Source organism: Malus domestica, chromosome 06 (assembly GCF_042453785.1).
Source record: "Malus domestica chromosome 06, GDT2T_hap1".
In the NCBI taxonomy this organism is placed as follows: Eukaryota; Viridiplantae; Streptophyta; class Magnoliopsida; order Rosales; family Rosaceae; genus Malus; species Malus domestica.
In genome coordinates, this window is record NC_091666.1 from 29,690,515 (window position 1) to 29,761,768 (window position 71,254).

Consider the following 71,254-nt stretch of genomic DNA (forward strand, 5'->3'; position numbering starts at 1 on the left):
CACACAGCTGCTGGGAGCCTTGCAATTGTATTCTCCAAGACAGTATGTACATCCTAAATATAATATTTCTTTGCCAAATGAAAATCACGGTGCATAAACAAAAAGGAAAACATAAGAAACGGGCATGCCTCTTCAATCCTATCGTCAAATATATAGTCTTTCGCGTACATAAAATCATATAAACGTGGCATGTAGGAAAGTTTATTATGAGAAGTGTCATGAGTTGCCATTAATTGCATAGACAAAATCATATCAATATCGAAAAGTTTGTTACGAGGAGTGTCATGAATTGCTATTAATTATTACAATATAAATGACCGATACGGTTGACATTTCATTGATTTAGGGCATAACATTAATAAATTGCTTGTCAGGCACGATGTGTAATATCAGGTGACAATTTGATGTTATTTTCTCCCAATATCATCTCTACTAATCAAAATGGTGATATACTACTGAAAGGAATTGCAGCTTCAACCGATCCTTTATTTTTAAGAAGCTTTAATGGTCGTCGTCAGTTTTTTCTCAAAAGAAAATGCTGAAAAGAACAGTGCAAAGTTAGCCATTTTTGGGACCCATCTGAAATCATAATCATAAAACAGCAAAAAAACAAAAAAAACAAAAAGAAAACCCAAATTCCAATCAAGAAAAATAAAAACTTACATACGTAAATTTAAGCTTTACTTGTAGATCAGCAACAACAAAAGCAAAATGAATCCAACGATCTGGAGAAAGTTTGGTTGAAGGGATTTGGGTTAAATGAAATTGATTTGGATGAGCAAATTTTTGTGAATAAAGAGGTTGAGGAGGACGAAATGAAATGGTGAGAAAATTTGGTTGATGAGCAGTATTCGGTATCGATTCGGAGTGTAGCAAGAAGGAAACTGTGCAGAGGAATGAAGCGGTAGTGCAGAGAAATCTCCCTAGCACGCCATGCGGGCAAAACATTTTTTTTTGCATACAGAGAGCCAACACGTATGCCTATAGGCAATTTGAGGATTTCACTATAGAGGCATAAAAAGTAAGATCACAGAAACAAAAAAAAACGAGGCATAACCTCGTTAGCAGCCACGCATGCAAAAGGGTTTTTCTTCTTTTTACTATACCAATTTGAAATACAGAAATGAGAGACCAATTGAAGAGGGGTATTTTCGTCTTTACACTGTCACGTATGAACGGTGTTTTTTCGATTGCCCTTTAGTATGTATAATTTCTAATAACATTCTCCATTGCTATTGAATAAAAAGAACATTGAATTCAAGGAACATAAAACTTTCAACAAAAGACAAAAAAAGGACACATCCAATTTATTAAGCAGGGATTTCAATCGATAGGTGATGAATCGATATTATTCTATACTTTTACGCTAATATTAGTTATAATCTATTTGTTATTTTATGAGAATTTTGATAATTTGCTTTATATTTTAATTATAGGGCATGTGAATCTATTTTGAGCAAAAAGCGATGAAACGAAAAAAATTTGGAGTAGATTCACATGTCCTTCAAGATGATTGTTGTTTTGATGGATTTAGGTGAACATTAATTTGGGCCCCATTTTAATTTCTCATTATTCTATTTGAATGAGGATCCTCTGATCCTCTTTGTAAGGATTCCGAATATCCTCCAATCACATCCGTTCATCGTATATCGTGCAGCTAGAAATCATTATAAATATTTTTATTTAAAATTAAATATAAACAGTACCTGACGAAAACTGACTACATAATATACGATGAGCGGATGTGATTGAGGATCCTCATTCTGTTTTGATCCATTAATAAACACTATTGGAGGAGTGAAACGCTACCGTTCTGTTTTATAAACTGAAAAAGTAGGGCCACAACCCTCTTCTTCTTATTCGGAATTTGCTGGAGCCCTCTGCAAGTAAACTTATTTTTCGAATGTAGGGGCCATGCCTCAGCCTCTCCAAAGTTTACCAATCGCTATCAAGAACCAACCAGTTGCATACTCTGTTTCTCAAAACCCAACTCCCCCACGACCCTTTTTACGCAACCAGATTACACAGATTTTATGCAATCAACGGAGACTTTTGTTCGGGGAGGAAATCTGGCTAGTGGGCGTTCCTGACTCGAGTACACAGCTCCCCGAGGAGTTGATACTTTGGTTAATTGTCGAGTTCCTGCTTGTCGCAATATTGCAAGAGGAGAACAAAATTAGTTCTGAAAGGTGCATTTGGGGGGCCTTAGGTGTAGGCCTTGAGGCTCACAATCAAAACCAACTAAGTGCTTAGGCGTGCCACTGCCATCTCTGTATGGTAGATGTAGAACAAGTGTATTTTAAGCCGATTACTTGCGCCCCAAGTTATTTCTGACTTCTTGTTTATCAAATGATTATTGTAGATGGGTTAAGTCTACATTAAGTTATTTTATATGCCTTGAAATCAAGGACTTTTGGTTATCTTGTATATTTAAGGAGTGAAGATCCATATCTGATCAAGTCATCAGTTTAATTCATTTCAATCTTCTTATGACGATAAAACCATTAAGTGAACCAAATCTGAGAGCTGATGGGGCTTTGAGTCATCAAAAGACTAGAATCAACTTGAGTATAAACTGGGGAGTGCATTAAAACATCATATCTATTAATTGAAAGACAAAACAAAGAGGGTCGGGCAAGATCTCACCTTGTCGGGCAAGGTTAAACGTCTTGCGGTCTCTTCTTTTTGTAGTTACAAAAGGATTGAGTACTAAAGGGATGACTAGAAAGGAGTTTATACAAAAGAGATCGATACTACAACATTTAGGAAAATGTAGCAAAGCTTTTACATAGACAAATGATGTCTTTATAAGGAAATCTAAGGCTAAGAGGATGCAAAATCTGAACAAAGCACGGCTTTCTGGATATTTGCTTGGCTGAGAGACAAGTTGTACGTTTGTTTGTTTGATTGGTTAAATGTCATTTGTCTCTTGGCCCACTTCCTCCTTTTATAGAGGAATTACTTGATTTGTGCTGTTTCTGTTCTTGCCCGAAAGCAATTGGAGGGTAGGGAACCTTCAGTAGTTTACATGCTATGTCATTCATAAAGTGTTTTTAGGCCAAGAGTTGGTGAATTTTCATCGATTGTCATTTTCTCTGTAAGCACCTAATCTTTACATTTAATGGGGAGTCATCATGTTGTCTCGAAGTGGACATCTGGACTTGGTGCTGGGCTTCGGGCAGAAACTTTTCTTATTGAACTCTTTTGGGCTTTCTCTCCTCTAAGCCCAAAGTTAAATATTAACCCAAACAACTTTCGCTCTGCACGTCAAGTGTTCGACGAAAGTCCCCACCGGAGTGTCTACCTTTGGAACTCCATCATTCGAGCCCACGCTCAAGCACGCAGATTTGAAGATGCATTTTCTCTGTTTGCTGCGATGCGTAGAACTGAAATCAAACCGGATAACTTCACTTATGCTTGCATTGCACGTGCCTGCGCTGATAGTTTTGATCTGGATGGACTGAAGCTTGTGCATTGTGGAGTAATGGTTGCAGGGTAGGGATTGGACTCCATTTGTAGCAGTGCACTTGTTTCAGCTTACTCAAGACTCAGCCTTGTTGATGAAGCAAGCAGGGTGTTTAATGGGATTCGACAGCCGGATTTGGTTTTATGGAATTTGATGATTTCGGGTTATGGAAATGGCGGGTTTTGGGATAAAGGTTTGCAGCTGTTTAGTGAGATGGAAAGCATGGAGATGGGGCCGGATGGATACATAATTGTTGGATTGCTTTCGGGTTTAGCGGATTTGAGCTTGATAAGTATTGGAGAAGGAATACATGGTCTTTGTTTGAAATGGAATTTAGATTCTAATGCTCATGTGAGCAGTGTACTTGTGAGCATGTATTCGAGATGTATGTCTATGAATTCTGCACATAGAGTTTTTAGTGGTTTGTTCGAGCCAGATTTAGTTACATGGTCTGCTTTGATCACTGGGTTTTCGCAGTCGGGAGATTATGACAAGGCATTGTTCTTTTTCAAGAATTTGAACATGGAAGGTAAGAAGCCGGATTCGGTTTTGATTGCCAGTATGTTTGCAGCTACTGCTGCTGCTCAGATGGCGCATGTAGGGCCTGGTTGTGAGATACATGCTTATGTTCTTCGACATGGAATCGAATCAGATGTCATGATTTCCTCTGCACTTATAGGCATCGAATCTGACAAGGCTCTTACTTTCTGCAAAATCTCGGATTGGTTTTGCTTGTTTTACCTTCTGATCTTATAAGCAGCTCTCTAGTGATGCATAAAGAAGGCCAGAGGCAAGTATTAAGATATGAAGATGATAAACTGAAGGATATGATATTGTAATTATTAAGCTATAAAGACGATGAATTGTCAAATGCAAGTGTGTATGGAGTCAATCATAATATTTGTGATGTTTTACTGGAATTGAAAGTGTGTATAGAGGTGTACAAAGAAAGAAAAGTGTGTATGGAGTCAATCATAATATTTGAGGGCCATCTACTTGTATATGGAAACAACCCTAACTATTACAGCTTTGCATTGTCACAAATGTGATCCTGAATATATCAGACAGCTTAAAAGTTATCTGTTCACCCACATTGGCTCCTCTCCATCCGAAGATCTCCAAACTTTATTAGATCCTTATACTTCCTTAGTGGCAGCAATTTGTTGCGCCGTTGATATGGTAATAAATGATATGTGGAATGTGCCTAATTTTGTAGTTTTCCTCTCCCCCATCAGGTGTCAATCGTTCTGCATGATCATTCATCAAAGGCAGCAAGTCTAACTGCTCAAGTGTAGTGAGAAACTGCAAGCCTTCAGGTAACGTCTTCAGCTCGCAAGCAACAGTGCAAGTGGAGGATATTCATAGAATCTGAGTATTCTAGTTGGTGAAGACAGAATTCTCAAAGAGATGGAGACAGAATTCTAGTTGGAGTATTCGGGTAACGCCTCCATTTGATGAAGACAGAATTCTCGAAGTGGATTGGGGACCTGGGGACCTGCAATTTAGTTCCTGTGTAAGGGCGGTCATCATATACTTGCAGCAAGCCCTGGTTGATCAATTCATTTATATTTCCTTCTGCTACTTCCTCCATAATCTGCCCTGCTTTCTCTTGAACCAGTCCTTCATGTAAACCAAGCTATAACCACAAAGAAGAATATGCAGTATTACACTTGAGAGATAGAAGAGAGGTGAGTCGAGAGAAGAGAAGATAGAGAGAGAAGTAAAACTTTCATATATTGTATTTTCTGAATTATTACAATCTAATCTCATCTAAGACTATATATTCTCTTTATAAAACTTGCTGTCTAAGTCACACTATAACTAACTCTAACAACCTTGCTAATCTCTTGACAAGTGGCTTATTATATCACCATTAATACTATCCTTAACATCCCCCCTCAAGCTCAGGAGGTGAAACCAAGACTGAGATTGCGACAATGAGTTTGAAAGAGTGGAGTAGATAAACCCTTGGTGAAGATGTCAGCATACTGCTCACTGGAAGATACAAACTGAACCTGCAGGTGCTTCTTGGCAACTCGTTCTCGAACAAAATGAATATCAACTTCAATGTGTTTGGTACGCTGATGTAACACTGGATTTGATGTTAAAGCAATAGCAGACATATTATCACAAAAGAGAACCGGTGAACTGGGAATAGCAAGATGCAAAACTGTCAATAATTGCTTGATCCAATCCAGTTCAGCAGCAGTTGTAGCAAGAGCGCGATACTCAGCCTCAGTGGAGGATCTAGACACTGTTTGTTGCTTCTTAGAAGACCAAGAAATGGGATTTGACCCAAAAAATACCACAAATCCAGTTGTAGACCGTCTGTCATTCGAATCTCCAGCCCAATCCGCATCAGAAAAGGCACGTATAGTATCAGAATTAACCTCCAAACCACCTCTAACATAGTGAATACCCAAGTTCAAAGTGCCTTTAAGGTATCTTAGGATCCGCTTGACTGCACTGAAGTGAGACTCCATGGGACGCTGCATAAATTGACATACCTGATGCACAGCAAACGCGATATCTGGCCTGGTAAATGTGAGATACTGTAAAGCACCAACCATACTTCTGTAGAGAGCAGGATTGTTGTAGGGTTTACCATCATCAAGAACTAACCGATTATAAGGCAGACATGGTGTGGAACAAGGCTTGGAATCTAACATTGCAGTCTTGGTAAGGAGATCCTTAACATACTTAGCTTGAGAAAGAACCAAACCATCAGTCTGAGAAATAATCTGAATTCCCAGGAAAAAATGCAAAGGACCCAAGTCTTTTATGTCAAATTCCTTTGTCAAAGCAGAAATCACATCAGAGATCAAAGTGGGAGCATTACCAGTAATGATAATGTCATCCACATAGATAAGTAAGACTACTACAAACGAATCAATCTGTTTCACAAACAAAGAGGAATCAGCATAAGTGGAAGTAAATCCAAGTGAGGGCAAAAAACTGGTGAACTTGTCATTCCAGGCTCTAGGAGCCTGTTTTAAGCCATATAAGGACTTGTGAAGTTTGCAGACATAATCAGAGTGTTGAGGATCAATAAAACCTCAACACCCACTTCCCACATGAATCATATAGCTTCTCTCACATATTTCTGGCGAAGTAGAAAGCACATGAATCGTACTGTTCAATCACCCACTTCCCACACGCAACAGTAGCTCATGGGTACCACATATAACTTTGCCAAAGTTCTCTGACAAAGTCGAGACACGTGAAGCTTGCAACTCTCACTACATCGCTCTGACCAAGAAGGGTAAAAGAATAGCAAAGAAACAACACTAACAAAGTTTAGACATATAAATTTTGAAGGCCTAGCTACCATATTATTACCCACAAGGGTAAAGGAACAGTACCACTGCTGGATAATCGAAAAGTCCCGGTGTGTCAACCTCTGTGCTTCATGGCAAGGTAGACTAGCAAACATGCCCAACCTTTACTCACATTCGAGAAAACACTCCCAACAAGATTGCTTGCCCCAAAATCGAAGAGGCATCGCTCTCCGAATCTCGAGAGCCAGACTCCCAACATGATTACTTTCTCAAAAATCGAAGAGAGGGTAAAGGAACAGTACCACTGCTGGATAATTTGAAAGTCCCTGTGTGTCAACCTCTGTGCTTCGTGTCAAGGTAGACTAGCAAACATGCCCAACCTTTACTCACATTCGAGAAAACACCCCCAACAAGATTGCTTGCTCCAAAATCGAAGAGGCACCGCCCTCCGAATCTCGAGAGCCAGACTCCTAACATGATTACTTTCTCAAAAATCGAAGAGAGGGTAAAGGAACAGTACCACTGCTGGATAATTGGAAAGTCCCTGTGTGTCAATCTCTGTGCTTCGTGGCAAGGTAGACTAGCAAACATGCCCAACCTTTACTCATATTCGAGAAAACACTCCCAACAAGATTGCTTGCTCCAAAATCGAAGAGACACCGCCCTCCGAATCTCGAGAGCCAGACTCCCAACATGATTACTTTCTAAAAAATCGAAGACATCGCTCTCCGAATCTCGAGAGCCAGACCCCCAGCATGATTGCTTTCTCAAAAATCGAAGAGGCATCGTTCTCCGAATCTCGAGAGCCAGATCCCCGACAGGATTGCTTATTCGAAAACCGAAGAGGCACCACTTTCCCAACTCCAAGAGCCGGATCTCCTTGGATAAAGCTTGTCTGTAATCTTCACACGCAACATCAGCTTTCCAGATACCACAGACCACTTTTTCAAAGTGCTCTGACAGAGTTAAAACTTGTGAAGCTGGCAGCTCCCACTACCGTGCTATGACCAAGCAGGGTAAAGGAATAGCATTATTACTTGATGTTAGGGAGACTCCTATATATGTCGACCTCCATCCCCAACGGACAGGCAGACCTGCAAAAATGCTCAACCCTTCCTCTTATCTGAGAGGGCACTCCCAACGAAGCCTTTCGAAATATTCAGCTTTCTTTCCTCCCGATAATACCTCTGTAAACAAGCTATACTAGAGCAAGAATATCTCATATCATCAGGGTTAAAAGCAAGAGTATCCCATATCATGCTTTTTCCCTGTCTTTTCCTTTGGCCTTGTTCTTACCTGCAAGACAAGGAGAAAGAGAGCAATCAGTCAGCACTTGGAATCAAGCTTCGAGCCAAGAACTGACTGCCTGGAACCCCTTACCCTGGCATTGCTCTCGAGTACTCATCTTCAACATCTTATGCTTCCAGGGAAGATACCGCATCTGCCTGAGGAACAGATAGGGCAAGTGAGAAGGATACAAGGAAGCATGTGGAGACAAGCGTAACAGCACACGTGCCGATACATCCACTACTCTGTCAAAAGCAAAAGTATCCCATATCAGTAGGGTCGAACGTACTCTAGATTTGATGGACTTGTTTTGACCCTCAAATTCTTCAGTCGGCCTTATACTTTGGAGGAAACCAGAAAACCCTCCAGCCCAGTTCAAGAATAAGCCTGTGGAAAGTTACTTCTTCAAAAGCAAAAGTATCCCATATCATCTCTTCTCATTTTTCTTCTCTTTATCCTTCATGCTGCCTGCAAGATAGGGAGAATGTGAACAATCAGCCGGAGCTCTGATTGCTTACCTTGTCTGTTATCTCTTTCAGCAGATCCCCTAGCTCGGCGACTTGGGGGACTCCTACTACATGGTTTGTATCGCGCTTGACCAAGCCTGAAACTACAAGTAAGCTTCAAGTGACATTGATACATTACCTTGTGCATCTCCACCAGTTACAGATACCACCCCTGGATGGAGGAAGAGTACTTCCAGAGAAGATTCCACATCTACCTATGAGACAGATAAGGAAAGTCAAGACGATACCACACTCCGGTACTTAGAAGTTTCGTGGTTACGAGATCATTCTCCCACAATATTTCCTAATGTCATTTGTACTAAATCATTCACTTGTACTCCCTAAAGGAGAGCTTGAACCTATGTATTTGTGTAAACCCTTCACAATTAATGAGAACTCCTCTATTCCGTGGACGTAGCCAATCTGGGTGAACCACGTACATCTTGTGTTTGCTTTCCTATCTCTATCCATTTATATACTTATCCACACTAATGACCGGAGCAATCTAGCGAAGATCACAAAAAGTGACCGTTTTCGCTACCTATGATCTATCTTGCAAGAGAACGGAGAATTAGATGGAGATCTCAACCATAGAATACAAGCTGGATGGATGAAGTGTAAGAGTGTATCCGGCGTGTTGTGTGATCGTCGTAGGCCACTGAAGCTCAAGGGAAAATTTTATAGGACGGCAATAAGGCCAACGATGTTGTATGGCACAGAATGTTGGGCGGTGAAGCATCAACACGTACACAAAATGGGTGTAGCGGAGATGAGGATGCTTCGTGGGATGTATGGGCACACGAGAAAGGATAAGATTGGGAATGAGGATATCCAAGGTAAAGTAGGAGTAGCCAAAATTGAAGGAAATATGAGAGAAAATCGGTTCCGGTGGTTTGGACATGTGCAAAGAAGGCCTACTGACGCTCCGGTTCGAAAATGTGACTACGGGACAGAAGTTCAGGGCCGAAGGGGTAGAGGAAGACCTAGGAAAACTTTGGAAGAGACCCTAAGAAAAGACTTGATTACTTGGATCTAACGGAGGACATGACACAAAACCGAGCGCAATGACGTTCTAGGATTCATATAGCCGACCCCACTTAGTGGGAAAAGGCTTTGTTGTTGTTGTTGTTGTTGTTGTTTGAGGATCAATAAAACCTGGAGGTTGTGACATATACACCTCTTCCTGCAATACCCCATGTAGAAACGCATTCTTAACATCAAGTTGTCTCAAATTCCACCCAAAATGAGCAGCCATGGCCAATACAAGTCTCACAGTGGTTGGTTTAACAACTGGACTAAATGTTTCCCCATAATCAATGCCTTCCTCTTGATTGAAACCCTTTGCCACAAGGCGAGCCTTATATCTCCCTATAGAACCATCATCATTCCTTTTAATCTTAAACACCCATTTGCACCCAACCAGGTTTTTCTGTGCTGGAAGAGGAACTAAACTCCATGTAGACTGAGTGTGTAAGGCAGATAACTCTTCTTGCATTGCATCAACCCATACCGGACACTTTAAGGCAGATTTATAGGTTGCAGGTTCAACTGTAGACAAATCCACTGCCCCATTGTCATAAGTGGTAGTAAGGCCATCTTTTTGGAAATACCACTCTTGGACCTGGTTTGCATTGGATGCAAATTCAACGGAGGAATGGAGAGAACAACCTGATGTCTCTCAGGTTGAAACTCAAAACTGTCAGGATTCGGAATTGGAACCACAGGATTCTCAGGATGGACCTCAGATGCCACAGGGATTGGTGGAGATGAATACTGTTCATTTGCAGATCCATTAGATACTGGAGATAAGGATGATGATGAAGTGAAGGAATGGGAATTCTGTGGAACCGGAGAGGCTGGTGAAACTAACACATTATCAAGGTTAGGCATTGATGGTTGCGGGGGAGATGATGGATGGTGAGGTAGGATGGGTTGGGAGGGTACATGGGATGTATGAAGACTAGGGGAATGTGATGAAACAAGACCAGGATAAGGAAATTCAGATTCATCAAATAACACATGCCTGGAAACAAAAACTTTCTTCTTGATGACTTCATAACACAAATAACCCTTGTACTTTGATGCATATCCCAGAAAAATACACTTGGATGTCCTAGGTTGTAACTTTGTGGTGTTAAAGGGTCTTAAAAGTGGGTAACAAGAACAACCAAAAACTCTAAGGTGACTGACATCAGGAACCGAACCATAAAGAATTACAAATGGGGACTGCAGATTAAGTGTTTGTGAGGGCATTCGATTAATAAGATACACTGAAGTCTGACAAGCAAATGACCAAAATGGTGCAGGTAGGTGAAAGGTTTAAAGAAGAGTAATGGTGGTTTCAATAATATGGCGATGTTTCCTTTCAGCCAAACCGTTTTGTTCCGGTGTATAAGGACAAGACAACTGATGACGGATACCTTTAGAAGTAAGAAAGGTTTGGAAATGTTTCCCTATATATTCACCCCCGCCATCACTTTGAAGTGTTTTGATTGAAACTGAAAATTGATTAAGTATAAACTAATAGAAAGTCATAAATGTGGCACAAACATCAGTTTTATTGATAATCGAGAAAATCCAACAGAATCGGGTACACTGGTCTATGAAGGTAACATAGTACTTAAAACCTTCTAGAGACAGACACGGAGCAGGGCCCCATACATCGCTGTGAACAACATCAAAAGGATTAACAATCGTATGTGGAGCAGAATGAAAGGGTAGCTTGCTAATCTTGCCCTCTATACAATTGGAACACAGCCTAGGTATAGAATCAGCAATACTAGGAAGATTGGATTTCTTAAGCATGAGAGAAGCAACCTTGTTTGATGGATGACCTAATCGATGGTGCCATAAGCTAGAGGTTACTTGTTTGCCAATGTAAGCAGCCACTGGAGGAGCTTTTTGTATAGGAGATGAGGATGGTGTGAAAGGAATGGGATACAAGCCATTACTGCAGAGACCTTTGAACAGTATTCTCCCTGTGGCTTTGTCCTGAATCCAAAAACACCAAGCATCAAAGATCAGCCAACAATTATTGTCAAGACAGATTCTATGTACAGAGAGTAAATTCTGAGATATTCTAGGTACATATAGGACCGAATTTAACTTCAAATCATGAAATGGAGTCTGCAATATGGAAGATCCTCTGTGGGATACATTCAAACCTTCACCACTTGCAGTTTGGATCATCTCTGTTGAAGGAAAAGGAGTTGCCAATGACAAATTATTCAAATCTGCAGTCATATGATTTGTTGCACCCGAATCTGTAAGCCATACTTGCTGAGAAAGATTGGATTCCAGGGGTGGAGCAGAAGCATTGACATGCATAGCATTCATAGATCCAGCAGTAGATGGTAAATTTGCATTCCTAAAGTGACAGAACTTTGCACTATGATTCCTTTTTCCACAGATTTGACACCCATCACCAACTGCAGAATCAAGATTCCGAAATCGACAAGTATCAGCAAGATGTCCATATTTGCCACAGATTTGACAGGAAGAGCCAGAAGAAGACAGCTGCTGTTGTGGAGAAGTTCCAAGAATCCCACGACCTTGAGTCGGGTAAAATGGCTTGTTAGTCCCAAATTTAGAACCATATTGAAACTTTCCTTTGCCTTTGTTCTTGTTGTAAGAAGAACGATATGGAGAAGCAGCAGGTTGATTATTGTAAAGATGCGGTTGATCAAATGTTCCCTTAAAGTGTGGCTGAGACCCACCAATATCCGCAACCATTGCAGTAAGAAAAGGAGTTGCAGAGACATTTTCAAGCATTGCTTCTTCAGCAAGCAATTGAGAACGCAGATCTTTAATTGAAATAACATGATCCCTGCCTCTAATGATTGATCTAATCGTGTTATACTCAGATGATAAGCCATTAAGGGTAAGGATAACTATATCATCATCATCATCAAATGGAACCCCAGCTGCAGAAAGATAATCCCGAGCCTCCTTAATGCGTTGTAAATACAAGGAAATAGAATCATTACCCTTTTTGATATTCTGCAACGCTGACTTTATTTGGAAGATACTAGCTCGTGTAACAATTGAAAATTGTTCCTTGAGTCTTGTCCAGAGATCCTGAGCACTAGTGCTTCCTATCACGCAAGAAATGGCAGACGGTGAAAGAGTTGCAGTAATCAACTGCATTGCACGATCATGCATCTTCCAAATCTTGTAATCATCAGATTCTGTTTGAGAAGTAGTTCCTTGAGAATCAACCTCAGACCCACTAGAAGTAGGCCTTGTAAATCGAATAGGACAGGGGGTAGAACCATCCACAAAACCCAAAATACCATGCCCTTCGAGAAGAAGCTGCATCTGAAAATGCCAAACCAGATAGTTTGATTCATCAAGCTTCACTGTCACAGATGTTGAAACAGTGGAAATGAGAGAAGTAATTGGAGACTGAAGAATCTGTAATTGAGAAGGAGTAATCATTGATGCAAGAATTCAGAAAACTTGTTCAAGAACGATGATTGAGAACTTGTATCGAACACTTGGTGTGCACAGAAGACAAACACCAAGAAGAGTAATATGCAGAAGAAGATGAGCTCCAGAAAGATTAGACAGAGCACACAAATATCAGAAACATTAAAGAAATCAGAACTGATGAGCGGAAGCAGTCCAAGATCGAAGATTTTCACCCGAGCGATTAGCTAATCCGGCGAAGATACCATGTAAACCAAGCTATAACCACAAAGAAGAATATGCAGTATTACACTTGAGAGATAGAAGAGAGGTGAGTCGAGAGAAGAGAAGATAGAGAGAGAAGTAAAACTTTCATATATTGTATTTTCTGAATTATTACAATCTAATCTCATCTAAGACTATATATTCTCTTTATAAAACTTGCTGTCTAAGTCACACTATAACTAACTCTAACAACCTTGCTAATCTCTTGACAAGTGGCTTATTATATCACCATTACTACTATCCTTAACACTTCAGCCACTAGTAACCGAATAAGTTTCCCTTTGGAAATCCAGTGGTTCTCGGGGAAGATGGAACAATCTATCAAGCAGTGGTAAAGAGAATCAGGTAAATCTCTACAACATATTTTTTATTGAATACATGAAGAAGAAGCTGATATCTCAGCTTCTTCATTGTCTTGAGAGTCTCTATTTTCTTCCATCTCGAATTCAATGGTATTTGAACTAGCCATAGAGATCTACCAACTGTGCTTTGCATTTGCATATAGAAGAGAAATATAGCAATATTTATGGGTTAGAGATTATATCATACGGTATATATGCTTTGCAGTTTGATCCTTGTTTGCATTTCCTTCAAGCCTGTCGTAGTGTTGTGGTCTTGTAGACCATTTCTTAGAAAGCTTCAGGATGTGACTTTGTGGTGGAAATAGAGGCTTATAGTTTGTGATGGTTGAGCTTTGTATCGAAGCTGCCTGCAGCGGAAGAGATGATGAAGAAGCTGATGTCTCAACTTCTTAGTTCTCTTCGAAGTTTTTGTTTTCTTGTCTCTCCTTCGATGGTATTTGAACTTAGCCATATGGTGTTCTGCAAATGTGTCGATAGCTTATGCAGTTTGATGTGACTCTGAGATGGTAGCAGATGCAAATTTGTTATGGTTAAGCTTTGTAAAATCAGATTTAATATAAAATTTCAATACAATAAAAATAAAACATCCTTTTTAACCTATTACATAATTACTATAAAGTGCAAGATGTAATTAACAATAAAACTAAATTTTATCAATAAACCCACACCCAATACTTTCACCAATCCTTCTTCTACGAAACTTGAAAAGAGACAAAGAAATTAGATCTGTGACTGAATGCCTCCCATAAAAATCACAAGTCCACGAAGGCATATACCACTTCCCAATCCTTCCTATAGAAAACTGAGGCAATCATGCCAACGTCAAGGCAAAGAAGACAGAAGATGGAGATTATGTACTAGTTAAAATCGGTCAAGCACAAAACCAGATAGCATGATATTTATGTAAATACCCTGCGTAAAGCGGGAGCCTTGTGCACTGGGTACGACCTTTTTATTCATATAACTAAATTAAAATGGCCAAGACCATAGGCACCTATAAAAAAATTATGGGTTATTGCTAAAAAGTGGTAACAAGTCAAAGGAAAAATACATAAACTTTTGGATAGCGATTTTGGACACTCATTTTAAGTGTTTTGCACTCAAAGGAAGGAGTGCAAGAGATTCAATCGAGCGTGAAAATCATTGGCCAAGTTTTTTTTGGACAATGTAACAAAGATTTAAAGCCGAATGTCAATAGAAAAGCTGTAATCACCAAAAAGGATACAATGAAGAGAGTAAAATTGCTGATGGAATTGGCAACAATATGACCGCAAAGGGTGCTGAGGTGGACATCAATTACCATACCTAAACATGTATATATAAACCTGTCAAACTAAATAGCAACTGATAATTTTCTAACAAATGCAAAATATAACAAGATTAAAGAAAAACTGCAACTAGCTAAGTCTCAAAATCAAACTCAGTAAAAACTAAAATTAGGGACTGCATAAATCAGAATCTAAATCATATTGATTTGGTTATTCTGCAAGAGAAAAAGTTAACACAAATTCAACAAGTTAGTAATATAGGTGTAAAGATAAATTTACATATTTAATTGGGTTTGTGAGGGTTGTTTATGTAGTAAATTTAGGTTTAAAAAGAGATTGATAGCTTAATTAAAAAGTTAGGTGGAAAGAGAGATTATATGAATTCAAATAAAATTTTTCTGATCAAAATGATCATAAGAGCTGGAATCCATTTTCCACGATTCCGCGGTGGAAGAAAATAATCATAAGAGCAGGAACCCATTATCCACGATTCCACGCTGAAAGACTTGTCGTCAACCTTTTGAAAGTCCAATTAGAAACTCTAATCCAAACCCCTGCAAATAAGTTAGGTTCATAGGCAGATCAAAGTCAAATCAAAGTCTATAAATCTTGCTTACCCTTTGCACTATCATTCATCTCCACCTTTACTCATAAAAAAATAAAATAAGGAAGCAGTTTGTTCCTGCACCGCCGCTGGGGGCTTGAAATTTGGGGGCCGAAGCGATCGCAAATTGGAGCCCTACATATGAGCAACCGTCATAAAAAGTTTCTAATTTCTTTTTTTTTTTCTCACTTTATTCTCGTAGATAATTAACTTAGAAAAGACTTTATTAGTAGATAATTAACCAAGAAAAAATTAGGCACCTAATGCAAATGACATATTGGTAAAAAAAAATGACTCTTCTATTGAGGAGTCCTACGCGACTTATGACAAGTTACTTGTCACACTACATATGGATGATTGTACTAAATTGAGGTGTATGGTATATAGAAATTCTGATTTGTAATCAAATTTTAATTTCAATGACTTTAAAGTTTAATAAAAAATTGTCACGTGTTTAACATTACACTATTTTCAATAAACAAATGAAGAATCTCTTGTATGGTAGAGAATAAATGAAAAGAGTGGATGATGCAGCATAAAGCGATATAAGGGTTATCAACGTAATCTATTGCAGAACAAAATCTAGAATCTATCAGAAAATTGAATGAAATCCCGGGTTTTTATTTGATTAATTCTTGAATGATTGTCATTGATACATCCAGATGACTTAAATAAAGATTACAAATGTTTGGAACAACTCAAATGACTTCTAATAATTACAACAACATTAGTTAAACATTAATCGGACTACAAACGAAGAGTCCGATTTTTATTTCGAAACTTTAAACGCTATTATGAAGGTTGAAATGACCCCGGATGACCAAAATCCATCAGACATCAAGGCCTAAGCAGTGTGTTGGACTTGTGGCACCATTGTTTTTTTGGAAAGTTATCACGGGCCAAATCGAATCTTGAATATTCAAATTTTACTGTCCCTTTATCTTTCAACGGTTCATTTCCTATTCTACATCAACGGACGACTCAAGGGTCCTCCCTTTGATAGTCCAATTATAAACATAAGCATATATTGACCCAAAAGGAAGAAAGAAACAGAAGCATATAATTATTGTCCAAACCCCTGCAAGCTAAAGTCTATAAATCTTGCCTTCCCTTTGCACTATCATTCATCTCCACGTTGTGGTGAAAGGATTTTCGAAGTTATTGTTTCTGCTTCCGAAGATGAATGGTTCTTCAGCAAAGCTGGTGGCAATTACAACACTAGTGTTGCTTCTGATGGGGGATTTCCGAGTAACTTGTGGACCACTTCCTCATGGTATAAATAATAATTATCTTCCTTTTATAAGATATCCAAGCATTAGTATTAGCTACTTAAATCGACTTAGTTTTTACCAATTTTATTATTTGGTAACTAATTTCTTGCTTCTTGTGATTTTCTCGTATAATTGAACAAGGTTGCTTTGAATGCCAAAGTGATATTTTGAGCATGAAAGTGGTGCCCGATCGCCGCAGTCTAAGACGATTCAAAAGCCCGCCACCTCCACCTGCTCGCAATCTGCATTCGCATTACAGGAGGCGTTTCCCCCCACCTCCAAATCAACTGCAATCGCATATCCACTGATCCTCCCCACCAACTCCAGAAACTCCAAATAAGGCTTGACACACCCACCCCACCACACCCCCCGGGGGGGGGGGGGCAAACCCCTGAGGAACATCCGGGGGACCACATAGTTCCTATTTTCTTGTATTTTTATTTGTTGTCTTAAGAAGAGTCAAGTTTATCTCTTTTATTGTATTTTTTTACCTTATTATTTCTTCTTATATTATGAGCTAAACTTTATGTCCCCTTAACTAAATGCAACTTCTTTTTTCTATTTCTATAAAATTTCTCTTATGCAGTCGAGGTTTCTTTAAAAAAAATGGAACAAACCAACCAACCAACCATGAAACTAAGAAACAGAAAATTAAGCCATAATATTCAAGCAAGATGACCGATATATATAACTGAATTCTATTAACATTCATCAATGCAATTGAATAATAAAATAAAAAAATTGAATTCAAAGAACGTCAAATTTCAACCAAAGAGAAAAAAGGACACATCCAATTTATTAAGCAAAGATTTCAATCGATAGGTGATGAGTCGATATTATTCTATATTTTTACCCTAATCTTAGTTATAACTAGAAAATACGCCCGAGCGTTGCTGCGGGAACCAGCTGTTTCAGGCGTAATCGGATGAATAAAACACATTTAAGTTGAATAAGAATGTCCCCATGATTAGTCTTCTCGTTTATTTTTCACAAACCAATCACATATTTAAAATCCAAGTACGAAAGCTTTGCAAAGATAAATAAACATGCAATCCGGGCACATAATCGTATACCTAAAAATAGCAAGGAACCAGCTTCTTCCTCCCACAACCAGAGTTCCTGAAATTTCCAAAGAATGTAAATCCGTTAGCAATTCAGAGAAATTGGAGGACCAAATCATATTAGATTTGAGTTAAATGTGCAAAGGTACACCAATTAAATGAGATACTAAACACATTTCGAATCTATGAAATAGAAGAACAATCATGTTAAGACTCCCAAGATGGTGTCTTGAGCACAATATTATAGGTTAATAAAGGTAAATCCCAATCCAAATCTCCAACTTTTTAACCCAAAATAAAAACAAAAAGAATGGAACATATATTTCAGTTTTATTATTAGGTTTTCTAAATCCTCAATTTGAATGTGTTGTAAAGATAATACCATCAACTAAGGGTGGCAATCTGACCATCGTTGTGCATGTCATGTCGACTCTATGCAACTGAATATATAAAATTTAAGCAGCCCCAGACAGTCTCCTAAGCATCTACAAACCGTTAACATTATTTCCCCAATCTTATTTCCCAATTTTATCAAATGCTGCATAAACGATCACAATTTACTCCCTTCCAATTTCCACCTAACTCCGAACAAACAATATTGTTAAATCTTTATCATCACCCTTAACAAAACAGATTATAGCGAAAAGAAAAAAATAATTCCTATGCAAACAAATTCTCCTGGATGTCCACCTCTACCCATCTATGGGAAGGCAAGCAATCGGACGTACATTCAGACCAAGCAAAATAAATTTTACAATTTATCAAAACAGCAACCGATTCTCCCGAATAGAACACACACACATACCAACATATTATTCACCATATTCTATGCTTTCATTTTCGTTCTCTCTTTAGTTATCTAAACTTATAATTATCAAAACAGCAATAGAATCATAGAGAAACCTTCAATCATTTATCAAAACTGAATTAATTAAACTTTTGCTCAGCAGTCCGTTAATTTTAATTGCAACTCATTCTAAAAATTAAAAAAATTGCATTTGAATAATCAAATGCACTTACACATTACATTCCTTTTATTAGTTCTTGACACAATACATTTTAGGATTGATGTTACAATAATATCACTGCAAACTTGCACACAAATGTTTGACTGAATTCAGAACCACTTAATTCAATATAAAAAATTACCTCACATGCTTGCTCCCCTTCTGCTCTCGCATCGTCGGCTCCGCTTCTAAACGGTTAATGAAGTCCTAAAAACAGAAAAACAAAAAACGTTTACCAATCCAACATTTCAACATATGGTTTTGGCAGGTATAACATTTCAACATAAGCATGATATAGAAAGACAGAAATCCACATGTCAGTTTGCTTTTTCAGAACCAACAGAAAGGGCAACTACAAGAGAATGTAACCAATTTTAAACAGTAAATCAGTCTCCCAATAAAGGAGAACATAAGCATGACATACAACGATCGAAGGGCAAATTTAATTTGGTTTCCTCAAAAGCAACGCAAAGGAGGATAAATCAGATCAAATTGAACAAAGTGAAAACCGGATAGACAAAGATTAGAAATTTGCTTGCATCTCTATCATATCCTGCATTTCCTTTACAAAATAAACAATCATGAATACAGAGCACATGAAAATCAGCAAACCAAAAAAACCCTATTTTTTATCATGTCGAACAATCACGAATGTAGAAAATTATACAAAACAGTCCCTAATTTTGACTACGGACTTAATATACACAACGGACTAAAACAACACAAAATTTAATCAATTCCATCCAAATTCAATATTATGCATCAAAGAAAACAATCTATCTATTCCTAAACCAAAATGATCACACAAAAGACAGAAATTTTCCAAATTCCGAAACAGCAATTCAATCTCTCAATTCCTAAACAAATTCTCATAATAACAATCCCAACTTTATTATTGACAATATACCTTCATCGTGCACTGAAAGATGCCAAATTCTATTACCAACTAAGGAGAACAAACCTTTTCTAATGTTTAGGCATGGGTGGCATGTCTGAGCATCTGTGCAATCCACACACACACACACACACACACACATTTTACCACTTATATACATATATATTTTATCACTGATTGAATATAGCAAGGCTAGTCAGAAGGTAAAGCTAAAAGCAATGAAGATCAAAGAATATTGAGATGCACTCTGAAAGTAAGAGTTATAGTAAAATCCATGCTAAAATAAACAGCAGATAATCACATGAATTTAAGCAACAAAAAACAAAAAGGAACCAAAAGAAACAGAAAAGTACCTGAAGACATTCAAGTCATCGAATATAGTTTTACTGAGAAATTGAAAGGATTTCCGGGTTCGGGATCGTGAAGCTTAGCAAGCAGGCATGGCTTTCAGAAGGATGGGTTGGAAAACTGATTGATTTGGACACCCGGAACTGAGCTGAGCTGAGCTGAAATGGAGGTGGGGTGGTCAGTTGTGGGGGTGTGTGTGTTCAGTGGAACTGCTTTTGTGCTTTTTGGCTGGTGGATATAGTGGACGAAACAGAGAAATCTAGGGAGGAAACAGTGCATTACCTGTTGAATCAAATGCCAAAAGCTATTGAGAGGCTTCATAAATTTTGTCAAAGATGTTTTCAGAATGTATACTATGTGGAATAATGGTAATTAAAATTTACCTTAACACTGCCTTTAAGAAAATTGGCATCTTGGAGAGTTTTTGGTTCAACCTAAATAGAAAACCAACAAAAATTACCATCATCGAACATGAAATTGAATCATTACAAAATGAATTTAGTAGTAAGATCATCGAACATGATGCTTTCTAGACCAAATACTTTGACAAAGTACTTGATGGTCAATCATTTTTTAAATTCCGTTTAAAAGCAAAAGTATAAAAGTGACCTTACTCTTACTTATCTAAACTAAGTCTTTATAGTGATGTTAATACCTGTTCCAATTATTCTTGCTGATTGAAGAAACAGCCTGAAGCACATCTTTATTGTTAGAACACAAACCACCAGGTATGAAATAGTGTATTCAGTTTTCTCATTTGCCTGATTAAGATAATATAGAACTAAGGTTAGGAAGCATAACACAGGAGAAGAAAACTGTAAAATCAAACAGTGGATTTACTTTTCTTATTTCCCCTCCACTACAGCCGCACCATCAACACTACGAAAATCTGGGTTTGATGAACTTACTGGGTCCATCTGATAGGACAAAAAAATTTGAATTTACCATTGTGGCATGGATGAATGCAAAAGCATTCCAAAATTTATTCCCAACTTTTAATATTAATTAATAAGATTGTGAATTTGACTTGAATGGCTTCAGCTGGAGCTAAGTAAGCTTACAGTGGGTGAATAAAAGGGTTAAAGACACTTTGCCAAAAATATAAAAAGGGTTAAAGACATTGCAATTCAGCTTCATACCAAACAATAGACAAAGCACGATAGCATGTTGCAAACTAATTGTTCAATCAAATTGAAAGGAAAATTTGCAGGACAAAGATATTCACCTATCAAAGCAGCAAATCCCACAAACCCACATTCACAAATACATATTTCACGGCAAGAAAGAGACTGCACTACTCTCGTCTTAAACACAAACCTCTTCATCAACTATCACAAATAAGCCATTGTAAAGACTATTTCCACATCACAATAAAAATAAAGTACATGAAGTAAAGCTCATATTTTTAGCAGAGGTATTTTAACAATTCTGCAAGTGATTGATTGGCCAGGTAGGGAGGGTAATTCTCTTAGCCCCACTGCATCCCGGGTTCAAAGTTCTAACCAACCCCTGTCCCCTTGGTGTAGTTTTCAGGATAAATACCACGTTTTAATAACTAAAAACATCAATTCTGATCATCCCTACCAGTTTAAGCACGCTAAACACCAAATTTAATATGTTCTTGTCTTAGGTCACCCAACCCCTTATACAAAACCCAAGATTAAGTTCCTAATGGAAACATTACCTGTTTTAGATTTTCCCATAGCTGGCTGTACAACAACACACATCACGACAATTCCTCAACCAATACCAACCAAAGGTAATTTACACTGACCCACTGTCATGTTGTTCTCCAAAATCTTGCCAAAACTCATCAGTTCCGCTTCATTCGGCATCATCGGCGTCAGTCTTGCCTACAAAACAATCAAAACCCCAGAATAAAAAACAAATTCTTTCAGAAAAATCAAAGAAATTCAATCAGGTCATCAATCAATTAAGTACCTAATTCCCCTGGATGTCTTGAATAAATATAACACTCCAACATAAATTAACTACCCAATATTAATTTTTCCTGTTTCTTTCTTATTCTCGGGAAAGAAACAAACCCAAAAACAAATAATTGAAGAAAACATACAGAAAATATTGGGGAGGAGTAACATACAATCTGCTGAGTTCTTCTTCGCTTTGCAGATAAGAGATGGTGGCCGAACTAAACTGCAAAAAAGAGAGATTCAGAGTAAGAATTTGAGGTGAAAACAAACGGACACAGGGAAATGAACTCAACCTGCGACAACATAATGGATTTAATCTATGACAGTGCAGTGCACTTAATCTGTGGCAGATTCACACACAAACAAAAATGCATTTAGACTTGATTTTAAAAAAAAATGCACTACATAAACACCACCATTGAGCTACTCAACACTACAATTTTCTTTTCCTTTTCCCCCATTTTTCTCAGCCACCAACCAAAGGGTAAGCTTCAAAATGTCAATTTTCATTTCCTTTCCTACACCTGCCCTAAGCATCCCTAAAATGACATATATAAACTCAAGCTTTGATAGTTAAATGTTAAGGATCAGCAATGATCATATTGACCCTTTTTAAATAAGTTTATAAAACCTCAGCTATAAACTGGGACATCATGTGCTTAAACAGCTCCGGTTCTGTAAATCGGACTTCTTGAAGAATGTAGTGGATCTACAATAACATTACATGAAAGCATTAAAACCTTTATCTATTATCTGCCAAACCACTCATTGAGCACCAAAATAAATGGTGATATTAATATAGAAGATAAGGATAAAAAAAAATAGTGAGTAATGACTCCAATTACATGTCCAGACACCTCCCCCCGTGCGAAAGCAAGTAAAAGTGAAATTATAATATAGGTTTCTTTGTGAAGAGAACTTGTATAAACATAGGCATCTTCAATTAATTTAAATAAGCAAGAGATGGGTGAACTGGGCTGGTAGGATCAGCAGCTTAGTTTTCATTTACATTCAATTCAGCTGACATCAAGACCCATTGTACAATTAACTGGATGACCTTAAACGTTTCTGATCACAAAAGTTGTGATCGCAAAAAATACTGTGTTTGTATAAGAAACAGAAGCAGCAATCGACATGCAGATCTTCAAAAGAATACTAAAAAATAAAGGAATAACAAACAACATTTGAGGTTCCATGTCCCATTTGACCAAAAATCTAAGGACGTGCTTAATGTAAAAGAGATTTTTCAGACCAACTTACAAAACACTTGGATGAACTAATAAATCCCAGTTTTGGGAGTAAAAGATATGAATTCACATATAACAATTGTAACATATATTGCATGTACCAGAAATCATTTTAATTAATTTCCAGAGAGGGTTTAGGGAATGTAGAAATGGAAACAGTTGTTAACAAACACTGTAGCTTCAAAAGAATACCAAAATAAAATAAAAATAAAGGAATAACAAACAGCATTCGAGATACATCACAAATGAAACTGGCCTCTCACCGTGATGACAGTTTTGAGTCCCCCAGAAGTAAATTGCATGGTTCCAGCCGAGCCGCCTCGCAACGAGCACCTCCTCCAGCCAAGCAATCGCCTCGTCGAGAACATTGCCTCTAGTCGAGCAGCCTCGCAACGTGTGCTACCTCTAGCCGAGTATTGCTTGACGTTAAGCACCGTCTCATGTCGAGTACTAGTTCTGGACGACATCTAATCACTTCGGCCCGCACATGGATTGGATTTGAAGTCTCCAGCCAAAAGACTCTTGACTGAAGACTTAGGGGACTCCTGTTGTACCATATGTTGGGCCTCAATACATGGGCTTTATTACTGAGCCCATAATTTATGTAAGAGAAGGAAACCCTTATTCTATAAAAGGGATCCTCCTCACCTTCACTGAGGGGGAACTCAAGAAGAGAGAGGGGAAAGGAGAGAGCAAACACTGCATATGTTGCCTCCATGTATATCCAACATTCATTTACACAATGAAACGGAATCAACGTCAGTGTGGACGTAGTCTCAACTTGAGGTGAACCACGATATATGTTTGTATTCTTGTGCGTTTGTGTGATTCACGGCCGGTTTTACGATGGTCCAAGATCGACCCGATTTTGTGCATCAACATTTGGCGCCGTCTGTGGGAATCGATACGAAATGCTATGTAGGAAACCCTTATTCTATAAAAGGGATCCTCTTCACCTTTACTGAGGGGGGACTCAAGAAGAGAGAAAGGGAAAACAAGAGAGCAGACACTGCCTCTAGAGCCTCCGTGTATATTCAACATTCATTTACATAGTGAAACGGAATCGACACCAGTGTGGACGTAGCCTCAACCTGAGGTGAACCACGATATATCTTTGTGTTCTTGTGCATTTGTATGATTCACGGTCGAATTTACGTTGGTCCAAGATCCATCGGATTTTGTGCATCAACATTTGGCGTCGTCTGTGGGAATCGATACGAAAAGCTATGTCGGTTCTCTCTACTTTTTTCATCAAACCTCACAACCTCCACGTGAATCTGCAGAAACCTAAGAACCAAACACCTGCACAGTCACTGCAAAACCCATGTCTTCCGCTCCAGCTCTCGGTCACGGCAGTAGCAATGGAAACACAATCACAGCCTCTCTCTCTTTGTCTGCAGTTGTTGAAGCTCGAAGACGCAACAATGGCGACGGGGTTCATACGGAGGGCCATAGCTTCTGCGGCGGCGTCGGGATCAACGGCGATGGCGTCGTTTCGTTACATCTGTGTCCGGGCTATGGCGTCGGAGGCCCAGGCCCAGCAGGTGGACCTCAAGTCCCGAAACAAAATGGACATCAAAACATTCTCAATCTACCGGTGGAACCTGGACAACCCGAAGAAGCTGGAGCTCAATGAGTACGAGATCAACCTCAAGGAGTGCGGGCCCATAGTGCTTGACGCCCTCACCAAGATCAAGAACGAGATGGACCCCATCCTCACCTTCCAAAGATCTTGTCGGGAAGGGATCTATGGCTCCTGCACCATGAACATCGACGGCTGCAACGGCCTGGCCTGCCTGACGAAGACACAGTTCATGGATTTTTTTATCTGCTGGATCCATGCAGTTTACTTCTGGAGGACTCAAAACTGTCATCACTTCTCAACCTAAGTGACGCTGACGCTGGATAACTCGTCTAAAAATTAGTGTCGATGCTGGCAAACTTGCCGCGAGCAGGTCATGCATCCTGCAACTGTCGGTCATGCCCAACCCTCGGGAGAACATGGAAGAAGATAAGAACTTTATATTTTCTCAAATGATTTGTTTAATATTATCACTGTTTATTTAATATTTTATTATTTATCTTTAATCATTCCTGATTGAGAGCAGCCTCCCCATAAATGGGGGTAAGGCTAGCCGACATTCACCTCTCCCAGACCCTGCGTAAAGCGGGAGCCTTGTGCACTGGGTACGACCTTTATCTTTAATCATTCCTGACCACTACATTCATTATTTAAACTACCTTTATTATTTAAATGTTATGATGAAACTTTCATCATCAAGGGGATGAGTACAACCCACTATCCCATTGACAAACCCACGAACAAACTCACAAATGAGATAAAAGCACTGTTATAATCCTTTCCAGCTCATTGTTTGTTATTTTAATATTATGTTGACCAGAAACACATCACATCTCAAACCATAATCATTCCTATCATAACTTTAGTATTATTACCCTTTGATGTTGTCGGCCACCTCCTTTTAAAATGCTATAACTTAAATCATTTTTTAGAATATTTTATTCATCATTTAAATATTAGAATAAAACTTTGGGCTAGCCTTTATTTGATTACCCACTGTCTCACTGTCGGTTTGGAAAAAGCCACTAAGGAGATAAATTCATGGCAACCACACCACACACATTCTATGTTACATTATTAAATTTCATTCAATTATATTGTCATACACATTTCACTAGGCATACTACATTATTGTATGTTTATATGATCTATTTGTGACGTTACCCGCAATATGCACACTTTAATGATTGATTACAATTTATTAATTAAACAAGGACCAAAATTATGGTGGTCAACACTATGGATCAGCCTATGGATCACTGAGCCACATGCTTATGGTGACAAAGATTTAGTCCGAAAGGTAATCTCTTGTCTGACCAGACATTCACTTGCTCAGACACTTGCTTATTTGAACACCTATGTGCCTGAACACCCGTGAGCTTGGATACCCATTCGTTTGGGCACCTACTAAATTGAACACCCTTGAGCTCAAACCTCGACTTATGGACCCAACTTATGAACCCAACTCAAAGACCCTACAGGTGGCCGCGACTCGATGACCCTACGTATGGCCCTGACTCAAAGACCCGACTTGTGGACCCGATCCGCGGATCCGACACATAGACCCATATACAAACCCACAAAGCGGATCCGAGTCATGTCGAGAATTAACTCATAATGAGCTCACGCTGACGTCGAGTACATACTCGCGATGAAGAACGCCACAAATCGAGCCGCCTCGCAACGAGCACTACCTCCAGCCGAGCAACCGCCTCGCCGAGAGCGTTGCCTCTAGCCGAGCAGCCTCGCAACGTGTGCTACCTCTAGCTGAATATTGCTTGACGTTAAGCACTGTCTCATGTCGAGTATTAGTTCTGGACGACATCTAGTCATGTCGAGAATTAACTCATAATGAGCTCACGCTGACGTCGCGTACATACTCGTGATGAAGAACGCCACAAGCCGAGCCGCCTCGCAACGAGCACCGCCTCCAACTGAGCAACTGCCTCGCCGAGAGTATTGCCTCTAACCGAGCAGTCTCACAACGTGTGCTACCTCTAACTGAGTATTGCTTGACGTTAAGCATCGTCTCATGTCGAGTATTAGTTCTGGACGACATCTAGTTACTTCGGCCCACACATGGATTGGATTTGAAGTCTCTAGCCAAAAGACTTTCTTGACTGAAGACTTTGAGGACTCCTATTGTACCATATATTGGGCCTCAATACATGGGCTTCATTACTGAGCCCATGACTTATGTAAGAAGAGGAAACTCTTATTCTATAAAAGGGATCCTCATCACCTTCACTGAGGGGGGGACTCAAGAAGAGAGAGGGAAAACAAGAGATCAGACACTGCCTCTAGAGCCTCCATGTATATTCAACATTCATTTACAGAGTGAAACGGAATTGACACCAATGTGGACGTAGCCTCAACCTGAGGTGAACCACGATATATCTTTGTGTTCTCATGCGTATGTGTGATTCACAGTTGGATTTACGTTGGTCCAAGATCCATCGGATTTTGTGCATCAACACACTTCGTCAATGGTGGCCAAACAAAAATCCTAAACTTTGATCTATTCACACTTCCCTGTCTCTCAACTGCGCACTGGAAGCTCAACACAGGAATTGTAGGACCCCAAATGTACTCTCTATGCGAAAGCTGGATCAAACAGATAGAATACAATACGGATAACTCAGTAAGAAAACACAATATTATAGTTATTTTACATCTAATGCACGATAACTCAGTAGGAAAACACACCATTTTGGCTAAACCGAAGTTGAGCAGACAATACAAATAAGGAAATTATGGATTTTAAAACAACAAATAAATTTTGTTCAAAATTGACTTCTGTCAATTTCGTCCCACCAATCAGGACTCTTCAAGTAGGTAGTACATTTCAAGCAGATCCTATGTCTGCCATTAACCAAAAACACTCACAAATCACACCAGCCAGCCATACAAAGCCACTGACCACATCAAACATTAGGCATGATTCCAGTAACCAAATTCAAAGAACAGAGTTCGGATAACGAAATGCAAAGAACAAGATACATATAGTAAAATTCAAGAACATGATTCAAAGGATTTGAACTATATTGTAACTTTTAATAATGCATCAAGAATTTACGAATGTGTTTGCTCACGTAAACATACATCCATTATCAAGATCAAATACAACTAACATATGTGAATTTACCAAAAAGATGTAACTGAATATTCTGAGAACGAATTAACTCCAAATTCTCCTATGGGTAAGGCTCAGGATACAAATATCTACTCCAAATATACAGGATTGAACAATCAAAGTTCCCACTTAGAAAAAACAAATAGCACCCTAAAGAAAAAGTACAACCCACGCACAATGGCCTTGGAAGTGCATGTAAAATCTTAGTTTAATGATAATTTCTCAATCTACATATCTAGAAACTATCATAAACTTGACCTTTCTCATTGCTTTAAACTAAGATGAATCAGGGAACAAAAAAAACCTCACCTCAAGAGCTTTCTCTTCCTCATAAATAAATTTTGATAGCTTCCTCATCAAGTCTTTTCGGTCGACTCCCACTACAGCATTGCTTATCTGTTAATATATATGATATAATACGTCAATCAAATACATGCTTTCGCAAAGATTATGTTGTGTTTGTGCAAATCTAAGTTTTCAAATAAGTTAATGCTGCTAAATATATCCCAGCATAAAGAAAATTTGGCCTGGCCAACTTTATACAACCTTATAGGGAATGCTCATTATTAGTAACCGACAAATACAACAGTTTGGCCAAACAATTATTGGTTTGAGCCATATACCATGTGACCTCAGACATTGCTGCTCCTATACAATTTTACCTTTGAATTAGAGATCCGTCTGTTGTACACTTGTCTAATATTGAATTTGCATAAAATTAGCCTTTCAACGTATATGCAAAAACAAAACACAAACGAAAAGGAGTAAAATAACAGTCATTTCACTAAGCAAATCGTAAGTTGTTCTTAGAGTTTCTGATAAAACAAACTATAAAACAAAAGAATATAAGGTGATACCAGACTTTCCAGATTTCAGCTTCTCTTTTCCACGACTCCATCCAAAACTGTACCTAATACATGCGGGTAAGAAGAAGATAAGGAATACATCCATGCGGCTAGCTGCCAAATTGATGTTTTCTGGTGGCTTAAGAGAAATCAAAACACAAGGACAGGACTATATTGCCTTACCTACTATGAGGATCTTCAAGTTCCTTCTTCAGCTCTTCAGGGAGATCCCATGACCACTGCTATATCAAACTATCCTCCTAAATTATATGAACTGCAGTTTAAATGAACATAAAAATCCTCTTTAGAATATTAATGGAATTTCAAACATGCAGCGTCTTATGTATGAATCAATTTATATAAAGAAGACAATAAAATTCATAATTTACAGAAAGGGGAGAAGATTACCAGAAAATTGAAGTATTTTCCCGAGAAGTATTTTCAAGAGAGAGAGAGAGAGAGGGAGAGAGATAAATTGACGGATCTCGAAGTTGTCCTGGATCTTGCGGGGTCGAGGGCTTAGCCCTAGGGGTCGGCGTCAGGGTTGGTGAGCATATCGGGGCGCTGATACATGTTGGAGAGGATGAGGGTGGGGCTGATGCTGGCCTTGGTGTGGAGGCCGGAGTGGACTTGGATTCTCTGCCCTCCAATTAGGTTCCCTCCGTCCCTTTTGCGATCACGGTTAAGCCACGTTAATATTTTATAAAAATCAATATAAAATGTTAGCATGGATTAACCGTGACCACACAAAATAGGAGGACACAGGGCACCGAAATGAAAGGGCAGAGAATCCAAGTCCGGCCGGAGTACCCTTTGTCACTCTGCAAACTGCCCTCAACCCCCTCTGATTGAGCCCGACGGAACCTTTCTACGATGGTCGACACGTGCACGGGAGAAGCGATGGCAATTTCGTAAATAAATCGTAATTGACTGAAACAGAAAAGGCAGTGGCAAACCGGCAATTTTATAAATAACTCAAAATCCATCTCAAAACACTGTTCATTTAAACAGCTCCAATTTCGATCCTTACTTTAGACTAAAGTAATTTATTTGTTATTTTGTGAGAATTTTGATACTTTACTTTATATTTTAATTGTAGAACATGTGAATTTATTTTGAGCAAAAAATGATGAAATGAAATTTTTTTGGAGTACATTCATGTGTCTTTCAAGATGATTCTGTCAAAGTTTCATAATTTATTTCTCAGCCGTTTGACCGTAGCGAATCAAAGAAGGTTGATCATGCAGTGCTGGCAGCTTTACATTTTGTTCTTGTTTGGGCCATAAGTAATTCAAGATGACGTTTTTTCAGGAAAGTCCTTTTTATAAAATGTAGACATTTTTATCTTTCTAACTCCACCTAGTAGGCTTGATTTTGAGTTTCCAAATTTGGCTACCTAGATTATCCAAGTTTGGATAGAATTGTGTTTCCTAGTTTATTATTTTAATTGGGTTTCCAAATTTGTTGGGAGACCTAATTTAGATCATTTGTGCACACTATATATATTTAGTTGGGTCTTTTTCTAGGGCCAAAATGTTTTTAGACTTGGAGATCTCGGCTTAGGAGCTTTTGACAATTTGTTACAAAGGTGTTTTCTATCTTTTCTTCTTAATAATATTTTTACTTTTCAATTATAAATATACGTAACTAATTCCTTTTATTAGGGCGAGTCCACGAGCCTTAGTATGAATATGTAATTTCTTTTCAATTTGCTTAAGACATATTGCTTTGAATTATTAATCATCGTGTTTAAACTATCTATATGTCTTAATGTTTGATCACCATTAGGATATTTAGACAAGTAATTTGATGCAACTTCTGTTGGAATGTCATCTGGAAATTGAGTGGGGTTTCTTGTGATTAATAATTGTAATTTCACTTAAGACGAATGCCACGTCGTAAGTGTTGCATGATTTTTTTTTTTTTTAATATTCACAAAACTTAATGAGTCTTGCATGCTCATACTTGATATGAATATCATAGACGGATTGCATGTTTCATATACTTTCTAGCTTGAATGCCACAAGTATAATATGCATTAGAAAAAATGAGTTTTAACGAAAGACTCCCTGTATTGTTCACTTTGAATGAAAAACCACATTTTTACCTTTTCCAGGTACTATTCACTACACATTTATTTGTCATTTTTCATTAAAAGTAAAGGTTTTTTTGGATTTTTCGTTAGTTTTCCTTTAGGAAAACATAACCTTCATGGTTTGCATGTGTCAACTTATACGTAATTGGTAGAACTGCAGATGATTGAATTTTTCTTCAAAACTATTTCAATCTTTTATTTTCTCTTTGCTGCCGAGTTTTTACTAAAACTAATTTCAATTCTTTTATTTTCTGTTTCTTTTATTTTTTCACAATTTCAAATCTTGTTTTAAATAGTCAGCTAAGAATAAGTTTTAAATACAATTTATTTATATCAGTTGTACGAGTTTTAAATACAAATGGTTCATACTACAATTACCTGTTTTCTTGCAAGTATTTCAATCGATACGGGATACCCACCAAAAATATATATAGGAACGCACTACCTTATTAACGTTCCCGGACCACCACCTCCGTCACCGTTCAAGCATTCTGCTACTCCGCCTGTGTAATGTCACATGGATTTTTATATTAATCGGAAGAGAAATTTTGCCTACGTATAAAGTACCGGGATGTGAACGATTAGTGTTTCCGTTTGGCTTTGGAGTCTTAATCTCTACAAAGCCACTAGAGCCAAAGTAAATGAATGTGATACGGTCGGTTTTTATAATTCTAGTAGTCATATAAGAAATTTGGTGTAAAATTATAAATGAGGAGTGAAAAATAGGAAATGTTGAATCCAACGATATTAAGGGCTGTTTGATGATTATTTTGTTTTTATTTTTTTAGTTTTCACATTTTAGAAAACTGAAATCTTGTTTGTTTATTACTTTTAGTTTTCAATTTTACAAAAAATGAAAACTGAAAACCAAAAAGTGAAAACTCAAGATCAAATTTTGAAAACTCAAGAAAATAGTTTTTAATTTTCGGTTTGTTTTGTTTTTATTTTTCTTGAAAACTAAAAACTGAAAATAGTTACTAATTAAGATTTTAGTTTTTTGTTTTAAAAAAAATGAAAATAAGAAATGAAAATTGTAAACAAAATTGATTATCAAACAGTTTATTCATTTTTAAGTAAGCATTTACTTTTAATAGCGGGACAAAGTCTAGCAATAACCAGCCTATCAATATGTTCAATTCCTCTTGAACATAATTGGACGGGTTGTGTGCGAGCCAAGTGACATTCCTAAACCTGTAATTGCTGGTGTAGATGGCAAGCAGCTATATGAATACGGTTTTTTATTTGTAGATATTTTTCCAGCTCTCAAAAGAATTGTATGAGAGTCATCCTCAAAGGTACTTCTTCAAGGAAAAGGATCCACGCCGAAACCTTTTCCTAGGAATCATCCGTGATCGCGACCATTTATCGTACATCGTGCGCTCAGTTTTCGTTAGGTACTATTTATATTTAATTTTAAATTTTAAATTTTAAAATAATTTCTGACTGCATGATGGACGGTCTCGATCACGGAATCCCCAGGAAAATGATCTGGCGTCAGATCATTTTCCCTTCCCCAATGACCTTACCGGGGAATTCTACTGTACTCCGTGTAGGTATTTTTGTTTACGTTGGATTGGAAATGGATCCTCTCCGGATCCCTTCCACCAAATCCTCTCCATCAAACAATTCGGGTCCTTGAAATTTGGTCAAACGGTTATAATTATTATAACTTTTAAAATGAACTCTTGTTTGTAGCAGTTTGATCAAATTTAAAGGATTCAGATTAATTGATAGGAAGAATTTGGTGGAAGAAATAGATATCTCTTTCCCGTTGGACTTAGCTGAACATTAATTTGGGCCCCATTTTTATTTCCCATTATTCTGTTTTGATCGATTACTGCATAAAAACTATTGGAAGAGTGAAACGCTACCGTTTCATTTTATAAAGTGAAAAAGTAGGGCCACAACCCTCTTCTTATTCGCAAGTTGCCGGAGCCCTCTGCAAGTAAACTTATTTTTCGAATGCAGGGGCCGTGCCTCTGCCTCTCCAAAGTTTACCAATCGCTATCAAGAACCAACCAATTGCATGCTCTGTTTCTCAAAACCCATCTCCCCCACGACCCTTTTTACGCAACTAGATTACTCAGATTCTATGCAATCAACGGAGAAGTTCGCTCCGCACGTAAAGAGTGTTCGACGAAAGTCCCCACTGGAGTGTCTACCTTTGGAACTCCATCATTCGAGCCCACGCTCAAGCACGCGGATTTGAAGATGCATTTTCTCTGTTTGCTGAGATGCGTAGAACTGAAATCAAACGGGATAACTTCACTCATGCTTGCGTTGTACGTACCTGCGCTGATAGTTTTGATTTGGATGGACTGAAGCTTGTGCATTGTGGAGTAATGGTTGCAGGGTTGGGATTGGACTCCATTTGTAGCAGTGCACTTGTTTCAGCTTACTCAAGACTCAGCCTTGTTGATGAAGCAAGCAGGGTGTTTAATTGGATTCGACAGCCGGATTTGGTTTTATGGAATTCGATGATTTCGGGTTATGGAAGTGGCGGGTTTTGGGATACAGGTTTGCAGCTGTTTAGTGAGATGAGAAGCATGGAGATGGTGCCGGATGGATACACAATTGTTGGGTTGCTTTGGGGTTTAGCGGATTCGAGCTTGATAAGTATTGGAGAGGGAATACATGGTCTTTGTTTGAAATGGAATTTAGATTCTAATGCTCATGTGAGCAGTGTACTTGTGAGCATGTATTCGAGATGTATGTCTATGAATTCTGCACATAGAGTTTTTAGTGGCTTGTTCGAGCCAGATTTAGTAACACGGTCTGCTTTGATCACTGGGTTTTCGCAGTCAGGAGATTATGACAAGGCATTGTTCTTTTTCAAGAATTTGAACATGGAAGGTAAGAAGCCGGATTCGGTTTTGATTGCCAGTATGTTGGCTGCTGCTGCTCAGATGGCGCATGTAGGGCCTGGTTGTGAGATACATGCTTATGTTCTTCAACATGGAATCGAATCGGATGTCATGATTTCCTCTGCACTTATAGCCATGTATTCAAAGCGCGGCTTCTTGGGGATGGGTACTCGTGTTTTTGAGATCATGCAAGAATGTTTAATGAGATACTCAGAAACGGATTGAAACCTGATGAGTCTACATTTTCTGCTCTCCCTTGTGCATGCTGCCATGCTGGCCTTGTCGAAGATGGCCAGGAAGTTTTCAGAAGAATGAAAGATAAGTTTTGCATTCAAGCTAGAACGGAGCATTATGTTCATATGGTGAAACTTCTTGGGATGGAAGGAAGATTGGAAGAGGCGTACTATCTAATTTTGTCCTTGCCTGAGCCAGTGGACAGCGGCATATGGGGAGCCCTTTTATTGTGCTGTGATGTATGTGGAAATTTGGAGCTGGCAGAAATTGTTGCCCGAAGGCTCTTTGAAAGTAATTCGGAGAAAAGTGCTTACAGAGTCATGCTTTCAAATATATATGCTGGTGATGGGAGGTGGGATGATGCAAAGAAGTTGAGGGATTCCATAACAGAAGGAAAACTGATGAAAATGCCTGGGCTCAACTGGATTAAAGGTAGTGAATTTTTGTTTGATCAAAATATTCCTTGTAGTAGGATTTAAAATTAGTGACAAAACAAGCTATCTGTACTAGGAACAGAATATTTTTTATAAGTACGGAAATCCGACAAAGCTATCTGTACTAGGTAACGTCTCCATTTGGTGAAGACAGAATTCTCGAAGAGGATTGGGGACCTGGGGACTTGCAATTTAGTTCCTGTGTAAGGGTGGTCATCATATACTTGCAGCGAGCCCTGGCTGATCAATTCATTTATATTTTCTTCTGCTACTTCCTCCATAATCTGCCCTACTTTCTCTTGAACCAGTCCTTCAGCCACTAGTAACCGAAATAGTTTCCTTTTGGAAATCCAGTGGTTCTCAGGGAAGATGGAACAATATATCAAGCAGTGGAAAAGAGAATCAGGTAAATCTCTACAACATATTTTTCATGGAATACTGCGTAAAGCGGGAGCCTTGTGCACTGGGTACGACGACTTGAAGAAGAAGCTGATGATTGTCTTGAGAGTCTCTGTTTTCTTACATCTCGACTTCAATGGTATTTAAACTAGCAATAGCGATCTACCAACTGTGTTTTGCATATAGAAGAGAAATATAGCAATATTTATAGGTTAGAGCTTACGTCATACGGTATATATGCCTTGCAGTTTGATACTTGTTTGCGTTTCTTTCGAGCCTGTCATACTGTTGTGGTCTTGTAGACTATTTCTTTGAAAGCTTCAGGATGTGGCTTTGTGATGGAAATAGATGCTTATAGTTTGTGATGGTTGAGCTTTGTATTGAAGCAGCCTACAGCACAAGAGATGATGAAGAAGCTGACGTCTCAACTTCTTAGTTCTCTTCGAAGTTTTTGTTTTCTTGTCTCTCCTTCGATGGTATTTGAACTTAGCCAGATGGTGTTCTACAAATGTGTTGATATCTTATGCAGCTTGATGCGACTCTGAGATGGTAGCGCATGCAACTTTGTGATGGTTAAGCTTTGTAAAATCAGATTTAATATAAAATTTCAATACAATAAAATAAAACATGATTTTAATTGATATGGGATGAGGATGGAGATGAATGATAATGATAGTATGTACTACCAAAATTACTCTTTATTTTTTGTTATTTTTTTTATTGATTTCTTTTGTTACTTTGTGCTTGGTTCAAATGAAAACTCAATTATGGCGGTAGGGCGACAATCTTTTTTTTATTGATTTCTTTTGTTACTTTGTGCTTGGTTCTTTTTTTTAATCATTAAAAATTGATTCTAACCATCAACTGCCTCATTATGTGGTTTACAAAATATAGTCTAAGAATATGGTTTTCCAAACCTTTCCCCTCCCCCATAAATTGTGTTACAAATTTAAACACCATTTTCTCCTCGGATTTGGATTGTTTCTTGGGCAGAGGGTTCGACCAAGAAACACGGACCGTTAGATCAAAATCCAATGACAACAATTAATTTAACTTTAGAGAGCCTCTCTGTTTGTAATCGTTGGATTTTGATCCAACAGTCCATGTTGCTTGGTCAGCAGGATTCGGACCCTCTGCTTAGGAGAGGATCCAAATCCTTTTCTCCACATTAGACCGTTTCAAACAAGCATTGATGCCTCTCGTTCATAATTAATGAGAATCTAATGTGAAAAAAAAAATAAAGTTCAGGTGCCTATATCAAAATGCATATTTAATTTGGAATGTGCCCCTTGAAATTGTTACAGAGAAATGCTAACGAAACTCTTTCAAAAGTGGGATTAGTCATAAACTCTTTGTCACCTCATGTTTTTTACACAATGTTTTAAAATGTTGACTCGGAGAATTAATGTTAAATTGTACCATGACATGGAGTCCACGAAGAGTACAACTTTTGAGAAAGTCCTTAACATTTCTCATTCTTAGATATTTTTCTTTATGACTTATCTGCTTTCATAGGGTTTGTCTGGCATACCAAGCTTGGAAACCATTAAAGGACCCATTTACGGGGAGGAGATGGGCTAAACCTCACAATGGGATAACAATAATGTAGTTTAATTTCTCATTTAGCGAGAATTAAACGTAAAATATCTCACTTACAAGTGAAAATGAATATCACTAAACTATAGTACCAAGTGGCAAGAATTTCATGCTCTTGGCTCCTCATATTAAACATGTTTAGGGTTGGTGGAGGTGTGGGGGTCTTTATATAATGATCTTTATTGGTAAACCCTTCAGCCACAAGTACAATTTTGGTCATAAATAATACTGAACAGACGACAGTTGCTCATGAAACTGTCATTTCGATTTGTCAGAATATAGATTATCCGTAAATATCGTCTGCGTTGGGTAGCGATAAACACTACGTAATTAAGATCTTGAAGCACTTGTCCGCAAAAACTTCAATTTTAGCCGCAAATGCAAAACTTAAACATATGAAGGGATATGGGTATGGTAAATTCAAGCTCTTCATATTCATGACTAAAACTAGTCTATAATAGAGTGTGTGTTAAGAAAAATGCTAACGACTCTGTATGGATTAACTGGCACTTCACAATTTAACATTAATTATTGAAGAAAACTAATGAAAATGCCTTGAAAACTTTGAGTTTTAACGATAAAGACAAAATAAAGGGTAAAATAAATAGTACCAGGATTGACTTCTTAGTGTAAAAATGTGGTTTTTCGTTAAAGTGAACAGTATTAGGAGCTTTTCGTTAAAGTTCCCTAATTATTGTGCTAATATTATAAGAAAACTGTTATTAGCATTCTAATAATCTCATTCTACATTCCTCATAAGTGTATTTTCTTTATAAAATTGGTATAACAATCAAGGCTAAAAAATAGTAGAAGTAAGGAAAAAAGAAAAGAAGGAAAGAAAGGGGAGAACAGAGATCGATCTCACCCGAAATTAGGGTCGGCACCACTGGATCTGCTCAAATTTGGAGGTCTCACACGAAGATGTGAGAAATACTCTCAAAAAGAGAGAAAGACTCTCACTCGAGAGAGAACCCGAAGCTTCCAACTTTTGATGTGATGTTTGTGTATAATTTCCAAACAAAACTTTCGGCAACCTTTCTTCTACCAATCCATAATTAATTTTCTAAATTCATTATTTATCGTTACATTTTTCACAAGGAATCCAATGATCTCGTATCAATATTAGTTCCAACACATATTTGGCATACATCGCAATCCATAATATATTGAAACAATTGCATTAACAGAGAAAACATGTAAGAGCTGGAATAATTAAACTAATCAGGGAGGAATTATGAAAATGATCATAGGAGCCAAAACCCATTATTCACGATTCCGAATTAAACTAATCAGGGAATTAAGAAAATGATCATAGGAGTTCGAACCCATTATTAACGATCCCATTCCAAATTAAACTAATCAAGGAAATATGAAAATGATCATAAGAGCCATAACTCATTATCCACGATTCCGGATTAAACTAGTGAGGGAATTATAAAAATGATCATAGGAGCAAGAACCCATTATCCACGATTTCGAATTAAACTAATCATGTAATTATGAAAAGAGAAATTTTATTTGAACTCATATAATATCTTTCTACACTCAACTTAAATTTTAACTATATGGTGTCCTTTTTATCAATATGTAATTAACAATAAAACTAAATTTTATCAATAAACCCACATCCAAAACTTTCACCAATCCTTCTACGAAACTTAAAAAGAGACAAAGAAAATAGATCTGTGACTGAATGCCTCGCATAAAAATCACAAGTCCATGAAGGCATATACCACTTCCCAATCCATCCTATAGAAAACTGAAGTAATCACGCCAACGTCAAGGCAAAGAAGATAGAAGATGGAGATTATGTACTAGTTAAAATTGGTCAAGCACAAAACCAGATAGCATGATATTTATGTAAATATTCATATAACTAAATTCAAATGGCAAAGAGCATAGGCACCTATAGAAAAATTATGGGTTATTGCTAAAAAGTGGTAACAAGTCAAAGGAAAAATACATAAACTTTTGGATAGCGATTTTGGACACTCATTTTAAGTGTTTTGCACTCAAAGGAAGGAGTGCAAGAGATTCAATCGAACGTGAAAATGGCCAAGTTTTTTTTTAACAATGTAACAAAGATTTAAAGTCGAATGTCAATAGAAAAGCTGTAATCACCAAAAAGGATACAATGAAGAGAGTAAGCCCCAGTTTGGTAGGGCTGTGCTTAAAAAAAAAGCTAGGGTGAAAAAAAGCCAGAGGGATTTGAGGCGTTTGGTAAATTTTTCAAAAGCAGCTTTGTTTTAAAGCTGAGGGTGAAAAGAAGCCTAAAACAGGAAGCTGCTATTTGCAGCTTCCCAAAAACAGCTGCGGCTTCCCAAACCAAAAACACGGGTGAACAGTGTAGGTTTAATGAATTTTTCAATAATCCAAAATTGCCCTCCTTCCTTATACAGTCTCTCCTCTCCGCCTCTCTCTCCTTCTCGCCTTCTTTTCCTCTTTTCTTTCCTTCAGTCTACTCTCCTCTCTCATACCCGAACCAAGAAACCAGATCTCTCTCGTTCTCTCGTTCCAAAACCAGCGTTCTCCCTTGTTCTCTCGTTCTCCAGGTTCGTTTGGTAAGTTTCTCTTGTAAATTTTATTTATTTATTTGTTTGGATTTTTAACTTTGGGGATGGGAGAGGGAAAAAGGGGTGGGAAGAGCCCAGGGATGAAGGAGCTCGACTGCATGGAAAATGTAGGCACAAATCGGGCTTGCTTCTGTTGCGTTTGACGCCTCTAGGAGGGTGATCATGTTGCGTACACTTTCTTCGTTGTGGACACAGCAAAGGATTTGAAATGTTTCCGAGTTGCTTGCCAGTAATGATTGGGTGTCGGGAAAAACAATTGGGGATGGAGGGTGGGGAAAAATTAATTGGGGAAGGTGATATGGTTTGTGGAAAAAAAATAATTGGGAAAAAAATAATTGGGGAAAAATTAGGGTTTGTGGAGGAAACAAGAAAAATTGAGAAGGTTTGCTTCTGATTTGGGTTTAGGTAAAGGATAGTTTTTTATAAAGCTTTGCTCTGGTTCTAATCTATGAACTGTGCTTCTGATTTGTCATCCCTTTGTCAGTGTTCGTATTGTATCTCTCTGGAAGGAAGTGGGTTTTTGAGGACGTCGCTGAGGCTGTACTCGAACAGGTGGATTATTTTTTTCTTGGTACAAAATTCGGTTTTCATGTTTTTGATAAATCTGTTTTGTGATTGCATTTAAATGGTATTTGGTTTATTAGACAGATTAATGACAGAACATTAGACAGATTAATGACAGAACAGAGCAACTACAAAGTCTGTTCTGGTGTTTGTTGGTTAGGATTAGATAAAGCAAAAGTCTTCTTTCAATTAGAAAATGCATTTTAGAATAAAGCAAAAGTCTGACTCTATGTAATTAAAATGACTAGTGCTCTAATCACACATACTTCTCACATCCACTAAATCAATTTAGCCTTCCATAAAAGGTTATACAAGTGCAGAGCTTAAAACACATCAAATTTATAAACAAAGCAATATATATTTATGTATGATCAGGGTTCTGTTTGATTGAAGCATTTATGTCAATGTTTTCTTCCATTTTCCCAGTTTGTTGGTTTGTAATCTCTCTTTGGAAGGAATTGAACTCCCCAGTGTGGTGTGGTGTGGTGTGATTAGATAACATGAGAATTGTTAGATGTTTAAAGAATCAACAAAATTAGCATTGTTTTCTATTCTCTAACCTTGTATGCATAGTAAAGCCACTCCGCTTGAAAATTACTTGTAAGGAACTGGCGACTAATTTTGAGTTCCACTCTGTCTACTCACTTAAATGTGTGTTGTTGTTGGATCTGCATTTTTGCATATCCATTTTTAATCCTCTCTATCTGTTGATGCTTGCCAGTACACTGCTATTAATCCTCCATCTCATGTTGCATTTTCAGACTGTGCTTCCTCCCGTCTATTAATCTTCACCGCCACGGTTTCATCTTCTCCGTCTTGCTCTAGGTATTGTTCGTTCCTATTGTATTGTATTTATGGTTTTCGTTAATATTTAATTGTTTCCTGGAAAGAGAAAGAATAATTGAAAATACTTCGATTGTTAATTTTGGAAACTTGCAAATAAATTTTTGATTTTGTTGTGATTACTAGTATTAATTGAAATCAATGCTTTTGTATGTGGTTTATTTGCTTTTGCTTCTTGGTTTATTTGTTTAATTGTTTGTTTGGTTTCTTAATTCGAATTTACGGATTTACGGATTTGTTTTTAAGGTGTTATGGGCTGATGATTATTATAGGATGCTGCTTGTTTTTGGGTTGGTAGCTGTCTAGCATCATCATCTTTTGATGTATTAATTACTACGGGACTGGAAGGCTCGTTTGATTTATTAGGTTGCTAGTTTTGTAGTTTAACAGTGGAGTACTAATAGCATGAACTTTGCCATTCTTCCGGGCGTGGGGGGTGTCAAAGTCAGGTGGGTTGGTAGGGTTTCTGTATTGTCTGTTGTAAATTTTTTGAAGCAGATCAACATATTACTCTCTTTTTTCCTAGTCATTATTAATAAAGCATCATATTTCAAGTCATTACAAAATCTAACCATATGAATAATTTGATACAATTTTAATTGTTAGTTAAAAGTACAAACGCCTTTCCATTCCTAATAGCACCAAGACAATTAATACAATTTTGTGTATTTCTTATTAGTCGGTGTTAGTGTGTATCTCTGATATGTTGTGATGTATTATTCTGATGTATTAATTACTTTCAATTTCCCCACAGAAATATGGCATAAAACAATAAAAAGAGGTTTATGTTTCTCATAGGCTTTTATATATAAGTATGAAACCATAAGCAAGAAATATTTTTCAGAAATTTTTCATTTGTTCTTGTTTTAATATATAAATATATATATGTATATATACAATTCAGTAGTTGGTATCGATGGCAAAGAAGGGGGCATCTTCGTCAAATCCTGTGGCTACATGGAATGCCCACAATATATCTATATTTTGTGATGTTTGCATCAAGGAGGTTGAGGCCGGACATCGTCCGGGCACTCACTTTGACAAAGATGGATATGCAAATATTAGAGCTAACTTCAAGGCAGAGACAGGGCATGATTATGATAGAAAACAACTAAAAAATAAGTGGGATGCACTTAAAATTGAGTGGAAGTTGTGGAAAGAGCTAATTGGTAAAGAAACTGGCCTAGGGTGGAATTCGAGCAAGGGCACCGTTGATGCCTCTGAGGAGTGGTGGAATAATAAAATTCAGGTTTGTGTATTTATCTTTGAATATGTATTATGATATCATGGAATATGTATTAACCATATTCTTTGTTTACTTGTAGATAAACAAAGAATATGGAAAATTGCGGAAAAAAGGCATTAGTCCTGAGATGGAGGATAAGTTAGATAGGATGTTCTCGAACACAGTTGCTACCGGTGAACATGCTTGGGCACCTTCATCTGGAGTACTACCACCAGAGTCAAGAGATGAATCTATAGGGCAAATTGATTTGGATGATGAGGAAGAAAGTGAGACCATGCAGGATCTAAGGCAAGCTACTAGGAAGGGGAAAAAAAGAGCGACCAACCAAGGAGATTTTCAAAAGAAGAAGGTTGATAAGAAGGGGAAAAAAATTGGAGGTGCTGCAAAACTTTCTGGTCAAATTGACCGTCTTGTTGAAGTTTATGAAAGTAGGAGTTCTGCAAACTCATTGATGAGGCCGCCGCATATAGGCTGTAGTATTGCGGAAGCGATAGCATCTGTTGCACAATTGCCTTGTTGTGAGCCACCTAGCGAGTTATGGTTGTTTGCTACATGTTTATTTTGTAGTGCAGAGAAGCGAGAGGTGTTTGCCACTATGACTGATCCTGAAGTGCAGCTGACTTGGTTGAAATATATGTTCAACAAACAACAATAGAGAGCTAAAACTATGAATTATGACTATTTGTGGTTTGTACTTTGCATTAGGATTATGTGTTGAATGTTGCTTGTTGCTTGTATTTTGTGTTTATTGAATGTTGGATTATATGTTGAATGTTGGATTATGATTTCTTATTAAACGTTGGATTATTCTTGAATGTCGGATTATGACTTCTTAGTGATTGTTGGATTATGACTTATGGAATGTTCAATCATGTGTTAGGTTACAGGTGTATATTCAATATGAACACTTATGATGAAGATGTTGAGGAGTTGGAGGATGGTCTAATTATATGCACTATAGCGACAGCTGTCGAAACATATTACTCAAAATATATCCACAAAACTCCGTGTATGAATTCTTCCCAAACAGGTAATATGTGGTTGATGGAAGTACTACAAGGAAATCATGTGCGATGCTATAGAATGTTTAGGATGAACAAAGATGTCTTTTATAGATTATCCAATGACTTGCAAACTAATTATGGATTGAAAGGTTCACGGAGAATGAGTGCTACTGAAATATTAGCAATGTTCTTGCATATGTTGGGATATGGTGTGAAAAATAGATTAGCGCAAGAGAGATTTCAACATTCTGGTGAGACTATTAGTAGATATTTTGGTGCTATGTTGGATATCGTATGTAAGATGGCAATAGATATTATCAAACCGATGGATTCGGAGTTTCGTGGCATTCCCCAAGAAATAAGGAGAGATACAAGATACATGCCTTATTTTAAGGTAAATTTTGACTCGTCTTCTAACTTATTTGCAAACTATAAGTGTAGGTTGACGGTTTTTTTCAATGTTATTATTTTTAGGATTGTATTGGTGCCATAGATGGAGTACATGTTGAGGCTTCAATACCACCTCCGGATCAAGTTCCATACATTGGTAGGAAAGGAATACCAACTCAAAATGTTATGGCTGCATGTAATTTTGACATGCAATTCACATTTGCTTGTGCTGGATGGGAAGGCACTGCACATGATACAAGGGTTTTTCTATCCGTGCTACGAAATCCAATTTTAAACTTTCCTAAGCCTCCAAATGGTAATCTTCATACTTATATTATAACATTTTACATACTTGCTTTGTATAATTAATACAATACAAAACAAAATTTTCAATTGTCAGGAAAATATTACTTGGTAGATGCGGGATACCCACAAATGAGAGGTTATTTGGGACCATATAAAGGTGAAAGATATCATCTCCCAGACTTTCGTAGGGGTGCCGAACCAACGGGTCATAAAGAGGTATTCAACCACACACATTCTTCTCTTAGGAGCATCATTGAACGAACTTTTGGGGTATGGAAGAAAAAATGGTCAATTTTAAGGGATATGCCTAATTACCCGTTCAATAAGCAAGTGAAGATTGTCATTGCTACAATGGCTCTTCATAACTACATACGGAGGTATTCTGAACGTGATCGTCATTTTGATGACCCCAGAGACTATTGTGAAGAGAGCGATAGTAGTGATGATGATGATGAAGAATATCGAAATTATGAAGTTGAAGGATCAAATGAGATAGAGGCATTAAGAAATAGAATAGCGGCAAGTTTGATGAATGCATCTAATTAGACTACTTTCAAGTACATTAACAATATTGTACTAATGAATTCTAGCTATTCAGTCTAAAATATTTCAATTGAAATAGTTTGTCATACTAATTAATATTTAAGATAAAGTTTATAAATATTTTTCTTTTAAAAATAAAGTATATTTAATAATTTATCTTTATTTGTTAAGAAAATTAAATTAATAGCACATCTAGTATTATACCCTTTTGGTCATTTCACACAGCCACAGCTGTTTTACATAAAAGTTTACCAAACACTATCATACTGCTTTTTTTTCAAAAGCACTTTTACAAAAAAGTTTACCAAACACTCTGCTGCTTTATTTCACAACCGCTTTTTCTCACAGCACATCCGCTTTTTTTCACAGCCGGTTTTTTTTAAAGCACAGCAATACCAAACTAAGCCTAAAATTGCTGATGGAATTGGCAACAATATGACCGTAGAGGGTGTTGAGGCAGACATCAATTACCATACCTAAACATGTATATATAAACATGTCAAACAAAATAGCAACTGATGATTTTCTAACAAATGCAAAATATAACAAGATTAAAGAAAAACTGCAAGTAGCCTCTGACCTTTAAGTCTCGAAATCAAACTCAGTAAAAACCAAATTAGGGAATGCATAAATCAGAATCTAAATCATATTGATTTGGTTATTCTGTAAGAGAATAAGTTATCACAAATTCTAACTTGATATGGGTATAAAGATAAATTTACATATTGAATTGGGTTTGTGAGGGTAGTTTATGTAGTAAATTTGGTTTAAAAAGATATTGATAGTTTAATTAAAAAGTTAGGTATAAAGAGAGATTATATGAATTCAAATAAAATTTTCCTGATGAAAATGATCATAAGAGCTGGAACCCATTATCCACGAGTCCGCAGTAGAAGAAAGTGATCATAAGAGCCGGAACCCATTATTCACGATTCCACGGTGAAAGACTTGTTGTCAACCTTTTGAAAGTCCAATTAGAAACTCTTATCCAAACTCCTACAAGTAAGTTAGGGTGACTCAAGAAAGATCAAAAGAATAAAATACGTAAAGTGTAAACCAAGGTTCATAGACGGATCAAAGTCAAATCAAAGTCTATAAATCTTTGGTTTCCCTTTGCACTATCGTTCATCTTCACCTTCACCCATAAAAAATAAATTAAGGAAGCAGTTTGTTCCAGCGCTGGGGTCTTGAAATTTGGGGGCCGAATCGATCACAAAATGGAGCCCTACATATGAGCAACTTTTTTTTTTTTTCCTCACTTTATTCTCGTAGATAATTAACTAAGAAAATACTTTACTCGTAGATAATTAACCAAGAAAAAAATTAGGCACTTAATGCAAATGACATATTGGTAAAAAAACAACTCTCCTAGTGAGAAGTCTTACGCGACTTGTGACAAGTTACTTGTCACACCACACAAGGGTGATTGTACTAAATCGAGGTGACGTTAAAGTTTAATAAAAAATTGTCACATGTTTACAATTATACTATTTTGATGAACAAATGAAGAATCTCTTGTATGGTAGAGAATAAATAAAAAGAGTGGATGACACAACATAAAGTGATGGAATGGTTATCAACGTAATCCATTGCAGAACAAAATCTAGAATTCATCAGAAAATTGAGAGAAATCCCAAAAGGTTTTTGTTTTGATTAATTCTGGAATGATTGTCAGTGATACATCTAGATGACTTAAATAAAGATTACAAATGTTTGGAACAACTCAAATGACTTCTAATAATTACAACAACATTAGTTAAACATTAATCGGACTACAAACGAAGAGTCCGATTTTTATTTTGAAACTTTAAACATTATTTTGGAGGCTGTCCTTTTATCTTTCAACGGTCCATTTCCTCTTCGATTCATTCTGCTATTTATTCTACATCAACGGACGACTCAAGGGTCCTTCCTTTGACAGTCCAATTAGAAACATAAGCATATATTGACCAAAAAAAGAAGAAGAAAGAAACAGAAGCATATAATTATTGTCCAAACCCCCGCAAGCTAAAGTCTATAAATCTTGCTTTCCCCTTGCACTATCATCATCTCCACGTTTTGGTGAAAGGATTTTCGAAGTCATTGTTTCTGCTTCCGAAGATGAATGGTTCTTCAGCAAAGCTGGTGGCAATTACAACACTAGTGTTGCTTCTGATGGGGGATTTCCAAGCAACTTGTGGACTACTTCCTCATGGTATAACTAATAATTATCTTCCTTTTATGAGATCTCTAAGCCTTAGCATTAGCTACTTCATTAAATCGACTTAGTTTTTACCAATTTTATTATTTGGTAGCTAATTTCTTGCTTCTTGTGATTTTCTCATATAATTGAACAAGGTTGCTTTGAATGTCAAAGTGATATTTTGAGCACAAAAGTGGTGCCCGTTCGCCGCAGCCTAAGACCATTCAAAAGGCCACCACCTGCACCTGCTCGCAATAAACCGGAATCGCATACGCCTGAGGTACAAGTGAAATAAACAAACATAAAACCCTTGGCAGAAACTCCCTGGGGCACCACGTCGTTTCCTATTTTCTTGTATTTTTATTTGTTTTCTTAAGAGGAGTTAATTTTATATTCCCCGCTCTTTTATTGTATTTTTTTACTTTATTATTTCTTCTTATATTATGAGCTAAACTTTATGTCCCCTTACTTAAGTGCAACTTCTTTTTCCTGATTCTATAAAATTTCTCTTATGCAGTCGAGGTTTCTTTAAAACAAGTGGAACAAACCAACCAACCAAGAAACTAAGAAACAGAAAATTAAGCCATAATATTCAAGCACGATGACCAATAAATATAATTTCTAACAAGGTTCTAAAAGACGTTAGACTCTAGTCAGGTGGCAGGCTGGGGCCTAGCGCCTAGGCAGCTAGGAGGGGTCTAGGTGGGCACCTAGGCGAACTAGACGGATTTAATTAAATCTATTATATTTCGTATAAATAAGTGTCCGTTTATATTTAGGGAATTGGTATTAGCACTCCAAAAATCTTATTTGGCACTCCAAACTTTCTATAATTAGAAAGAAAAATATACTTGTGAGGAGTGTATAATGATATTTTTGGAGTGCTAATAACAGTTCCCTATATTTAAAATATATATTATTTCATCATAAACTACAAAATGAAATGACATATATATTATGAGCTATTGGAACACAATAAAAACATTGAGAACAAGTATATAATGTGTGTTCCTATAAGTATTCAACAAGTCTCTTACAATTTATTGAAGAAAAAAAAAAGAAAATGTAATATGAAAGTTATCTATTTTTTGTCTAAGTGAGTTGCAACCTAGGCATGTGTCTAGGCGGGTCTGGGTGGGCTAGGAGGGCCCCTCAGTAGGTCTAGGCGCCCTTTCTTAATTTTCAAATGCCTAGGCATTAATCGGGGCAGTGAACCAACCGCCCAGCGCCTAGGCGGGGATATTTAGAACAGTGATTTCTATTAACATTCACCAATGCAATTGAATAAAAAGAACATTGAATTCAAAGAACATAAAATTTTCAACAAAAGAAAAAAGAAAAAAAAAAGACGCATCCAATTTATTAAGCAAAGATTTCAATCGATAGGTGATGAGTCAATATTATTCTATATTTGTACTCTAATCATAGTTATAATTTTTGTTATTTTGTGAGGATTTTGATACTTTACTTTATCTTCAATTGTAGGGCATGTGAATCTATTTTGAGCAAAAGGCGATGAAACGAAAAAATTTTGGAATAGATTCATATGTCTTTCAAGATGATTGTGTCTAAGTTTCAGAATTTATTTCCCAGTCGTTTGATCATAATGAATAAAAAGAAGGCCAATGATGCAGTGCTGGCAGCTTGATGTTTTGTTCTTGTTTCGGCCATAAGTAATTCAAGATGACTTTTTTTTTTTTTTTTTTTTTTTTTTTTTTTAGGAAAGTCCATTTTGTAAAAGTGTAAGGAACGTTTTTATCTTTCTAACGCCACCCGGCATGCTTTATTTGGAGCAAATTTGACTAGGAAACATGTTGAATATTTGGCTGCCCAGATTGTCCAAGTTAGGGTAGGATTGTTTTTCCTATTTTATTATTTGGGCTTCCAAATTTGTTGGGGACCTAATTTAGATAGGATTTCAATTTCTGCACACTATATATATAGCCGAGTCTTTTTCTCTGGCCATAATGTTTTTAGACTTCTAGATCTTCTTAGGAGCTTTTGATGATTTGTTACAAGGGTATTTTCTATCTTTTCTCCTTAATAATATGTTTGTTTTCCAATTATGAATATGTATAACTAATTCCTTTTCCTAGGGAGAGTCCACGAGTTTTAGCATGAATATGTAGTTTCTTTTCAAATAAACTAGGAACGTATTGAATATTTTGCACACTATATATATATATATTTAGCCAAGTCTTTTTCTAGGGCCAGAACATTTTTAGACTTGGAGATCTTGGCTTAGGAGCTTTTGACGATTTGTTACAAGGGTGTTTTCTATCTTTTCTTCTTAATAATATTTTTGCTTTTCAATTATGAATATGTGTAACTAATTCCTTTTGCTAGGTCGAGTCCACGAGCTTTAGTAAGAATATGTAGTTTCTTTTAAAAAATCTTGTTTGATGCAACTTCTATTAGAATGTCATCATGAAATTGAGTAGGACTTCTTGTGATTGTTAATTATAATTTCACTTAAGGCGAATGCAATGTCTTAAGGGATGCATGATTTTTCAAAAGGTTTTCACAAAACTTAATGAGTTTTGCATGTTCATGTTTGATCTGAATATCACAGACGGATTGCAAGTTTGATATATGTTCTAGCTTGAATGCCATAAGTAGAATATGCATTAGAAAAACCTAACCTTCGAAGTTTGCATGTATTAACTCATAAGTAATTGGTAGAACTGCATATGATTGATTTTTTCATAAAACTATTTTATTGCCGAGTTTTTACTAAAACCAATTTCAATTCTTTTATTTTATGTTTCTTTTAATTCACAATTTCAAATCTCGTTTTAAATAGTTAGCTAAGAATTGGTTTTATATACAAATTGTTCATATCAGTCCCTATAGGTTTTAACTACAAATTGTTCATATCAGTCTCTATAGAGAATGATCTTACTTGAGCCGTTTATACTATTATTGTAAACTAAACCAAAAAAACCAATCAAGCAATAAACAAAACACAACGATTCCAGAGTTTCTCTAATATAGGAGTACCTATCTAACAACGGAAGCTTTATTGACTACCAACAAATACAAGAGAACTAACAAACACAAAGTGTTCTCAAGTATACAAACTTATGCCTTTCAAAACTCTATTCTACATCCATCCATTTATACTACTAGATGTCCTAGGTTTACACAAAGTCCCTAGAATATAGGAAACCAAATCCTATACTAAAACCAAATCTCAAACCAACTAGGAAACACAATTCAAATATCTTGCGTCCAAGATATCCTAATCCTTTTTAGTTTAGGCATATTGATTTAATGTCAAATCCAACAATCTCCACTTTGGCATGAAATCCATAACGAGGCATCAAACAACTTTCGTTGTTCCACTATATCGCAAGATCAAACTTGCTTCAACTGCACCAAATCCAAGTAGTGCTCGAACTTAGCTACATTAACCACCTTTGTCAACATGTCAGCTGGATTACCTTCTGTAGCAACCTTTTTTAGACGAATCTGACCTTCAGCTACCACTTCTCTTACAAAATGATATCGTACATCAATGTGCTTAGTCTTAGCATGATGTACCTGATATCTGGCCAAATAAATGGCAGTTTGGCTATCACAATATACATCCAACTTGTGTTGTTCTACACCTAAATCTCCTAACAACCTTAAAGTCCACATTACTTCTTTGATAGCTTCAGCGATCGATATGTATTCTGCTTCTGTGGTTGATAGTGTCATCGTTGGTTGTAATATTGATCTCCAGCATATAGGATCATTTTCCATAGTAAACACATAACCAGTCATCGATCTTCTCTTGTCTAAGTCTCCAGCAAAGTTTGAGTCCACATATCCAACTGAGAACTTATCAATTCCTTCATCACATCTTTCAAAACAAATACCTTTGTCCCTCATTCCATGTAAATACCTTAGTATCCACTTAGCAGCATTCCAATGCTCTCTTCCAGGATTATACATGAATCTACTAACAATTCCAGCTACGTGTGCTATATCAGGACGAGTACACACCATAACACACATTAATCCTCCAACCAAATTGGCACATGGAATACCATCCATCTTCATCTTCTTTCATCAATTTTGGGACATTGTTCACTGCTCAATTTGAGGTGAGCACCTAATGGAGTTCTTACAGGCTTAGTGTATTTTGTTACTCCAAACTTTTGTAACAACTTCTCAAGATATTGCTTCTGAGACAAACACACCAAACCTTTTTGTCTATCCTTTGTGATTTCCATTCTCAATATTTTCTTGGCTTCATTGAGATCCTTCATTTCTAACTCTCTTCTCATTTGCTCCTTCAACTTTTCTATCTCTGAAATATTGCTTGAGGATATGAGCATGTCGTCCACATAGATTAACAAGTACATAGACAAACCATCTTTAAACTTCTTGCGATAAACATAATGATCATAATGACTTCTTGTATAGTCTTGACCCTTCATAAACTTGTCAAATCTTAAATACCATTGCCTGGATGACTGCTTTAAACCATAAGGAGATTTTCTAAGCTTACAAACCAATCTTTTTTTGCCCTTCACTTGATACCCCTCAGGTTGTCTCATATAAATCTCTTCATCCAAATTACCATGAAGAAATGCAGTCTTCACGTCTTGTACCAATTCAAGGTTGAATTGTACAACTAAAGAAAGCAATATTCGAATAGAGAAGTGCTTAACCACAGGAGAAAAAAATCTCATTGTAATCTATTCCCTTTTTCTGAGCATATCCTTTAGCCACTAACCTAGCTTTAAATCTTACCAAGCTCTTGTCATCCACTCTATCTTTCTTTGCATAAACTCATTTGTAGCCAATTGCTTTCTTTCCTCTAGGTAGCTTCACCAATTCCCAAGTCTTATTCTTGTGAAGGGAGAACATCTCATCGTCCATTGCATCATGCCATTGACTCTCTTCTTCACTATTTATTGCTTCTTCAAAATTAGTGGGAATTTCAACCTCAATTACTAGTAATGCATATACCATGTAGACCATGCAATCTTTATATCTCACATGTAAGGATATGTCTCTTTTTCCCTTCATTTGGGCTATGCAATCATCTTGTATCTTTAGTTCTTCTGATGGTGTTTCTTCTTTGTGATCATCTCTTCATATTCAAGTTGATCACCTTGTCTTTCTTCTTCCACAGCTTCCTTACTTGGCTGTGAATTCACAATTACGTGTTCCCCAAGCTCCACCATTTGAACATCTTCCTTTAATTTCATGTGACTTTCATCGAATGTCACATCTCTACTTACTATAATCTTGTTCAACTCGAGACACCAAAGTCTGAAGCCTTTCACACCACTATTGAATCTCATAATGATAACTTTCTTGGCTCGTGGATCCAGTTTTTTTTCCTTCACATGAAAGTAGGCATTGCATCGAAACACTCTTAGCTTATCATAGTCTTGAGTTGGTTCTCTATACCACACTTCAATGGTTGTTCTACCCTCCAATGTTATTGATGGTAGTCGATTAAGCACATGACATGCATAACTCAAAGCTTATACCCAAAATCTCTTTGGCAGCTTAGCTTAAGATAGCATGCAACGAACTTTCTCGAGCAATGTCCTATTTAGTCTCTCTGCAATCCCATTCTGTTGTGGAGTATGTCTAACACTGAAATGCCAAGTAATCCCTTCTTTTTTACACACTTTGAAGAAAGGATCAGAGGTATATTCCCCTCCATTGTCACTTCCTAGTATCTTAATCTTCTTTTCAGTCTTGTTATCCACCATGTTCTTCCATTCCAGGAAGATGTCAAGAACTTCGTCCTTTTGTTTCATCATATATATCTATGATCTGTGAGAGTAGTCATCAATAAAAGATACAAACCATATGTTTCCACCTAAAAAAGCATTCTTTACAGGCCCTCAAACATCAGAGTGAACATAGTCTAAAATCCCTTTCGTTTGATTAACAGTTGAGCCAAATTTCACCTTTGTTTGTTTGTTTGTTTGTTAAGAACGCAATGCTCACAAATCCAAGTGGTCACGAAAGGCTCATAAGATTTAGGTAATGAGTTCATCAAGATCAAGGCCTTGTCTTCATCTTTAATTATCTCTTCAAGATTTGCCAGTTTAGCTAGAAGCTTGTTAAACTCTTCTAGATGGCCAATCATCTTCGTGCCCTCTTTGTATTGGAACCTGTACAACTTGCTCTTGAGATGCATTCGATTCTATGCACTCTTCTTCGTATATTTTGTCTCCAATGTAGCCCACAATTCTTTCACAGAACTTATGTTCATCACACCATACTTCTGTTCCTTTCCCAAGCATAGCCGAATTGTATAACATGCATGAGCATTCAATCTTTCCCATTCTATTTTTTTCATCGAAAATGACATGTCTCCTAACACAACCAAACCTTGTTGTATCAGGTCATCTCGAACCTCACACTGCCACATAGCAAAGTTGTTCGTTCCATCAAATTTCTCAATTTCAAACCTAGTACTTTATGTTAGGAGTATGAAGATCCTATGGCTGTGAATTAGACATGTGTCAAGAGATTACAAGGTTAGTTAAAGTTTGTTATAATGTAGCTTAGAGTGTATGCTACAAAGGCAAACTATATAAGCTTTGTAACAATCATTTTGTAACTAACAAGAAAGATAATACATTTCTAAAATTCTCTTTTCTGTCTAAACTCTTGATTCTCCTTTCTTCTTCTCTCTTTCTCTGTAAAGCTATCTTTGGCAATATTATACAATGGATTACATGGTTTCATTCGCCTAAACAAGCATATCAGCTTGGTGGTCTTTCGATCTTGGTTTTCTGTGCTTCCGCTTCTCTAATTTCTCTGTACTCTTCTATCTGAACTTCTCTATGTGGATTTGTGATCGTTTTCTGATAAATTGGGGTATTTCATCTATACTATTTCGTCTGATTTTGTTTTCTTAAAAGTGTGCCCACCAAGTTTTTGTGGTTAGTTCTCTGTAAAGATTTCTACATAATTGACAACAATGGTGACCATTGCTCAGTTACAGATTCTACAATCTCCGATTGCGCCTTTGATTCCCTCAGTCTCAAGCTAGGTAAATATGAAATTGGATGAAACCAATTATTTGGCTTGGCATTTTCAGATGGAGTTGCTTCATGAAGGCCATAGTTTAATTGGCTTTGTTGATGGTTTGGTACCTTGTCCTGCTACGTTTTGTCCTGATTCTTCTGGTGATTTGGCTACGAAGGTTCAATCTGATGACTACAAGGTGTGGAAAATGCATGATAAAGCGTTAATGCAATTGATCACTTCAACATTGTCTTCGGCTGCGATTTCATGTGCCATTGGGAGTACTAGCTCTAAAGAATTGTGGAGTCGTCTTCGAGAACAATTCTCCACAGTCACAAAAACAAGTATATTTGAACTCAAATCTGAGCTGCAGACCATTAAGAAAGGTAGTGATTCTATCACTGTGTATCTGCAGAAAATTAAAGAAGTTCAAGATTTGTTGTCTGCTGTTGGTGTCTTTTTTTTATGATGATGATATAGTGATTCTGACACTAAATGGTCTGCCGGCTGAGTTCAACACTATAAGATATGTGATTAGAGGTCGTGAAACTGTGATATCATTGAAAGATCTTCGGTCTCAGTTGCTTGCTGAAGAAGTTTTGGTTGATTCTAATCCTTCAGTGCCGGTGTTCTCTGCACTAATGGCACAAACCAATGGATTCCCATCCAAGACTCAATCTTTTTCTGGTTCTGGAGGAAATTATGTTAGTTCTAATTCCAATCCATATAAGTCATTTAATCAGAATAAAGGCAGAAATAGGTTTGGAACCAACTTCAATCCGAAATATGGTCCTAGCAAGAACCTTAATGCAAGTCAGGCACCTAGCATTCTTGGTACTTCACCACCAAGACCCCAGAACTATGGTTTTCAGGTTCAGATTTGTCAAATTTGTGGGAAACATAATCATTTGGCATCTTCATGTCGGTTTAGGAATACCAGTGTTTCTCAAGGTTGTCAAATTTATGGTAAGCACAATCATCTTGCTGACACCTGCCGATTTCGAAATATGAGTGGTGCATCCGGTTGCCAAGTATGTGGGAATCTATATCATACTGCTGAAACCTGTTTTCAGCAGAATGGAACCTCCTCAATGAGTGCTATGCATGCTGCCACAACCAATGGTTCTTACTCTTCTTTCTCAGCTCCATCAGCACCATCTCAGCAGCAAGTTTGGCTTACTGATTCTAGTGCAAATCATCATATGACCTCTAAAATGGGAAATCTTTCATTGTCCACTCCATATCCTTCAAATAAGATCATTCAAACAGCTAATGGTGCAGGTTTAGCTATCTCCCATATTGGTTCTAGTCTTCTTCGAACTCCAATGCAGCCTATTAGGCTTAATTCTATTCTTTATGTGCCAAAACTGTCTCAAAATTTGTTATCTGTGCATAAGATCTGTTTGGATAATAACTGTTGGATGATTTTCGATACTTTCTCATTTTGGATTCAGGACAAAACCACAGGGAGGATACTCTACAAAGGGCTATGTCATAATGGGTTGTATCCTATTATCTCATCAAGGTCTCATTCGGTTATCAACAAAGGGACAATTGCAGCTTTTCTGGGCAAAGAAGTTACAGTCAGTATTTGGCATAAACGACTAGGTCATCCCTCTAATACCATTGTTTCTCAAATTTTAAATTCCTCTCAAGTGTCTTGTGTTGCTGATCAAGATCCTTCTGTGTGTCAACCATGTTTAGAGGGCAAATTTAGTAAACTACCTTTTTCTTCTTCAAGAGACAAATCTGTACACCCCTTTGACATTGTTCACAGTGATGTATGGGGTCCTGCCCCTTGTGTTTCTCTAGAAGGATTCAAATATTATGTCACATTCATTGATCATTGTACAAAATTTTGCTGGATTTTTCCCATATGCAATAAAAGTGATGTTTCCGGTACATTTGTTTCCTTTTACAATTTTATCTTCAACCAGTTTCAAACTTCCATTAAGATCCTTCACAGTGATGGTGGTGGTAAATATATTGGCAAAGCATTTCAAAAGTTTCTATCCGATAAAGGCATAAAGCATCAATTGTCCTGCCCTCACACACCTGAACAGAATGGGATAGCCGAAAGAAAACACAGACATATCATTGAAACATCCATCACTTTATTACAATCTGCCTCTTTACCATCTTTATTCTGGTCCTTTGCTTGTCAAACTTCCGTATATTTGATTAATAGGATGCCATCTCCTGTATTAGGACATAAGTCTCCATTTCAGCTGTTGTACAACTCTATCCCTACAATCCAACATCTGAAAGTGTTTGGGTGTTCCTGTTACCCTTGGTTGAGGCCATACACTAGTACCAAATTAGATCCCAGAACAACCAAATGTGTGTTTTTGGGGTATGCATCAAAGTATAAAGGTTTTCTTTGCTATGATGCTTCGAAAAACAAAATGTATGTGTCTAGACATGTTTTATTTGACGAGACAGAGTTCCCTTATCATTCTTTGGTGTCTACATCTCACCCTAGTTCTTTTTCACCACTACCATCACATATATCAATCCTACATCCTGTTCCAGATCAAAATAATGTTTTTGTGGTTCCACAGTCATCTTCCCCCTCAACTTCGAGTTCATCATCAGGTTCTATACCATTAGATTCAGTTCCTATATCTAGTGTTATGCCAAATACTGGTCTACATCACTCTTCAGCAGATTCTTCTACAGTCCCAAGTACAGTTTCAAGCTCTAGTCCAGACGGTTCATTAGATGGTCAATTCATTGTTTCATCTACAACACAGCCCTTATCCTCTGCACTCACTGTGGTACCTGAATTCCAACCTGATCAACTACAAGTGGTTTTCTCTATTCCTCCAGTTAATTTACATCCAATGCAGACACGGTCAAAGAGTGGGATTGTGAAGAAAATTACTTTACTTGCTGCTGTTCATGAAAATAGCGGTGTGGATTTGACTCAAGTGGAACCTGCAACATATAAATCTGCACTCAAATCTCCAGTTTGGTATGATGCTATGAAAGATGAGATTGCTGCTCTCCATAATCAAGGTACATGGTCATTGGTTCCATTGCCTCAACACAAGAACTTAGTTAGGTGTAAATGGGTTTATAAGATAAAAAAGAATGATGATGGTTCAATTGGGAGATATAAGGCACGGATGGTGGCAAAAGGCTTTAGTCAAGAAGAGGGCATTGATTATAGAGAGACTTTTAGTCCTGTTGTTAAACCAACAACAGTGAGATTAGTCTTGGCTTTATCTGCACATTTTGGCTGGACTTTGAGACAATTGGATGTGAAGAATGCCTTCCTCCATGGCATATTGCAAGAATAAGGGCTGGTTTGGTATTGCTGTGCTTTGAAAAAAAGCTGCTGTGAGAATAAGCGGCTGTGCTGTGAGAATAAGCGGCTGTGAAATAAATCAGCAGAGTGTTTGGTAAACTTTTTTGTAAAAGTGCTTTTGGAAAAAAAAAAAAAGTCTGATAGTGGGTCTTTTCATTAAAGGAGCACCGTAGTTCTGTGTGCTTTGAAAAAAAACCAGTTTTCCAAAGCTACAAATGGCAGCTTCAGCTTTTTCCTTTGATTTCAGCTTATTCTCATAGCAGCTTCCAAAATAAGCCCTTTTTTTTAGTTTACCAAACACCAAAAACACTCCCAGCTTTTTTTCACAGCAGCTTTTTTTAAAATCACCTCAACCCCAAACTGGGGCTAAGTCTATATGACACAGCCACCTGGGTTTGTTGATCCAAAACATGAAGATTATGTGTGCAGGTTACATAAATCACTCTACGGTTTAAAACAGGCACCACGGGCCTGGAATGAGAGGTTCACGACTTTTCTACCATCTTTAGGGTTCAAGTCTACATATGCCGATTCATCCTTGTTTGTGAAAACTATTGATCATTCTGTGGTGATCCTGCTTTTATATGTGGATGACATAATCATAACAGGGAGTGCTATGCAAGTTATCAATGAAGTTATTCAATCTCTTGCTAAGGAGTTTGAAATCAAAGATTTGGGACCCCTTCACTATTTTCTGGGGATTCAAATTGTGCAGAATAAGGATGGCATGTTTCTTTCCCAAGACAAGTATGTAACTGACCTTTTAACTAAGTCGGACATGCTTCTCTCTAAACCATGTGCTACTCCATGTTTGCCATACAATAGACTGCTCATCGATGATGGCAAGCCATACAATAATCCTTCCTTGTATAGGGGCTTGGTTGGTGCCCTACAATACTTGACGTTTACTAGACCAGACATTGCTTTTGCAGTGCATCAGGTCTGTCAATTTATGCAAAGACGGATGGAATCTCATTTTATGACTGTGAAACGGATCCTCAGGTATCTAAAGGCTACTCGAGGCTGTGGTATTCACTATGTCCGAGGATCTCTTGATATAACTGCATATAGTGATGCATATTGGGCTGGAGACCCTAATGATCGACGGTCAACTACGGGCATAATGGTGTTCTTGGGTTCTAATCCTATTTCCTGGATGTCTAAGAAACAAACCACAGTCTCTCGGTCATCAACGGAGGCTGAATATCGGGCACTATCTACTACAGCTGCTGAACTGGATTGGCTCAAGTCTCTGCTGCATTTTCTATATATTCTAATTACTGAGCAACCCCTCATCTTTTGTGACAATTTGTCTGCGATAGCTTTGACTTGCAATCCAATTCAACATCAACGAGCACAACATATTGAGGTTGATGTCCATTTTGTTCGTGAAAGGGTAGCAACACAACAACTACTGGTGCACTTTGTGTTTTCAACTGAGCAGTTTGCAGATATCCTTACCAAAGGTCTCTCTACCCCTCTTTTTCAGACTCATTGTGCCAATCTCAGGCTGCATTTCTCTGCTCCTGAGCTTGAGGGGGGATGTTAGGAGTATGAAGATCCTATGGCTGTGAATTAGACATGTGTCAAAAGATTACAAGGTTAGTTAAAGTTTGTTATAATGTAGCTTAGAGTGTAAGCTACAAAGGCAAACTATATAAGCTTTGTAACAATCATTTTGTAATGATAGGAGCATATTTATGCGACTTAGTTAACATGTTTTCTTGCATTTACTTACTTAGTTATTGCTTATAAGAGTGTTTTAAGCTATTTTCGTGTGTTTGTAGGTCCTAATAACAAAGGTGGAAAGAAAGTGCATTTTGGTGCAATTTGGAGCAATTTTGGGCCAAAATGGATTGCATGCATATGGAGCAAGTGGGATGGACGTTTTTGGTGTTTTAAAAAGGGTTTCAACACATGCAAAAATCTGAATAATGAAGTTGAAGTGTGGAAGTGTGCAGATACATACACTTAAGGAACAATTTGAAAGGAAAAGAAGTGAAAGATGCCATTTGTTGGATTGCTTTACAAGTTATATTCACATTTTCAGCAACTACAAACATAATTGCAAGCTGAAATGATGCATAGCATGTGTGTAGAGGTGTAAAGTGGCCGAAAGTTAATGTTTGCAAGATGAAATGATGCAAAACATGTGTGTGAAAGTTGTCTAACAGCTAGTACATGTGGAAAAGGGATGGAATACAAGGCAAATGCATCAGAAATTGAAGAATGAAGGCACATGGACAGCTACAAAGGAGTTGAATTAGCAAAAGAGGAATGATTGCCTTTTGTTAAAGGCAAGACACAATGATAAAAGAGCATGTAAACTAGCTGTTTTTGCATCATTTTGGTCTTTGTTTGTATTGTTTATTGAAGCCACTTGAGTGATTCTTTGCTTTGGAGCTTCTATAAATAAGGAGTGAAGGGAAGAACACTACACATTACACTACATCAAAAACACATCAACCACCCCTCCATATTCAGAATTTTCGCCAGAAATCATTCCCACTCTTTGCCGCAGCCTTCCTTCACCATTCTTCCATATTTTTCTGATTCTTTTTACCCTAGCCGTACCCCCCATCAATCCTAAACCCTTCCATACCATTCCCTACCCATTCTCCCATACAAATACCACCCTAGAACCTGACTTTAGACCAAGTGCCGCAGCAAGGAGGAAAGAAGACTTGTGGATGCACCTGCTGTCCCAGTTGGATCATCTAGGTGTTTTCTTTCTTTGGATTTTAATGTCTAAATTTATGTATCTTTGCTTTGTGAGTATGAGGAACTAAACCCCCCTTGGCTAGGGGGGAATTCGAAACCATGTTTATGCTTGCTATATGATTTGATTACTTCTAATTGCGTTTCATAAGTTGTGAATTCAATTTACTTATCTACATGAATTAAAACTAATTTGTGTATGTTGGTTGAGAGTGCACGCTTAATTTTCATGCATAAGTTTGATGCTAGGATATAAGGGAGTTTCACCTAATCGTTATGAACTTATATTCACAAGTAGTAAAGGTTGTTGATCACAATCGTGTTAAGTAAATTCTTGGCATGAGTTTCATGCAATTCATAGTAACGAGTGTTTCGCCAATGCTTATGATTTTCATAGAACTTAATGATTCTTGCTTGTATCTCTATTATGCAATTCATGTAGGGAACTTGTGGGGAATGTTTTGGGTTGTCGTATGCAATTCATCCAATTCAATAACTTAAGGAAAATCTGAGGGTTAATTAGTGCAATTCACGGTTAATCTGGGGTGTTGGGAATTCATGGTTTATCGAAAAGCAATTGGAAATCGTTTTGTATGCAAGTGTGACATGTGTGAAGAAGAACCCCTTAGCTAGCTTTCCATCCATTCACTTTTCTCAAATTCGTTTTAGAATCTGTTCAATTTACAAGTTTTGTTTTTGTTTTTTAATTTTCGTCAAAACCAATTCCCCATTTATTTTAAAGTGTTAGATTAAGTAGAAATTAATTTAGTTTGTGTTTTTAAGGGTCTTGAGTCAAGTTATAACCCAATTTCGTCCAATTTAGTGTTAGGTGTCAAAACTGCCCAGAAAGTGTTTTTAAGACAGTTTTGAGTGTTTGTTTGCTGTTTTGAGTTTTTTGGTTAGTTTTGGTGTTTTAAAGTTTAGTTTTGCATTCTTTGAGTCTAGTTTAGTGTTTTAAACTTGTTTTTACCTATTTGAGTCAGTTTTCAAGTGATTTAGCAATCCCTCCTAATCCCCGGTCTAGAACGATCCCTACTTACATACTTTGCTACAATTGATAAAAAGAGGGTTTAATTTGTGTGCTTATATATTTCGCATCATGTAACTAACAAGAAAGATAATACATTTATGAAATTCTCTTCTTTGTCTAAACTCTTGATTCTCCTTTCTTCTTCTCTCTTTCTCTGTAAAGCTATCTTTGGCAATATTATACAATGGATTACACTTTGAACCGTCGTCTTGGTTCCACTAATGCTAGACTTTTCTTCAACATCATCACTACTGGTGAAATCACTAGTCTTCGTCATTGCTTGATAGTCACAACCCACATCAAAACCTAAGCTCTTGATACCACTTGTTCTAAACTAAACCAAAAAACCAATAAAGCAATAAACAAAACACAACGATTCTAGAGTTCCTCCACTATAGGAGTACCTCTCTAACAACGGAAGCTATATTAATTACCAACAAATACAAGAGAACTAATAAACACAAAGTGTTCTCAAGTATACAAACTTATGCCTCTCAAAACTCTCACATACAAAACTCTATTCCACATACATCTATTTATACTAATAGATGTCCTAGGTTTACACAAAGTCCCTAGAATATAGGAAACCAAATCCTATACTAAAACCAAATCCCAAACCAACTAGGAAACACAAATCCAAATATCTTACATCCAAGATATCCTAATCCTTTTTAGTTTAGTCCTTCACTTGATAGGCACACTAAACACTTACCATTGAAACACGTGAGCAAGCTCTCCTTCACATCATCACTTTACCCTAATATTTCTCTTACGAGCAGGTTTGTAGTAGTTCTTTCTTCTTCTTCTTCTTCTTTTTCTCGCTCTACCTTCTTTTTCTTTTTTGGTTGGATCTCCTCCCTTCTTTTCTTTGCTCGTCGGATCGCTACCCTCCTCCTCCTTCACATCATCATTTGCCCTAATTGCATATCTCTTTCTTATTCACTCTTTAACCATCTCTATTGCTTCCTCCAAACGCCTCTTCAGCTTACATTCCCCACACCGATACATGTCATGGGATTTTCCAACATAAATGTACAACCCCGATACCTCTACATCCTCCATCAAAATCTTATGCTGCTCAGTTTCGCAACCCCGCTTCATAATCATGTCCATTATATCATTATGCAACTCACCATGCTCACGTGATCTTTCAATTCCAAATGACGAAACCACATTGGAAAGAAGCTCCTTGTCGGAGCTCTTTAATTCCGGTTGGTCGAACATGACTGGTTTCGCCTCTTGTTCATGATACTGATCGAATAGGATTCAACGACAGGTTCCAGTATTGGCAGAGGAATGAACATCGAAGTATGCGTGGTTGACACGGTAGTCAAACTTCACTACATATATACTGAACCGACGGTGAAGAAGACTTTTAGTCACCTAGGTTGTTGATAGTTCTTTGGCTTACATCAACTTTTGTACACTACTCCTATTATTTGAATATATAAATGGTGAACTCTCTGCTTAATTAATTGAAGTGTTTATCATATTGTTAAATTACACTTTGTATAAGATAAATATTATGACTGGCATTATGATAGAGGAGATCAACGTATTTAAAGATATGCGGTTGAGCATGTGGGAGCAAAAATTACACCTTCACTAACAAGCCACAAGCAATGAAATGAGGATCAAGATCCTCAGCTACATTGCTGTTAGCTTGCTAAGCAAGCAATTCCATTAATGTTTCAGAATCTACTCATGAGGGTGGGCATGGTTATAAAAAGGTCGTACCCAGTGCACAAGGCTTCCGCTTTACGCAGGGTCTGGGAGAGGTGAATGTCGGCTAGCCTTACCCTCATTTATGGAGAGGCTGCTCCCAAGTCTCGAACCCAAGACCTACCGCTCATGGGCGAAGGCACTTGCCATCGCACCAAGTGCGACCTCTTAGGGTGGGCATGGTTATACCATGTTAAATTTCAAGTAGACGGGTCATGGGCCCACTACAACAACATCGATATTGTCCTCACTTGGCCACCTGCTCAATCCGTCAGGTGTGAGGTTTTAATGCAAAAGGCATCGGTGTTAGTTAAAGTGAGGTTATTCTATTTAAAGGGTTTGTACTCAAGCTTTCTGGCCAATGTGGGACAGAGGAATTCTAACACTCCCCCGCACGTGAGACCCCATTTTATAGGTCACATGTGAAGTTCCACATATCGGCAACCACGTGGAGCCAATCCGGGCCTCACCCGTTTGAGTGGGGCCAATGGGGACCCACCCATTCGCGTGGCATCTCTTGGCCTACATGGAGCCAAGTCGGGACTCACTCGTTCACGCGGGGTCAAAGGGGACCCACCCATTCACGTGGATGTATGTGCCCGTTCTCTGGCTCTGATACCATGTTAAATTTCAGGTAGACGGGCCATAGGCCCACTCCAACAACACCAATACTGTCCCTACTTGGCCACTTGCTCAATCCGTTAGGTGTGAGGTTTTAATACAAAATGTCTCGGTGTTAGTTAGAATGAGGTAATTCTATTTAAAGGGTTTGTTCTCAAGCCTTCTGGCCAATGTGGGACAGAGGAATTCTAACATATTGGTGTGGTAGTGTTGGCCTCCATGGAATCGCTAATGGAAAAGAACGTCTCCCGCTAAAAGCAGTAGTCTTATATGGTGTAGTACAGTTGCAGTGATGCAGGTTAATTTTCTTTGAGTTTTAAGTTCTTATTGATATAAGGAGAATGAGGAGTATTACTTACCCTCATTAAATAATTTATTTACTTATCGCATGGAAGAAAACAAGGTTGCTTTGGATGCAAGAAAATAGTTCCCGTCCGCCGCCGCAGCTTAAGAACAAATTATAATGTCCAAGCCACCTTCACCAACCAGAAATACAGGAAGGCACCACCTTATTAACGCTCCCAGACAACCGCCTCCGTCACCGTTCAAGCATTCCGCTACTCCGCCTGAGTAATGCCACATGGATTTTTATAATTAAGTGGAAGAGAAATGAAGGTGATAAACTGAAGGATATAATAGTGTAATTATTAAGCTCAAATGCAACTGTCCCTAGCAGTTTATGTAGCCTAGTCGAACTAAGCTGCCCATATGCACCCGTTGGTCGGAAACTCCTTTATGTAGCCTAGTCGAACTAAGCTGGCAAGCTGTCGGATTTACCGTTAGGTCATACCCTCTTTTAACTCCCTTTGGGCTTTTGGTTTTTTAATCTTTCACGGGCTTTGACTTTATTTGAGTCTTTTGTGATCTCTTTTCTGACCTGTACCATTTTGTGGGCTAAAAAGAACTCTGTATTAACATAAATGTTCATGAGTGATTTTGGTTAAGAAAAAGTTGGCTGAAGTCTTCTTAATTAAAGCTCTCTTTATTCTTAAAAGAAAAAAAAAATTAGAATGAGGCACTAATGTAAGTGAGGATTACTTATTCGTCCAAATTAAGATGTCTCTCCTACTTTATACGAGACTTGTGACAATTGACTCTAACACCGGCCGGCGCACTGGTCATTGTACCAAATTGAGGGCTAGGGTAAGAATCCATTATCCAAGGTGGAAGACTTTGACGTCAACCTTTTGAAAGTCCGAACAGAAACGTAATTAAATGTATGTCTTCTGCGAATCCATTATCCAAGGTGGAAGACTTTGATGTCAACCTTTTGAAAATCCAAACAAAAACATAATTGCATGTAATTATTCTGCAAACCCCAGCACATTAATATCATCTTCAATGAAGATGTCAAATTAAGATGTTAAATTTCATTTTTACAGTTGATGTGATAAAATAACATCATGTAAAGTCTAATATTCCAACCGAGGTATCAAATTAAAATACGTTTTGGTTTCATAAAAACAAACGAGTCATAATTTAATAATAAAATAATTAAAGTGAAGAAAAGTAAACAAATATGTGGGCCCAACGTTACAATAAAATTTGGCGTTGCCTACAACCAAGTGGAGAATATCACTCTATGTAAAATTTTAGCATCTCATTTGAAACAAGAAAATCACTTTTTTTGTCAAAATAGTCTACGTTGGATTTTTTACTTTTCCTTTCAATATGCTCTTAGGTCTATAAATCTTGCTTCCCGTTTGCATTATCAAAAGGGGTGTGATATCCACACACACACCCCATTTTACTTCTCACACATCTTTTTAATTTTTGACAATCGGATCGGATGAATTAAAGAATATCAACGAACAGAAATTAACAAGGGGTGTGTGAGAAGTAATTTGGGGTGTGTGGATAGCACACCCCTATCAAAAAACACAACGTGGCAGTGATAGGATTTTTCAAAGTTATTTTTTGGGTTCTTTAGAGAAAGACCCTTGAAACTCCTATTTTTCAAACAAAAACCCACATAATAGTAAATATTCAAATAAAACCCAAAATTCAAATAGACTACCATGTAGACAAATATGTAACCAATTATTACAACATATTTATAACTTATGCCACAAACCCCTAATTATGTCAATAAATATTATTAGTCACCCTAATTATGATTAGCAATTAACCCATATGGAAATTTACCTTTCTTGTATCATAAATATTAGTAACATGTATATATATACACTAATTTATCCATATTCATAAACAATTATGGGCACATTTTTCATATGAAAAAAGAAAATCCTTTGTATAATCAGTTATTTTGCATCAAATAATATTGTTTGATAAAAAAAAACAAACCAATTAATGTTCTTTATGTTGTAGGTAAATTATTTTACATAGATTAGACATTTTTTATTTGTTATTATATATGCATGTTAAAAATAATTTATCTATGTTTATATGTAAAATGTAAGTAAATTAATTTTGAATCAAATAGCATTTATTTTGTAGGTAAATTAAAATAGTAGTTACATTATTTTGGTCAAGTTAAACAGTGCCTAAATTATTTCGTAAAAACTAAACCAAGACAAATTATCACCATTAAAATGAAACAATAGATACGTTATTTTTTTTATTTGATTAAACAATAGGTAAATTATATTGTAGGTACATTATGTTTGTAAAAAAAAAAAAAGGAAAATTGAAAGTAGTAGATACATTATTTTTAACCAAATTTCCTTTATTTGTAGGTGAATTATTTGCATGCATTTATATATATATATATATATATTATATAAATTTCTTTTGAATCAAATAACATTTCTTTAATTTTATAAGTAAATTATTTTGCATGTATTATTACTGGACAAATTTTATAGTGCCCTTTCAGATTTTCATTTGGATAAGAAAATGACAAGATTAAATTAAAATTGTCAAATTTTATGCAAATTTGAAAAACAATTACAAAATCTTAAGGAAAGTATAACATTAGTGCTTTTTTTTTTCCAAGAAGCATTAACATACAATTTGTTATGATATATCAATATGCAATGATTTTAAACATTAATGCATTTTTTTAATTAATCCCTCCCTTCAAATCTGCATAGAATTTAATGTATACATTAAAATTGTAATTAGGGGTGTTTTAGGCATCTAAAAATGCAAAATGTGTAAAGGCAAATAGAATTAATGAATTTGCTTATGTGGAGCCTAGTCATTGGGTTTTATTCAGGTAAAAAGATTATGTCGGATTTTATGTAAAGAAACTTGAGTTTCAGGGGCTAAAGTCATATTTTTAGTTATTTATTTTTTTGCTACCGGAAGTGAGTGCTTCTTCTGCTACCAGAAGGGAATGATAAAGACATACTCCATTTAGTCTGTCACATACTCTTATTTAATTATGTTTGTCATTTTTGTTTGATTAATTCAATTTAATGATAGACCTAATCCTTTTCCATTTTTTTTATTTATCAAATTGTATTTGTCAAATTGGCATGTGCAACATGAAGTTTTTAGTCTAAAAAAAAAAAAAAAAATGAAGCACCCACAGTGCGCATTGGAGATTCTACTAAATTGAGGTGTATGGTAATGAGAAATTTTCATTTGTCATCAAGTTTTAATTTCAATGACACTAAACTTTAATAAATAATTGTCACGCGTTAAAAAATTACAATATTTTCAATGAACAAATGAAGAATTTCTTGTATGGTAGAGAATAAATGAAAAGAATGGATGGCGCGGCACAAAGCGATGAAAGGGTTATCAACGTAATCCATTATAAAACAAAATCTGGAATCCATTAGAAAATTGAGAGAAATCCCAAAGGGTTTTGTTTGATTAATTCTTGAATGATTGCTATTGGTACGTCCACATGACTTAAATAAAGATTACAAACATTTGGAACAACTCAAATGACTTCTAATAATTAAAACAACATTAGTTAAACATTAATCGGATGACAAACGAAGAGTCCGATTTTTATTATGAAATTTTAAACGCTGTTTTGGAGACTGAAATGACCCTGGATGGCCAAAATCTATCGTACGTCACAGCCGAAGCGATGTGTTGGGCTCGTGGCGTAGTTTCCTTTCCAAAAAGGTAGCACGAGTCTAAATCAGAGCTCATATGCAAGTTCCCACTACATCCTTTTATCTTTGGAAGGTCAATTTTCTCTTTGATTTATTCTGTCATTTATTCTACATCAATGGAAGAATTAGGGGTCAACCCTTCGAAAGTCCAACTAGAAACAGAAGCATATAATTATTGTCCAAACCCCTGCAAGTTAAAGTCTATAAATCTTGCTTTCCCTTTGCACTATCATTCATCTCCACGTTGTGGTTCGAAGTTATTGTTTCTGCTCCCGAAGATGAATGGTTCTTCAGCAAAGCTGGTGGCAATTACAACACTAGTGTTGCTTCTGGTGGGGGATTTTCAAGCAACTTGTGGACTACTTCCTCATGGTATAACTAATAATTATCTTCCTTTTATGAGATCTCCAAGCATTAGCATTAGCTACTTAAATCGACTTAGTTTTTACCAATTTTATTATTTGGTAACTAATTTCTTGCTTCTTGTGATTTTCTCATATAACTGAACAAGGTTGCTTTGAATGTCAAAGTGATATTTTGAGCACCAAAATGGTGCCCGTTCGCCGCAGCCTAAGACCATTCAATAGGCCGCCACCTACACCTGCTCGCAATAAACAGCCATCGCATAGACATGTTCCACTACCTCCCCCCCCACCCCTAAAGAAACTCTAAATCAGGCTTGACTTCCCACCCCACCCCCCGAGGACTATCTGGGGCACGCGTCGTTCATATTTTCTTGTATTTTTATTTGTTTTCTTAAGAGAAGTTAAGTTTATGTCCTCCATTCTTTTCTTGTATTTTTACTTTATTATTTCTACTTATATTATGAGCTAAGGTTTATGTCCCCTTAAGTAAGTGTAATTTCTTTTTTTTTTCTGATTCAATAAAATTTCTCTTGTATCGTTGAGGTTTGCTAAAAAAAAAATGGAACAAACCAAGCAACCAACCAAGAAACTAAAAAACAGAAAATTCAGCCATAATATTCAAGCAAGATTACCGATAGATATAATTGAATTCTAATAACATTCACCAATGCAATTGAATAAAAAAAATTGAATTCAAATAACTTCAAATTTCAACCAAAGAAAAAAAAGGACACATCCAATTTATTAAGCAAAGATTTCAATCGATAGGTGATGAGTCGATATTATTCTATATTTTTACCCTAATCTTAGTTATAATTTATTTGTTATTTTGTAAGAATTTTGATACTTTACTTTATATTTCAATTGTAGGACATGTGAATCTATTTTGAGCAAAAAACGATGAAATGAAAATTTTGTGGAGTAGATTCATGCGTCTTTCAAGATGATTGTGTCGAAGTTTCATAATTTATTTCTCAACCGTTTGACCGTAGTGAATAAAAGAAGGCTAATCTTGGGACAAAAAAAAAATAAATAAAAGAAGGCTAATCGCGCAGTGCTGGCAACTTGACGTTTTGTTCTTGTTTGGGCCATAAGTAATTCAAGATGAACTTTTTTTTTAGAAAAGTCCTTTTTATAAAATATAAGGTACAATTTTATCTTTCTAACGCCACCTGGCAGGCCTGATTTTGAGCAGATTCGACTAGGGAACATGTTGAATATTTGGTTGCCCAGATTGTCCTAGGATAGGATTGTATTTCCTAGTTTATTATTTTAATTGGGTTTCCAAATTTGTTGGAAGACCTAATTTAGATAATTTGTGCACACTATATATATTTAGCCGGGTCTTTTTCTAGGGCCAGAATGTTTTTAGACTTGGAGATCTCAGCTTAGGAGCTTTTGACGATTTGTTACAAGGGTGTTTTCTATCTTTTCTTCTTAATAATATTTGTACTTTTCAATTATAAATATGCGTAACTAATTCCTTTTGCTATGGCGAGTCCACGAGCCTCGGTATGAATATGTAGTTTCTTTTCAATTTGCTTATGGCATATTGCTTTGAATTATTAATCATCATGTTTAAACTATCTCTGTGTCTTAATGTTTGATCACCATTAGGATGTTTAGACAAGTAATTTGATGCAACTTCTGTTGGAATGTCATCCTGAAATTGAGAAGGGTTTCTTGTGATTGATAATTGTAATTTCACTTAAGGTAAATGCCACGTCGTAAGTGTTGCATGATTTTCAAAAGATTTTTCACAAAGTTTAATGAGTCTTGCATGCTCATATTTGATATGAATATCACAGACGGATTGCATGTTTAATATACGTTCAAGCTTGAATGCCATAAGTAGAATATGCATTAGAAAGACCTAACCTCCATGGTTTGCATGTATCAACTCATACGTAATTGATAGAACTGCATATGATTGATTTTTTCTTCAAAACTATTTAATTTTCTCTTTGCTGCCGAGTTTTTACTAAAACCAATTTCAATTCTTTTATTTTCTGTTTCTTTTATATTCTCAATTTCAAATCTTATTCAAATCTTGTTTTAAATAGTCAGCTAAGAATCGGTTTTATATACAATTTATTCATATTAGTTATGTGAGTTTTAAATACAAATGGTTCATACTACAATTACTTGTTTTCTTGCAAGTCCATCACCGTTCAAGCATTCCGCTAATCCGCCCGAGTGATGTCACATGGATTTTTATATTAATCGGAAGAGAAAATTGCCTACGTATATAGTACCTGGATGAGAACCATTAGTGTTTCCATTTGGCTTTGGAGTCTTAATCTCTACAAAACCACTAAAGCCAAAGTAAATGAATGTGATACGGTCGGTTTTTTTTTTTATATCTAGTAGTCATATAAGAAATTTGGTGTAAAATTATAAATGAGGAATGAAAAGTAGGAAATGTTGAATCCAACGATGTTAAGGGGTTGTTTGATGATTATTTTGTTTTTATTTTTTAGTTTTTGAAAACTGAAATCTTGTTTGTTAACATCATTCAGTTTTCAATTTTACAAAAAATGAAAACTAAAAACCAAAAAGTAAAAACTCAAGATCAAATTTTGAAAACTCAAGAAAGTAGTTTTTAATTTTCGATTTTTTTGTTTTTATTTTTCTTGAAAACTAAAAACTGAAAATAGTTACTAATCAAGATTTCAGTTTTTAGTTTTAAAAAAAGTGAAAACAAAAAATGAAAATTGGAAACGAAATTGATTATCAAACAGTTTATTCATTTTTAAGTAAACATTTACTTCTAATTGCGGGACAAAATCTAGCCGCTAGTTGCTAGCTCTGAATAACCAGCCCACCAATATGTTCAATTCCTTTATAACATAATTGCATAGGGTTGTGCACGAGCCGAGTGAAATTCCTAAACCTGGAATTGCTGGTGAAGCATAGATGGCAAGTAGTTATATGGATACCTGCTTTATCCGTACACTTTTTTTTCCAACTCTCGCAAGAATTGTTTGGGAGTCATCCTCAGATGTACTTCCACACTAACCTTCTCGAGGAATTCTATTGTACTCCGCGTAGGTATTTTTGTTTGCCCAGGAGGATCCTCGTCGGATCCTCTTTGTGAAGATCTTGGGGATCTTCCAATCACATTCGTTCATCATACATCGTGCGGCCAGAAATCATTGTAAATATTTTTATTTAAAATTGAATATAAACAGTACCTAATAAAAACTGACCACATAATGTACGATGAACGAATATATCCGCTCTCTTTGTTTACGATGGACTTAGCTGAACATTAATTTGGGCCCATATTTATCTCCCATTATTTCCGTTTTCATCCATTACTGCATAAAAACTATTGGAAGAGTGAAACGCTACCGTTTTATTTTATAAAGTGAAAAAGTAGGGCCACAACCCTCTTCTTCTTATTCGCAGGTTGCCAGAGCCCTCTGCAAGTAAACTTATTTTTCGAATGCAGGGGCCGTGCCTCTGCCTCTCCAAAGTCTACCAATCGCTATCAAGAACCAACCAATTGCATGCTCTGTTTCTCAAAACCCACCTCCGCCCCGACCCTTTTTACGCAACCAGATTACTCAGATTCTATGCAATCAACGGAGACCTTCGCTCTGCACGTCAAGTGTTCGACGAAAGTCCCCACCGGAGTGTCTACCTTTGGAACTCCATCATTCGAGCCCACGCTCAAGCATACAGATTTGAAGATGCATTTTCTCTGTTTTCTGAGATGCGTAGAACTGACATCAAACCGGATAACTTCACTTATGCTTGCATTGTACGTGCCTGCGCTGATAGTTTTGATTTGGATGGACTGAAGCTTGTGCATTGTGGAGTAATGGTTGCAGGGTTGGGATTGGACTCCATTTGTAGCAGTGCACTTGTTTCAGCTTACTCAAGACTCAGCCTTGTTGATGAAGCAAGCAGGGTGTTCAATGGGATTCGACAGCCGGATTTGGTTTTATGGAATTCGATGATTTCGGGTTATGGAAGTGGCGGGTTTTGGGATAAAGGGTTGCAGCTATTTAGTGAGATGAGAAGCATGGAGATGGTGCCGGATGGATACACAATTGTTGGGTTGCTTTCGGGTTTAGCGGATTCGAGCTTGATAAGTATTGGAGAAGGAATACATAGCCTTTGTTTGAAATGGAATTTAGATTCTAATGCTCATGTGAGCAGTGTACTTGTGAGCATGTATTCGAGATGTATGTCTATGAATTCTGCACATAGAGTTTTTAGTGGTTTGTCCGAGCCGGATTTAGTTACATGGTCTGCTTTGATCACTGGGTTTTCGCAGTCGGGAGATTATGACAAGGCATTGTTTTTTTTCAAGAATTTGAACATGGAAGGTAAGAAACCGGATTCAGTTTTGATTGCCAGTATGTTGGCTGTTGCTGCTCAGATGGCGCATGTAGGGCCT

General features: G+C 37.0%; 5 protein-coding genes, 1 long non-coding RNA gene and 2 pseudogenes across 39 annotated transcripts in view; 7 read left to right on the plus strand and 1 right to left on the minus strand.

Moving 5' to 3' along the window:
* The first annotated feature begins 3,014 nt into the window (after positions 1-3,014).
* Positions 3,015-4,416, plus strand: LOC139197111 (putative pentatricopeptide repeat-containing protein At1g64310; annotated as a pseudogene).
* Positions 4,417-15,476: 11,060 nt separating this feature from the next.
* LOC103443463 (uncharacterized) lies at positions 15,477-29,619 on the minus strand. 30 transcript variants are annotated; one of them, XR_011582232.1, is made up of 14 exons: positions 29,192-29,619; positions 28,967-29,057; positions 28,796-28,848; positions 28,601-28,634; positions 28,248-28,334; positions 22,147-22,199; positions 21,730-21,898; positions 20,886-20,962; positions 20,701-20,806; positions 20,429-20,479; positions 20,051-20,203; positions 18,945-19,009; positions 17,808-17,853; positions 15,477-15,598 (listed from the first exon to the last, which is right to left on the minus strand). XR_011582232.1 is itself a non-coding variant. In XM_070823779.1 (13 exons), exons 3-7 carry the CDS (start codon positions 28,834-28,836, stop codon positions 21,889-21,891), a joined length of 279 nt encoding a protein of 92 aa, XP_070679880.1. In that variant the 5' UTR covers positions 28,837-28,848; positions 28,967-29,057; positions 29,192-29,461; the 3' UTR covers positions 17,508-17,853; positions 18,945-19,009; positions 20,051-20,203; positions 20,429-20,479; positions 20,701-20,806; positions 21,271-21,364; positions 21,730-21,888. The 30 variants fall into 30 exon arrangements, 9 of the variants coding, with proteins under 9 accessions (XP_070679880.1, XP_070679883.1, XP_070679884.1 ...); XR_011582229.1 differs by lacking the exons at positions 15,477-15,598; positions 20,886-20,962 and adding exons at positions 20,328-20,360; positions 21,271-21,364 and having other exon boundaries at positions 17,661-17,853; positions 22,120-22,199; positions 28,601-28,661; positions 29,192-29,461; XM_070823779.1 differs by lacking the exons at positions 15,477-15,598; positions 20,886-20,962 and adding an exon at positions 21,271-21,364 and having other exon boundaries at positions 17,508-17,853; positions 22,120-22,199; positions 28,601-28,661; positions 29,192-29,461.
* On the plus strand, positions 16,515-17,272 carry LOC139197112 (uncharacterized). The gene is made up of 2 exons (XR_011582237.1): positions 16,515-16,736; positions 16,876-17,272. It is a non-coding gene; the product is annotated as an uncharacterized lncRNA (long non-coding RNA).
* A 3,493-nt stretch (positions 29,620-33,112) lies between the features above and the next one.
* Positions 33,113-34,741, plus strand: LOC139196719 (putative pentatricopeptide repeat-containing protein At1g64310; annotated as a pseudogene).
* Positions 34,742-38,673: 3,932 nt separating this feature from the next.
* LOC114825770 (L10-interacting MYB domain-containing protein-like) lies at positions 38,674-43,992 on the plus strand. 3 transcript variants are annotated; one of them, XM_070823729.1, is made up of 6 exons: positions 38,676-38,966; positions 39,463-39,530; positions 40,304-40,367; positions 42,512-43,029; positions 43,110-43,341; positions 43,426-43,992. In XM_070823729.1, the coding sequence occupies exons 4-6, from the start codon at positions 42,532-42,534 to the stop codon at positions 43,875-43,877; spliced, it is 1,182 nt and encodes a 393-aa protein (XP_070679830.1). In that variant the 5' UTR covers positions 38,676-38,966; positions 39,463-39,530; positions 40,304-40,367; positions 42,512-42,531; the 3' UTR covers positions 43,878-43,992. The 3 variants fall into 3 exon arrangements, with proteins under 3 accessions (XP_070679832.1, XP_070679830.1, XP_070679831.1); XM_070823730.1 differs by having other exon boundaries at positions 38,676-38,957; XM_070823731.1 differs by lacking the exons at positions 42,512-43,029; positions 43,110-43,341; positions 43,426-43,992 and adding exons at positions 41,290-41,634; positions 41,711-42,446 and having other exon boundaries at positions 38,674-38,966.
* Positions 43,993-53,077: 9,085 nt separating this feature from the next.
* Positions 53,078-56,348, plus strand: LOC139196926 (uncharacterized). Its single transcript, XM_070823287.1, has 3 exons — positions 53,078-53,432; positions 53,527-54,629; positions 55,608-56,348. Exons 1-3 carry the CDS (start codon positions 53,078-53,080, stop codon positions 56,346-56,348), a joined length of 2,199 nt encoding a protein of 732 aa, XP_070679388.1.
* Positions 56,349-56,732: 384 nt separating this feature from the next.
* LOC139196927 (uncharacterized mitochondrial protein AtMg00810-like) lies at positions 56,733-57,905 on the plus strand. The gene has a single exon (XM_070823288.1). The coding sequence runs from the start codon at positions 56,733-56,735 to the stop codon at positions 57,903-57,905; it is 1,173 nt and encodes a 390-aa protein (XP_070679389.1).
* A 12,260-nt stretch (positions 57,906-70,165) lies between these two features.
* LOC103437686 (putative pentatricopeptide repeat-containing protein At1g64310) overlaps positions 70,166-71,254 on the plus strand; it is a 3,495-nt gene continuing 2,406 nt past the window's right edge. For 2 of the 3 annotated variants that reach the window (XR_011582238.1, XM_008376174.4), the window contains exon 1: positions 70,204-71,254. This exon is cut by the window's right edge and continues 679 nt beyond it. Coding sequence is in view for 1 of the 3 variants with exons in the window: in XM_008376174.4 (XP_008374396.3) it covers positions 70,295-71,254 (960 nt within the window). In the remaining 2 variants the exon portion in view is untranslated. The other variant, XR_529723.4, reaches the window with a different exon arrangement.

Excerpts from the sequence above, each read along its gene's own strand:
- LOC103443463 (XM_070823776.1), bottom strand. The coding sequence starts at position 28,836 with ATGGAGTCGTGGAAAAGAGAAGCTGAAATCTGGAAAGTCTG. Across the intron at positions 28,335-28,600 it reads GACGGATCTCTAATTCAAAG|ATAAGCAATGCTGTAGTGGG; the intron begins GTAAAATTGTAT and ends ATATATTAACAG. Across the intron at positions 27,410-28,247 it reads AGGAAGAGAAAGCTCTTGAG|CTTTCGCATAGAGAGTACAT; the intron begins GTGAGGTTTTTT and ends TGTTTGATCCAG.
- LOC114825770 (XM_070823729.1), top strand. The coding sequence starts at position 42,532 with ATGAACACTTATGATGAAGATGTTGAGGAGTTGGAGGATGGTCTAATT. Across the intron at positions 43,030-43,109 it reads GATACATGCCTTATTTTAAG|GATTGTATTGGTGCCATAGA; the intron begins GTAAATTTTGAC and ends TATTATTTTTAG. Across the intron at positions 43,342-43,425 it reads CTTTCCTAAGCCTCCAAATG|GAAAATATTACTTGGTAGAT; the intron begins GTAATCTTCATA and ends TTCAATTGTCAG.
- LOC139196926 (XM_070823287.1), top strand. The coding sequence starts at position 53,078 with ATGAAATTGGATGAAACCAATTATTTGGCTTGGCATTTTCAGATGGAG. Across the intron at positions 53,433-53,526 it reads GCTGCAGACCATTAAGAAAG|TGATTCTGACACTAAATGGT; the intron begins GTAGTGATTCTA and ends ATGATGATATAG. Across the intron at positions 54,630-55,607 it reads TTCTGGGCAAAGAAGTTACA|TCATCTTCCCCCTCAACTTC; the intron begins GTCAGTATTTGG and ends GTGGTTCCACAG.
- LOC139196927 (XM_070823288.1), top strand. The coding sequence starts at position 56,733 with ATGACACAGCCACCTGGGTTTGTTGATCCAAAACATGAAGATTATGTG.